Source organism: Falco cherrug, chromosome 5 (assembly GCF_023634085.1).
Source record: "Falco cherrug isolate bFalChe1 chromosome 5, bFalChe1.pri, whole genome shotgun sequence".
Taxonomy (NCBI): domain Eukaryota; kingdom Metazoa; phylum Chordata; class Aves; order Falconiformes; family Falconidae; genus Falco; species Falco cherrug.
Window position 1 is genome coordinate 83534655 of NC_073701.1, and position 72089 is coordinate 83606743.

A 72089-nucleotide genomic window follows, 5' to 3' on the forward strand; every position below is an offset into this window, starting at 1 on the left:
ATTTTGCTTTTCCTTTACAGCTCTTAGGCTTTCTGACTGGTAGTTTAGTCTTCAAACCACTGGTTTCCATTTCTTCCAAAATGTTGATAAAACTTGTCTGCTGAAGAAAGAATGAAAAGCTTTCCTGTAAAGGAGAGAAAAACCCCCAAAACTTAAGCACACAAAGATTGTGCAGAGCTGCATTTGAGCAGAGCTCAGCTATTTGTGAAAAGACACAGAGAACCCTTTGCTGGTACGTGTATAGCACTGTGGACACTCAGTGTGGCACAAAAGCCATTTGTATTATGTTGGGGGAAAGAGGATGGCAGGGCCAAAATCCTAGCTGAACGTTTGTGCTGGTCTGTGGAAGAGGTGTTGATGACATTGTAGTTCCTTTAAGTTCCTTGACATACGGTCAGAAATTGGGTTCTACAGACTTGGGCTCAGCACGACTGATAAGACAGAGGTTCTGTCACGGCTGGCAGGAGGAAGCTGTTGCAGTCCTAGCTCTGCTGTACACTGTACCTCACCACCTATGTTACATTTTACTTCCTTACTTGCCTTTCATATACCCGCAGATGAGTTCTGAAGAGATGTCTGATACTGTACGGGTGTACTTTCTGTTCTTTCTACTTGCACTTCCTATGCCAGGACTATAGCTTCTGTTTTGAAAAAAATAATCCTTCTTTCTCTGCTGCCAAGCCCTCTTCCAAGAACCCTTGCTATTGGTACTTGTTTGCCAGTCTTTCAGCTGTGCATGCCTGTGTCTTTGAATAGCTGGTTTCATTCACATGTGCAACAATTTGATGGATGGAGCTGTTTTGCCATTTTATTGAAACAAATTACAAATATAATCATGCAGCCAGAGGGATGATAAAAAAAACGTACATGGATGATAATTGCAACCTGTTGTCTGTATGCACTGTTGGGGGAAGACAGATCTATGATTCTGTGCCCATACAGCTTATAAATTTTACACTAAGTAGTCACAGAAAAGACAGACAGAGGGAGAGAGAGATAATTCAAGGTGTAAGGACCACAGATCTGCGGTTTCCATTCCTAGCTGAATCCAGCAAATGCAAACCAAAATCCTGTTTGCTTTTTTTTTAATCTGTCCGAAGAGACTTTACAATGCCAGCCACCCTGTGGCCCACTTCATGGTGACTCCTATATTTCCATGCACACTCTTATACTTCTTAGATATTCTACAGCCTTATCATGAGGCCTCTGTGGAATGTGGCAGATCCAGGTTTGAACCATTTCAATATCAGGAGGAAAGTGGATTCAGGTGAGTTACTGCACAGAGGAACGATTTAGCTACTGGGCTACTATGTAAAAGTTGACCGCACCATGACTACCCCCACTACCGTTACGTTCTTGAATAAAAATAGTGAGACTGCTCGCTGTGGGTATATGGACGACTTCAGCTTTCCTAATGAATTACACCCCTGGGCAGACTCGGACTTGGGGTCACTTAGTCTGTTGATGGACTCAAGCAACATGCAGATGGCCACATACCATGATGATACGCAGCTTCTGAGCCTGTTTAAAAGAGCTTTACAATATTTCAGATACCTCACTGAGTTAAATGAGTGCACGTGGATTGCTTTCTTGCATGTGCACAACAATTTAAGTTCCAGTTTTGTGTATTCTTTTATCTTCTTTTAAGTGCTCTGTCAAATTAATGAGTTAACACCTAGAACTTTATTTTGAGATAGGTGAGAAATATTACATATACATGACTGTTGACTAAGAGAAGACATTGTGAGACTGCTCACGTTTACAGATATCAGTCACTGGCACAATCAGGACTACTACTGAGAATACTCATTCTGATCTATGACTCACTGGATACTATTCCACGGTCAGTTTTATATCTATTTTATATATATATATATATATTTATACAATTTTATATATGTAGAGTTTATTTCCTCTGTGATTGCACATTGTACTTTTCCTTCAAAGGGGAATTTTTTCAAAGTTACAATATATTCAAAATCACAAATGGTATTTGTTTCATGGTCAGAAACGAAATTAAATATTTATCATCTTTATCTACATTTGTCTCTTTTTCTGCATTAGGTCTCAGAAGCTGTTGAAAAGTTTCCTGCTGCCTGAACTGACAATAGAGCCTCATATAAAGGACACCCCTGTTTTACACCTACGGAATATTGCTTAATAGGTATTAATCTGAAGAAATATATTGTATTGTAAAGCTTTTGACAGACTACCAACCTTCTGAACACCCAGAGAGCATTTCATTTTTGCCTGATCAGAAGCACCTGATGTTACTGCATACACTGCAATGGAAACTCTAAGACAAATACAAAGTTTTGGTATCTGTGTTACTTGTACATATCCTATAGCATCCGGTATGGTGTTTGCCACTTTTCTAGTTTCTTGCTGCTCATCTCTGAACATAAGAGCTCGCCCACTTCTTTCTAATTCACCTTTCCTTTCTATCTGGAATGCTCCTACAGAACTTTGTACTGAAAAGACTGGAGTGCAGCTGGACATGAAATTTTTTTCTCTTATTGGAAGCACACTGAAGACATCCATTGGGCAAAACATCACTCTTTTCTATCCAGACAGGCTTGGCTACTATCCTTACAAAAATGAAGTCACAGGAGAGGCATTCAATGGAGGACTCCCTCAACTCTCACTGCTGGAGAATCATTTAAAAAAAGCCAAAGAGGACATCCAGTTCTATATTCCTTCAGATGAACAGTTTGGATTGGCTGTCATTGACTGGGAAAACTGGAGACCTGTATGGATAAGGAACTGGGGATCAAAGGACATTTATAGACAGGAATCCATTGAACTGGTTCAGCAGAGAGACCTCAGTCTATCAGAAGCTGAAGCCAGGACTATAGCTAAAATGGAATTTGAAGCTGCAGCAAAATCAATTATGTTGGAATCTTTAAAGCTGGGCATAGAAATGAAGCCAAATCGTCTGTGGGGATATTACCTTTATCCAGACTGTTATAATTATGATTACAAACAAAATCCACATAATTATACAGGAACCTGTTTAGATATTGAAATAGAAAGAAATAATGAGCTTAATTGGTTATGGGAGAAAAGCACAGCACTTTATCCATCTGTCTATCTGGAGACAGCCTTAAGATCTTCCAGAAATGCCCAGCTCTTTGTTCGCAACAGAGTTCAAGAAGCCATTAGAATTTCGTATGTCTCTAATTCTACTCATCCCCTTCCAGTTTTTGTATATACACGTCCAGTATTCACGGATGTCTGTGAGGAATATCTCTCCCAGGTGAGTGGAGCTAAACCTTAAATATTTAAAACTTAAGTGGAAAGAAATTACCAGGTGACGGTTGTTTATCAGATATGCTAACCTCTATTAAAAAAAAATAAAAGTGTGTAGATTTTATATAAAAAATTAAATTAATCCATCAAAGAAATGTGATCAAATGGAACACTAAGAAGTCTACTTTCAAACCTTCCTCATGATACTTATCAAATAATGTTTTTAGCAGTCCTCACATGTAGCAGATATTACAAAGCTAGGACACATTGACTACATTGTCAGAGGAAAGAAATATGAGTAACCTCTTCAAAAGAGAGTCAGTAAAACTGGGCTGGCCTAATGTTTGCTTTTTAGGTTATCAGAAACCTTTTTTTAGGTTGTAAGAAAAAAACCCCCAATAATAAAGGACTCTTTCTTTTCATTAAAAAAAGGGTTTAAAAGCTAGTGAGAATATTCTGTCCTTAGTCGTACTCAAGTAGCTTTCTAAATGGTATTTCAGCATCTCATGGGTTAGTCAAGGTTAGGATCCGATTAAGGTCTAATCATCATCTTGCAGTTCTGGCTGCACTATTCCCTTCACATTTTTATATACACCCATGCTATCAGAGATCACCCAGATCATGGGGAAGTTAGAGGTTGTGATCCTTGTGACTGCATTGCATCTGCTGTCCTCTCACAGTCTGGACAGAGCATCACCAAGCATTGCCCTCAGATCCATGGATACCTTCAGGGAGCAAGGGGTGCTGCCAGGGTCCCTGCTGGCTTCCTAGTTAATAATTTAAATCTTGTAATCCTTACGTTCTTCCTTTTCATGTGTTGTGCCCCAGAGTAAGTTGTTTTTTCCTTGTTCTTCTACCCATAGTCCTCTCACATCCCAGATGGGCTTTAAGATTTTATTAGGGCTGGGCTAATAGCTGACGCTAAAAGGAGAACTGAACAGAAACAAATTTCCCAAACCAATCTCTGTAAAAGGCCAGAGCCATTCTCTGGAGAAAATAAGATTCCTGTTGGTTAAAGCTCTTTCTCTTGCTACTTTTCTGTTTTAGCACTTTCTGGTAACTGAAATGAAGTTGTTTTTTTTTAAAAAAAAGCTGGCTTCCCAGCCTCTGCTTCAGCATTACTGAAACCAGTTACTACCAACTCTGAGCAGCCAGAAGGCAATGCAGCAAAATATAACTTAAAATGGTTGGAGGAGTGTATGTCATATGCCTAATCACTGGCTCAGCTTTACAGCCTTGTTTTTCTAACCAGATGATATATATAAATTGGATATAGTTGGCAACATTTTCTGGCATAACCTGCGCAACCCAGTCCCAGAATAAAATAGTGTAATTGAGAGCGCTGTGTTTGCATCATGTGTAATTGCTTGCTGCCTTCAAAGTAGTTACTTTGGATACGTAATGTACTATATGCATTATAATTTTTGCCCTTATGTTATAGCTTACTTACCTTAGTATGATTCTTTGCACATTTCCCCTCAGGATGACTTAGTAAATACCATCGGAGAATCTGCTGCACTGGGTGCTTCTGGAATTGTGATCTGGGGTGATATGAATTTAACACAGAATAAGGTATGCCAGATTAATTATTACATGATGTTTTTAAAGAGCAAGAAAATGTAAAGGATATAAAGCATTATGATTACTTACATCAAATCTTCTAACTTAAAAATGATGATTCCATATTGCCAGCAGTCTTCTCTAGTCAAAAAACATGCACATTTGAGGCTTATGAAGACTTTAATTGATTACACAGAATTAGAGTTCAATCTTTCAAAGTATTGTTGTTGGCTCTGAGTAACTGGACAAGCTACCATGACTACTGCAGGCAAGTTAGCACTTGTTAATTCAAGGAAAGAATTCCTGTATCTTCATTACATTCCAGTCATGAGGTACAGAAAAAAATTACTTGTGCTTGCCCAGAACAATTTTTAAAAGACCCTTCTGCTTTTTAAAGTGGTGCACTTAGCAGTAATATTTAAAGCACTTGGAGGAGTCAATCTGTGAAATTTCAGCTCCAGCCTGTTCTGTGTGTGGTACTTAGACCTTTCTTACAAAGAAATTAATCAGAGGAGGAAAAAAAAATCCATTTTGTTTTAGGAAGCTCACATACATAGTTTGAGAAACACTGTTACAATGACGTTCAAATAAATCTTTCAAACTAGCTCATTCATACCCAGGCAAGCTAGATATAATAAACTACGATGGGAAGACTCTTCTGAAGTCTTCTAAGAGCAAAGAACTGAAAGTCCTCTGCACTTCTGGGCCTCCTGTCACAGAAAGCATAGCCAAATAAACCTCCACAGCTGTAAGGGTCAAATTTCCCAAAGGATCCTACTTCGGCTGTTTTGTATGTGCCTGCCTTTGAGAAAGGGTATCAGTTGCACCTGAAGCTTTTTTGCCCATTACGCCAAACACCAGAACATAGATGAGCAACAACTTTCATTGCTTGAATTTTGAGATTCATGAGAGCAAACGGAACTTTCCACAGCCCGATCAGACTATATATTTGTGTACTGCTTGCACCTTTTTTTTTAATTTATTTTTTACATCTATCACAGTCAGTAGCTTTTCAGCAATGAAATATTACTGTGAGCCTCACTTCTGCAAGAGCTACACCAAGCAAAATTTCTAGGCAGGTTTTTAATATATACCTAAGAGAAAAACAGAAGAGATACATAGACCTCAGATTCACGGAAATTATCTCCATAGGTGTAAATATTTCTGTATGTGGTATTAGGCAAATGCCCTAAGGAGACACAGCACAAGAAACAAAGAAAGAGTTCCCAAAGCCTTTGGTTATTAAACTGTGCCAAGCTAACACAGAATATATGCCAACTTCATCATCAATTAGAACGACTAGTCCTCTTAGCACACTTTAAATTTGCCCATCATTCCAAAATGCTTTCCATTTAAAAATGCCATGAAAGCTCCCTGCTCTTGCAGCCTAGCTATTCAGATCAGGGGAAAACTGAAGAGTTACAGAGACGATTGGATAGAAAAATTATTTGTTCAGACTGAAGAAGTGAGAGTTTTTTTCCAAGATCCCTTCAATCCGATCAAGACATAAAAAAGAACTTTGACCTTTCACGTAACTTCTTTAAATGCATCTGATTCAAAATGCTGCATGAAATATACAGATAAAATGAAAGCTTAAAGTTGTCTGCTTTCTGATATAAGTCCTTTCTGTAGCATCTCCAGCAACTACCCAATAAACATTTGCTTTGAACTATATAGCAACTTCTCAAATAAACTTGCTTCCAACAACCAGTTATAACTATTATAAAAACCTCAGGAGAAACATTAATGGATATCCACTACGGTACTGGTGTTAGAGTGACAGCATTTTAATGGTTTCAATGCTAAAATGTGCAGATATGATGTTCTTTTCACAGAACACCTGTAGAACTCTGGATAACTACCTTAGGAGGACTTTGACCCCGTACCTCATCAATGTCACGATGGCGGCCAGAATCTGTAGCCAAGTGTTATGCCAAGACTCTGGTGCTTGTGCACGGAAAAAATGGAATTCCAATGACTATCTTCACTTGAACCCTGACAATGTTGTCATTCAAATGATGAAGGATGGAAAATACACTCTAGAAGGGCAACCGTCATTTCAGGATCTGCAAACATTCATTGAAAAATTTGATTGCCACTGTTACGCAGGGCACAGTTGTGAACCTAGAGCTGATATAAATGACATCCATTACCTCCATGCTTGCATTTCGGAAGATATTTGCATTCAGATATCCTTAAATTCATTTTCTAATATAGAAATCTCTGAAGAAAAGATCCTGTCTAACAGAACTGCATTTTCATTTACCTCTCAGAGTAAGGTGACATTATCTACGCATCCTGAAATAGAAGAATTCCGATCTACCTTTGGAAATAATATACTCAATATAACAACTGCAGAATATGACACTGTCACAGCTGCCACTAGATATGATTTAGAAGGAAATGATACTCGTACTTTCAGTAGTTCTTCATCCTATAAGATAAGGATGTTTAGTCAGGTTTTTTTAATTCCAATTTTGATAACCTTAATATAAATTACCCACAACAGTGAGAATAATCTTTTTCCTGGCTGTATTTGAAATTCTAAAGGTTTTATTTACAAAGAAAAATCATTCCTCAAAGGCATATGGTCTTATCTGTATCAGGTAACCTTTTCTATTCCATAGGTGACACTTCAGCATGAATGTATCTCTTCAGTTTAGTTTTACAAACTACTATTTGTGACAAAGATATACAAGTCTGTATATAGTGATTATACCATATGAAAGGATAATCCAGAATAAGGAACATTTTTTTTACGGTTTACATTTTTAAAAGTTATATTTGAAAAAAAATAAAATATTGATAATGCCATTTTGTATACTTCAAGTTAAGCCAGTTAAATACAACTCAACCTGGACTTCACTGAGTCTCAGCAGTCAACAGGTTTGGTGGTCTATTCAGGAATTAATTTAATTTCGTATGAAAATTAGCTCTTAAAAATATTTGGCTTAACTTTAGATCTGTGGGACTTTGAAGCATAGAATTTATCTAAGCAATGTACTGTTTCTCCACTTTTCACAGTATCTGCAGGGACACTGTGGTTTTTCTTTTCATTAAATATATTCACAACTCTGCAAAAGGTTCTAACTTTAATTTAAATCTTGACTTCAAATATTACAACTTCATTATTTAAAACTTGAGCTGTAGTGGTTTATGCTTCTTTTTTTTTCTTCACTACTTCTCCCAAGCCTTCCCCCTTACTTCACACATCCCCTCCCTGGCCTTCACTTGTTTTGTCTGGCCAATACTCACAACTCATCTGATCTGCCTTTGCTCTACTGGCACTGGCCACCAGTTCTAGTGTCTCTGTCCAGCGAGCCATAGCAGCTGGATAAAGCTGGCCATGCCATTTGAACAAAAGCCTGTGAATGTGGGACTTTCTCTATTCCTGACTATTTCCTGAGCAGTCTTTTTGGTGGACACCAGTTTGTTCCTTAGCAAAATCCAGCAGTGGAGGCTGTAGGATGATTGGCACTGGGGACTTGGGACTCCCTTTCTTCACTTCCAGTGCCTATGATCCCCAGTCTCAGGACCACCTGGTTGATCCAGTCTGTTGACAGAACTAAGACTATCTGCTTAATGTTATTCCATTGCCAAAAGCAGTGTGAAAGTAGCAGATACCTCAGAAGAAAACTACTCCCAGTATCATATCGTGAGTCTAGTTACAATTTACGTGTAGTCAGTTTAAGCATTTAGAAGCACTTAACTGCAGCAATAACCTTTTCAAATTATAATATCAGATGCTTAATAGACAGCTGGACTTCTGATGGGTGAAGAGTGGCTGCTGGCATGGATACATTAGAAAGTCTCCCTAGAGCTAGGCATGAGCTGCATAAACACATCACCACCTCCCACAGACACAACCTGCCTCACTAATAGAAATACCTGGGATTTCAATAGTTATCCCTTTATTTGTGAAAAGTTCATACCTTAATCTAGCAGAAAACACATATCCATTGCCTTTGAGTTTTCAGGTTGTCAGTATAACAGACATGCAGAAAAATAGATGAAGCCTTTAGACTTGGAGAAATATTTTTTTATTTATTGGAGAAAAGTCTTATGGCTTTTGGGCAGCAAGTTATGAAGAGGAAAGGACAATTTTCTCATTACAGTTATGGTGTTGAGTCCACAAGTCAAAGCTATTTCTGCCATTAATGTTCCAAGTAGAATCATGAATAAAAAAATATAGATGTAGCAGACTACCTGGCACAAAAGAAGCTAGCTGGTTTAGACCACCTCTGCAAAACCACATTTTTTTCACTGCAGCTTTGATATTGGTTATTTGATCTTGGGTAATCATAATTCCTGTACTTGCAGTCCCTCCCTTTCACACTCCAGTCATAATAACTACCAAACTGGAAATATCACTGCTAATGCCTTAGCATATGTTGTATGACTTATATGAAAATCTATTTTTTCCGCAGAATGCTTTAACACGGCTAAAATTTTGCATTGGCACACAGAGTTCTAGTTCAAAGGCCGCACTGCTTTGTTAAGTGGCGAAGTTTCCTGCGGTTAGGCTTTTTTGTATCTGATCTGTAGCACTTTGTGATAAAAGAGCCTGCAGGTTCACAAAATCTGCAAGTCTTGCTTCAAATATTTTTGATTGTCAGCCAAGTAATAGCAAGCAGACCACTTGTGATGGGGCAAGTGTCAAATCACCAGAAAAGGTGGAGTGAGAAGTTAAAATCACAGAAGAGTTAAGACAGAGCATCCAGGACCTCCCAGTGGATGCAGAGGAAGCGAACTGCAGAAGTGAGAGTGAAGCAGTGAGGAATGTGGTCAGACCAGTCTCTTCCCATTCAGTTTTTATCTACCCAGCATTTGACTGGAACAACCTTTCCCGGAGGTCCACTGTAAAGATAAAGGAACACTGTAACTGCTGTTACATTAGCTCTATTCATCTGATCCCATCTCTTTTTTCTTGCGAGCTGCCAGAAAAGTAAAAGGAAGGTGAGAGCAAAGCAGACTATTACAATAAACTGTCCGCTGAAACGGGTCTTCCTAAGCTGCACGCACAAATACCTATTTTGTGCTCTTACGCACAATGCTTTACCAAGCACCTTTTGAATGTTCATTCGGGATATTGATGTTGCCTACATGTATCTGCAATTCATGCTTTAAATCCTACAAACTTCTTGCCATAGTGAGATTCAGGCCAGCTCCATACTGTGTAAAATTACAGTATTTTCCAAATACATTATTTTGCTCTGTATTATATATTTCTTGCCAATATTCTATGCTAAAGAGCCACCATGGAGTCAGCAAGTCTCCATGGAGTAAGGAAGGGGAAAAGAAGGAAAAGGGGTGCTATGCCTTGCATCGCTGCTTACTATTTTACGTTCAAAGCCAAACTTGTATTCTCTTGAAGCAGCCCCACCCTCAAAAAAATATTTCACCTTCCATTTGCTGTATTTACTGTAATCATTAGTTGTCTCTGTAGCCTTATAGTTTCAATTTCTAATGTTCTTTTGTTTTCCAAAAGATTAAATACTAGAGGAACGTTCATTTCCCTTTGATTGCCATTCATTATTTTGTATTTCTCCCTTCCAGACAGAATTCAGGCTGGCCATACTTAAGGGGCTGGCAAATGCTAAAATGGGTTTGATAAAATGGTCTAAATGAAAGCTGTTTAACTACCTCGAGTGACAAAATTTTAGTTGAAATTCTGCTTCTCTACCTGAAGAATCTGGATCTGGTATATTGCGTTGATTATTCTGGGATACCCAACGATATTTGCACTTACAGAATCTGACCAGAAATTAAATCATAGTCTAGTCCCTGCCTTACAGTTTCCTGCTCCTCTGTATTAAACATAACATGGGGATAGATTTTGAGAGACAAGCCAATAAGACCACTTTGTAGACAGCCTAGGATGTGACTAGCATCCCAAGGAGTCCAGCAAAATTTGCTTTAATCCCTGTATCACATTGGGACACCCTGCTGTATATATATCAGCAAGGAATTGTGGAAGATTTCAGACCTGTGCAATATGCACTAGACAACTCCCAGGCACAGATTAGACTTGTACATGTACCTATCCATCACTTTTCAATACAAACACGATGATAGCAAAGACAGTGACATAATTTTAAAACATATTTTATTACAGAGCATTGGTGACCTTTTTAAGAAGACAACTACATTCCATCCTCCAAGCATACACACTTAAAACTGACTTGAAAGGTTTTGCACAGTGTGCTTGTGCAAGCCTCTTTGCACTGGCAGATACCCATTCTGCCAAAGCAAAACAGCCTGCAAAATCAGAGTCAGAGATTTCAAGACAGAGCCATGAGTTTCATTCCAAAGAATAACATCAATATAAAATAATGTTTACTGCATGGCTTTGAAAAAAAATAATTACTGCCTTATTAAACAACTTCAACTGTCTAAAGATGCTTTTTGTTTTTCTTGGCAGTTTTTTTCCAATCTTACTGAAAATCATTACATAGGTGGCTGGAAACAGATTCAAAAAGCTTATCAGCCTAACTTTATCCCTTAACGCTTCTAGATGTTTCCCGATGTGTGGATATCACAGACCTTTCTGTCTGTTTTTCTGGAAAGACTCTACTGAAATTTAATCCAGCGTCATGGTATTTTCTTTATGATAACAGTCCTGTAAACATGCAGTATTCAAGATCAGTCCTAAGTTTCTGTGTATACCAGTCAAGGATCAGGGTCTTTAGAGAACAGTTCTTCCATGTAGGTGTTCTGAACCTTTTGCAGCTACTTTTCCCTGTCAGTAGTACTCAGAACTGCAAAATCTTCCCGCATTTGTTGTCCCCTTGTTGCATATAAGAAAGTAAAGGGCAAGGAGGTAAAGGGCACCTACCAATATTAGGATTCTTAAATAACTTTGGATTTCATTATGTTCACTAATGTGTTACCATCATCATGGTATATTGGTTATAGTTCTCCTTGGCCAGTAGTAATTAGATGCCATTTTTCAGTGTATGCTTGTATAACCCTTAGTTTGCAACTGATAAGGTATTTATTGATTAGTAATCAGATAAAAGCAGTATGAAAATTAATGTGAATCACTACTTCGTATATTCAGCCAATGTTTTGTCTCTGTGCACACAATTCCAGAGCGCTCTGTTCAGCAACTTATATATGTGAACACCAGACAATACGCGGTCACCCTTCTCTGCCTGTTTTCATCTCAGAAAATGTATTTATTCAACAGAACTTCAAGATCCTGCAGAAGAAATATACCGTATGTTGGCAGTCTCCTTCTGCAGCACACTGCTCCCTCAGGTTACTAGCAGGCTGAGACAAGCCGATAGCTTGCCAGTGTCAAGTGATAATTTCCCGAGGCAGGGACCTAACAACCACCCATTTAGAGGGAGGCTAAGGACACCATGCAGTCCCATAACAATAACAAAGCAAAAAGTACCTTACTGCTGGGACAGCTAGTAATCAGGAGCACTGGATTAACAGATTTAGGCTGTAAATCCTACGCATTGTTTCAGTATGTGCTGCATATACCAAATTTAAGTTTCTGAAACGCAGAGTTCTTGAGTTAAAAACCATAATATGCCCTGCTCTGTCAGTGTAACAATCCTTACAGAAATCCTTTTTCACCTCTTCTTCCCTCACTGGAGCATGACAAAAAATTTAAGACCTCCTGGAGTCTCTGGCGCTCCAGCCAGCAGAGGGCACAGACGATGCACACAGACACTGGTGGGTACAATGCAATGCTGCCACTGAAAAGTTCAATACAGTTCTATTCTCTTTAGCCAAGCTGCTGCTTGACTCTGACCTACAAACAGGAAAAAATAAGTCTCTCACTAACGCAGTGCCTCATTAGCAGAAAACATGTGCAGCTTATTCTACAGGGTTGGGTTTTTTTTCCCCAAACATCTGGTATGCGAGGACAAACCTGAAAATACTGGAGTGAGACATCACCTCTTCTCATGCTCTCCTCTCTGAAGATTTCATTCAGCTGAAGGCTTCTTCCCATTAAGATCTTCCGCTGACACTAAAATCCATGCTTAAACTACAGATATTGTGATCTGGTCTCTTTGGTAGTACTCCGAACTAGAGATGTGGGTCCCAAACATCTTGTTTCTCCCCAAATGTGGAAATACCCAGATAGGCCATGTTGGTTCAGGTCAAGTGTTGCCGATCATGTGTTTATAGCATCAGCACCAGCATCATCAGAAACGTAAGATCCATTTTTATAGCACAAATCAGTCTCTGCAATGGAGTAAGCTGCTTTACTATCACTTCAGTGACAGAGCACTAGAAAGACTCAATATGCTAGGTGCTGCATGGCCCCATAACACTGCTAAACTGGTCCTGAAGTGTGTAAATCACAATAGACAAGACAGAAAAGTGAAATACCTTATCAGTGGTTAAATGTTTCCCAGAAAGATTAAGTGGCTTGTCTACAGTCATACGGGATAATGAATTGTGGCCTTCTGTGCCCAAGCTCAGGCTTTTAGCTACAGGAACAAATGTCCTCTGAGCTGCTAATTGTAATAAGGTAGGAATACTTTTACATGCAATGTTCTATTACCAAACTGTCTGCAAAATAAAGAATTGCCTTTCATAATCATATAGTTTCACAAAAGATATAACAGATCTTTGAACTCGGACAAATTCTCCAAGATTTTTTGATATATTACATCTTGATTCTCCAGACACTGTAAAAGACTTCAGTCAGTGTACAGCCAATTATTGTTTTAGAAATTACCTGCCCACCCTTTGTTGACCTTTTATGAGGATCTGACTGAAATTAATTTTTTCAGAATGTTACTGTATCTGCAAATATTGTTTCTATAAGCTTCCATCACTATGAGCCTTAAGCACTATTGCAGAATTTAAAAATTCTTGCAAAAATAGACTGCTGAATTTTATGTGAGTTTTCCCCCATGCAGTAATCAGAACCACTTCGTTCCCAGAAACCACTCTCACAAATGGACTGTCTTTAATTCCACACATTGCCAGCTGTGTGATATGTGGAGATGGGAGAAATTCTTACATTTTTCAGTTTTAAGGCAGCCAGAAACATTTCACTTATTCACACAAAATTTGATAACTGCCTTGGCTGAAACAAATTTCTAAAAATAATGAGATACATAGCAGAAAAATAAAAGAATAGTGGTTTTGCATGTGAATTATTCCCTGGTCCTTTTACCCATCCAACCAGAATAAGCCATTTCCTCACCATCAGGTTTTCTACCCATGTCTCCAGTGATCCTCCCTGTTATGTGTATTGTAAATGGTAACTGGCTGGTAAATTTGTGACAGCTGGCTGAGGTGAGGATGTACATATGTATCGAATGGCCACCCAGCCGCTACCGAGAGGCAAGTAAAACAGCAAAGTTCTGCTACACTCCCTCAATGCAGGATACGTACAATCAGGTTCCTCTTTTTCACCGTGTCACCAATTTGCAAGAAACTTCGAGAGCTGTCCCATGCCCTGAAACTGCTGAAGACACCATCACTCCTCATACATTTCGACTATAACCCAAAACACTTATGCTAGGGAATAGTGTCAGGACCAAGGGATTACCTGTATCAAAGGCAGCACCTTATGCTACTGGGGGGGGTGCAGGGAAAGGCCTCTGTTTGTTTGTTTGTGACTCACCACTTAAATCTGTCTGCTTTTCTCCAGATTTTACACTAAGAGAAGCAATGAAAAATAATTCCCCAACATTACCAGTGGGTAGCAGGGCCAGCTCCAGTGTCCAACCTCCTTCTGGAAATGTTCAATTAAATCTACAAGAGTGAATAAATATCTGTAATAAAATCTTAGAATTATACTATGAGTCATTTTGACCATATCTACAACCAGGGCATGAAAAAGCATAAAGTTTTTCACCTTTACACCTAGCCAAGAACCAAACGCTCTTGACAGCAATGTCACAAGAGCTTCCAGTTTTTGTGGTCTGACTGATGTAACCAGTGAGGTTTGCCACAAATGGCAATCTCTAAAATGCTGAAATACTTCTCTTAAAGAGAACATGGAAAACAAAATTTCAAGATATTTTAATGATTTTCCTATATTTCAATAGCAGAAGTATCCATACTAAATTTTGAAGTGCCTTGTTTATAATGGTATGGAAGTCCTTCACCAGCCAATACCACCAGCACTGTAACCTTCTAGAGCATCAGTGACAAACTTCAGAGACTGGCAGATGGATCCAGGTTAAGTGCTAGCTCTGTGTTTATGGGGAAAACAAGCATTTCTCTAACGCTGTGTGGCAAGACTGTACACTAAATGTCACTTATCCAGTGCAGGCAGAAGATTCCTGGTGAAGTGGCAGGTCTTGTCACTGCCTAATATATAAAACCACCATCACAAGCATCTCTTCCGGAGGCAAGGAAGCATGCTAAGGGACACTCTCCCAAAAACTGCCAGAGGACCCAAATAAAACCACGGTAAGCCCTGGATCCAAAAGCCTGCCCCTACACAATGAACAACTGAAGAGTTTCACAGGAAGAGCAGAGGTCCTGGTATGAAAAATTCAGAGACAAAACTCTCTAATAGCTGGTTTAGAGTTTTAGAAAGCAGGCATTCTTTATTCTCAGCGCCAGATGCATGGGGGTAAGTTCTGCCCAACATGCATACCGACTTTGTTCACGGTTTACCTTTTTACATGGCCGATCCATACATATTAATGGCACTTTTGAGGAACTGTTAGCATAATCATTAGAGTTCCCATGAACTACTTATCGTACCTACATTCCTACTATGCATATGTGGCCCAGTGGGTCGGGGGGGTCCTCTGGTGGTCGTTTGGGACATCTTTAGCCCTCCTTTATCCTCTTCTTCATCATCTTCCTCTTTTACTTCTCATCTTTTTCACGACCTTTTCTTCTGGCCCTGGTCCAGCGCTCTTGGCTCATGTCTTTTTTTTTGGACCGGTTTTGGACTGGTTCTTACCTAGTTAGTAGCTAAACTACACAATGCAGCTATCTACCAGTAGCTAAACTACAGAATACAGCTTTGTGCAGCTCGGCAATGTCATGGATACATACTTGCTGCATTTACAGCTAAGCACGCTGGTAAAATTCCTCCAGTATCAGTGCTAGGGGCGCGCGAACCACCATCACTAGAGGTGAAGGACCCACAAAATCGCTCCTGCCAAGGAGACTGAAGTCCACCAAGTCTTCAAGCCAGCGCGGCAAAACGGGCCCTCCGGGCCCTGCTGGGCGCTGGCAGCCGGCCCACGGCGGCAAGAACAAGGCTGGGCCGCCCCGTCCTGCCGCGCTCCCGGCGGGCACCAGCTCTTCACCACGCGCGGCCCGGGGTGCCCCACCTGGCCGCCGCGGCGCCCGGACCCGCCGGACCGCTCCTCCGGGCGCCCGCCTCTCCCCTCAGTGCTCGCGGGACGCCCCCCGGCCGCCGCCGCCGCCGCCCCGGGCCCGGCCCCGCCCGCCATTTCGTGCGGGAGCCGCCCCGCCCGTCCCCCGCTGCAGACGCGGCTCCGTCACCTCACCCGACGGACGGCTCCCCGCCCGCCCCGGCCAGCGCCCGGCCCTCGCTCCCGCCCGCCCGGCCCCCCCACGGGGCGCCCCGCCGCTCCCCCGCCCGCGGCCGGGCCAAGCCGACCCAAACCCCTCCCCTGTCTGCAGCAAGTGGCCGCCGGAGAAGGGCGGTGGCGGCGGCGGCGGCGCCATCACGTGAGGGCCCTGCCTGGCGCTCGGCTCCCCTCGCCGCCGCCGACCCCCGGCCCCGTCCCGCGCCCCGCCGCCGCCTCGCCTCGCCTCGCCCCGCGCTCCCATGCCCAGCAGCGTGGCGGTGCCGCTGGGGCTGGGCGCCTGCCGCAGGTCGGGGGCGCTGGCCGGGATGCTGGCGCTGGTGGCGCGGCTGCTGGACTGGCTGCGCTCGCTGTTCTGGAAGGAGGAGATGGAGCTCACCCTGGTGGGGCTGCAGTACTCGGGCAAGACCACGCTGCTCACCGTGCTGGCGGTACGCAGCCGCGGTCCGGCCGCCCGCCGGCCAGGCGCAGGGGCAGGGCGGTGGAGGGGCGGGGGGCGCTCGGGGCGGCGGCCCGCCGGAGGGGGCCGGCGGCCGGCGGTGAGGCGGGGGCGGCGGCCCGGCGGCCTGGCGTGGCGGGACGGGGCCGCGGCCCCCAGCCGGGCGCTGCGCCTCGCTTCCCCCGGCAACAGGTGCGGGCTCTGCGCCCGCGGCCCAGCCGCCGCCTGGCGTGGGGTCCCGGCGGGGCGCTGCGGAGGGAGGGTGGGAGGGAGGGAGGGGGCGGCGGGCGTGAGGCAGGGCTTGCACCTTTTGCAACCTCGAGAATTTCACAGCAGGGCCAGACGGGTGTGAGATGGTTCTGAGAGGGAGGAAGGTGATGTCCTCTGGGTCCGACTGCAAAGCATACCCACCTGAAAGCAGGTTCCCGGGCACGGACGCTGGCCCGTGGTTCAGAGTTGGCGTTTCACGGCCAGCGTATCCCAGGATAACTCAAAATATATTGTGCGTCCTGCAAAGCCCCGAGTCCCCTGCCACTGAATTCTCCCCTCCCATCAGTTGCATCAGTATTAATGGCCTCCCATGATGCCTTGATAGCTCTCAGCGTTCAAGTCTGACGTTGAGTTGATGTTCCCTTCGTGCTGTGGTGATGGCCTTGCAGCCTCATACCTCTCAGACACGGACACTGACACCTACCGTGACGTTTTCCATTTTGTCGCCATGCTGAAATACGTTCCTCATCGTTGCGGTAGTCTCTGGCCATATGCATTTGGGTCCGTCCTGAAGATTCACTTTCCATTGGAAGATGGAAACAAATACGTATCTTAAATACGGTTACCACTAATCATGAAGCTTAGTGCATACCCTTTTCTGCAAGGTGATCTCTGTTGTGAGATGTATTGCAGCCTCGCCTGCCACACGATAAAGGTTTCCAGGTGGTCTTTGGTCCTTATCCTGAAAAGTTACTCGATCATGAATCATAACCAGACTGGGAGGTGTATGGCCTAAAGTCAAAGAGGTTGAGGCAATGATGGTGTGAGTATATGGTATTTCTTACTTGCTTTCATATACAATTATGGATTAAGGGAGAAAAATAGGAGGTTGTGAATTAGTGAGTGAAGAAGTGGGGAGAGAGCAGGAGAAAAAGGACGGGGTAGGGGAAGTACACAATGAAAGTACGTTTTGGGGGACATCAGCGATCAATAAACATATATAAAATATCTGGAAGTGGTGTTTTACTTCATTAGGCACTTGGACGGTATTGGTAACAAGGGCCTCAGCACTCCTCATGCCCGTTGGAACTGTTAATTTCCCAAGGGCAGGCATTGCTGAGGAAGGGGGTAAAGGCATGATGAATTATATTGCTTCTTGCATTTATTTCATAAATGGAGCAAAGAACACCACAGCAATTCAGAGACCTCAGTAACAATAGTGTGAGGTGTTAGATTTTGTACATGTAACTGTCCACTCACTAATACTATGCCACCAGTGGAATGGCATCATATGTACTTGTGTCTCTCATGCTAATATCTTGAATACCAGAGCACTGCTGTCTCCGCAGGTCTGATTTTGCCAGCGCATGTATTGCTTGAAAATATGCTACAAGGCATCCATGTTTTCTGACTTGTCACAAATAGCTGGTTTTATAGCTTTTGGATCTCGTAGCCTGGAGATGATACACCATGGTAATCACCAAAGAGGAGTGGTTGGAGAATTTAGAAGTAAACAGTTCAGGAAAAGACAGTGGATAATAGCTTACTCTTGAATACAGGTGATAGGAGGATGGCAAATAGATTGGCAACTCTGGTCCATTTGTATGTGTGTGGCTTGGGTGTGAAATAGTCTCTACTTAAAATGCAAACTGCAATGGATCATAAAAACAAGCACTAGTAAATTACTGGTTTTTCTACTTTGCAGTAGTATTTAGAGATTCTGTCATGCTGACACTGAATAAACACACTTTGAGGCAGTGTCTTCCCTGAAGAGTTTGAGCCGTATTTAGTCCTCTGTTACCAGTGGAAATCTTGAATAGCTTCACTGCCTTTTACTATAGACGTGCACAGATGTAACGGAGTAGAATCTGGCCCATGGTTGTTAATACAGTAGGGGGTAATGACAGTATTTATTGTCAGTTCAATATTCAGCAACACTTAAAGAAGGCATTACCAACTTCCTAGCATCAGTTATTTTCATCTGTGTCAGGATGTAATCTTTTTTACCGACATATGACAATGCACTAGTTTGTGTGTCTTGAATATTCACAGAAGTAGGCAATTTGTCATGTAAAACTTCCTTAGCAAGCAAAATGGAACAGATTTTTTACTGTATGGTGCTTACAGCGCTTGAAACAAAACAGAGTAATCAGAGCGCTTTTGGACTAATGTGAGCACAAGATTCAACATACTACTTTCTTTTCTTTATTGTGTGGGAAAGCGAGGAACTGTAAACATAATACTTCCTTTGTAGCTGGTTCCATTCAACCAGAATGGAAATTTTTAGAGGAAAAGTCTAAAGCCCAGTAAAGGGGGCACTAATTCTTTGCATTCTGTCCTTAATACAAGAGCAGTTATGATGTTTTTTTTATTTATTTTTGTTTTCCAGTTTATCATGTTACATATGGTGTATAATTTGCTGACAAAAGTGGAATCCTGACTTTCTATGAATTTGTTTAGTCTTTTGGGTCGGCTGGCTGGTTTTCCAGGCCTTCCTGTGCTTGAATAATGATGCTACATTCTCAGGGTTTATGTGTTCATATGTCTGTCCTCCTCAAATAAATGCACTATATATTTTAACAAATTAGACTAGTACCCACTACAGGCAATGGTTACTGATTGTCTTTGTCTTACTGCATCCAATTAACAACTTCTGTCACTGCAGGGTACATGTATCTGTATGAGATTGCAGGTACATTTGTCTTCACTGTTTTTTCCTGCTGCTGTTGACAAGTCACAGAAGCAAGGAAAAAGGAGGGGGAAAAAAAAAAGAAAAAAAGAGACTTTCAGAAACAAAAGATGGGGAAAATGTATAGCAGAGAATTTAACAAGAAGGTTCCCATAGGTAAGTTTGAACAAGTAATTGATGGGAAGTTTTTTCTTGCCTGAAGGATCTAATTCCAAACTCCAAAATCTTGTGAGAGGATCAAGTAACTGTCAAAGGTTATACAAAGGCTTTTAAAGTCCCAAGTTAAAAACAATTTATCTTAGTTTGTGAACACAAACTACAGGCACAGTGTATTCTTACTCTGCCATAAACAGCAAAGAAGAAAGCTGCAGAAAGCGTACAGAGACCAGCAATAGCACTGGAGATAGCTGGTGGCAGTGTGTGCACTGTGAAGGCTCCAGTGCACCCTGAAGCTCTCATCATCCACTTCTCAGGTGAGAGGGACCTGTGGAAGCATGTCTGCTTCCCTCCTTGTCCACATGCCCATATTTTCTTCCAGCAAAACCCCATGGCATATGGGATGGTGAGGTGGATAAAGGGAATATAGTTAGATATATATGGAAGGTTAATGGCAAGCCCAGAGGTCCTGCTCTCCTTTCTGGATGACTGGAAAACCAGGACTACTGTGCATGTTGTAGTGAGTGCTTGGGCCTCCATTGTAGACCTAACTGTTAAGTAACCATCTGCATATATTAATGCACCATGCCTAGGAGACACAATACCTTATTAATAATACATTTTGAAAAGAAAGAATGAATAAAGCGTTGTCTGCTTAGGTCTGAGTTTCACCTTTCTCCTCAAAAGCTTTCTTGTGTAGTGGGTAGGTGTGTGTAAGGTTCCCATTGGCACAATAACAAGCATCTATCTTCTAAAAATATTTATCTGAACTGCGGGAGGAGGCAGCACTTTGGTTTTGTGTTTATGGAGCGCTGAGTTAGTACCTTGTATTTTTCTGCCTTAATGCTGTTCTTTTAGCTTTCACAGTAGGACTCCTCTGCTGTCACCTGCTTGCAAGGAAAGGGTCTGCACGTAGTACTCTCTACACATGTACTTCACTGTTTATTAGGAGTTAAACCATCAGTAATGGTAGTGAGACACTGCAGCGGAAAATCCTGGTGCAGTCCGTTTCATCATATTTTATCATATGATATATCATATGATATGATTTATCATATGACCCTTAAAGGTCCCTTCCAACCCAAACCATTGTATGATCTGTATTTTGACTGTGCTTCTTTCTGGTTTACTGAAGGATCAATGAAGAATTATCTGAAGTCTCATGGTTTCTAGGGTGATCTTTGTTGCTGAGGAGAATAAAAGATCATTTAAAGGGTCTGAAATGAACAGCCTTCCTTGGTGTGACAATGCATTAATTGAAGTATTGGCTAGTGCTCTTGCGGAACATTAATGTGATATTTTATAGTGTTGTAAAATAAAAATTTTAGACTGCAAACTAGAAACTTACCTGCTGTGTATCAAGTATTTTATAATAAATATATTTTTTTCTTGTATTCTAGTCAGGGCAGTTCACTGAAGATATGATTCCTACAGTAGGCTTCAATATGAGAAAAATAACAAAAGGAAACGTTACCATAAAGGTAGGTGTGCATGTTTGTGTTAATACAGAGTGAATAATCAATAGATAAAGTGATTTCAGATTGGAATGTGAAAGCATAGGAAATCTCTTTCAAGATGATAGGATCATTTATCTGTTTTAAATAGCATATAGTCATATATTTCTCTTGTTACATTAATCTGTTTGATTTAATTATATCCATGCCAGGCAGAAGCTTTGTTGCACTCTTTTGGGTTAGAAAGGTCATAAAAATCTGAGATACTAAGGGAGCTGAGCTGACTCCTGGGGGTCTCTCCTCTCTCTCTCTCTCTCTTCTTCTCACAACTCTAAGTGAATCTGAAGCAACTTCACTCCTAACTTGGGTATCTCATTGGAGAGTGTGGTGAGTGCAGTTTAGCTCGCATATTGTTAGCTATATGAAAATAGAACATCTAATATTAAAGTCAGTTGTCAGTAGAAAAACATAGATGATGCCAGTTTGGTTGTGATTTATGCCACAGGCATCAAAATAGAGATAAATCACTTCAGTAGCATTAAGGTGCTCTTTGTTGTTTGTTTATGAAGGGACCCTGGTTGATTAGTCTAGATTGAATTCATAACTTCTATCTAAAATTGGGTAAAGGGAATACAGATTTTTACCTTCGACTTTTCCCTCTTTTGCTTCATTTTCTCTCCTTTCTCCTTCAGTTCTAAAGATACTCTTTTTTCCTCTGGTTTGGTGCGACTCCTAAACCTAGGGAGGATTTTCTGAAATTACCTGTAATGTGAATATAAGCAGTTGTTAATTGTCTACCCGTTCTCTCTAAACAGTGAGTAGGTAACGGATGGTAAAAGGGATAATTGACTTCTGTTGGCTGGGAGATGCTACAGCTGAACTAAAAACCCCTAAACCTGAAATGACCATAGTGGTATAAATACTGTGACTGCCTGTCTGTTTCTGGTCTTAGTATCTTGCTATACTTCTTTAAAATGTCAAGTGGCTGTAGAGCCTTTAGCTGTACATTTCACTTCTGTGTCTACTTCTGTGTTATAAGCCTGCAGAGTTATCAATAGATTCCTCTACAACTGCTTGTACGTTACAGTACCTAATAAGCCAGTCTTTTGAAATCTATTGAAATGGACAGTCTAATGTCACCCAACTATTTCCTTTCCTCACCCCAACCCTCCTTCCCACATACCTCTTTGAAATTCATGTTGGGTCTGGCTAAAATAAAAATTCTTAACATTACCCATGATTTGGTCTGATTTTAATTTCCCAGGAAATTTTGGCAGATTGCTAAAAATAAATGATGGTGAATTACCTTAAAACTAGGTTCACAGTAAAAACTAAAAGGATTGACAAGAAAATGAAGTAAAATGTCAAATGGAGTAAAAGTGGAGGGGAATCATTACTGACTTGGTAACCTCAACTCTGTGACTTTGTGCATGATTGTTATGATAAGTACATGATTGGAGTCTACTTTGGGAGAGAATTTGACCTCACTCATCACGGAGCAGGTGAGCAAGAAAAAAAAAGTAGCATCATATAAACATTTTTAATTCATGCCTTTCCTGAAAGGTAAATGATTGATAGAAGCCTAAACTTTTTTTTTTTTTTTCAGTGTAGATGGTGTGTGTGTTTGTGAGTTAAAAAACCCCCAACTGTCACACGATGAGCACTGCAATTTTGAAGTAAAAACTCAGGACTGGTATTACTTTACACAGCTCTCTGGAAATACAGAGGAGTTTATATGGCAATATGAATAAGCCTGCATCATCTGGGGATGACTGGGATTATCTGGGGAAAATGTAGGTGACAAGAATCAAAAATCTGTCAGCACTAATTCTTGCAGCCAACCCTGTATGCTCAGTTTATTTTGGAGGTCCAGGAATCAAAAGGATTAAAAGGTAACTGACCTGGTCTTTCAGGAGACAGAGGTAGTGCACAAGGTGCACATCCTGCTGTGTGACAGTTCTACAGCTTCTTCTTGTAAATGGAGGCTGTTATTTCATGATGCTTTCTGTTAGTTCTTATGGATGCTATGTTTGAAACTGGTGAAAAACCCCAGAATTTCATCAATGTTGAGGTTTCACTTCTAGTCTCAGCCCTTGTTCACCTCTATTCTCAGTATATATGAGGTCATTCAAGCTCTTCCTTCTCTCTGCTGTTTCATCTCTGCGTGGCCAGCTTTGCTTGTGGTAGTACATGACTCCATGTCATGTAAGGCTGGTCAAGGGAAATTTCAGTTTATGGGAACAACCACTTTAATTGCAGTAGGGCAGTATTCATGCTGCATAACAAGAAGGCATACTGATTCACAGAGAACTGCTTACTCTTTTCCCTTGCTGTGGAGTTTCCCTGTGACTCTCCTCATGCCAGTTAGCCTCTCCTTATCAAACATGTTCCCCTCTTCTACTGCTTGGTTTCTTTGTGTCTTACCTGTTTGCATACACAAAGGCCAAACCCTGAACGCCTCATTCCTGAAAATAACTTCTTCTGTCCCTTAAAGAGGGAGCAATAAATGTCCTCCCTTAGTCCAGGAGTGAGTTTGTCAACAAGTGAGAAAAAACCCCAACCCTCTGTTGAATGTGCCTCAACAGCCATCTGTTTGTTGCTGAGCAAAGACCTTAGGTCCATTATAGAAAGAACGTCAGCCTAAACAGGAACGTGCCAACTTACTGTTATCTTCTTCCCAAAGAGTCCCTTTTTAATCAGAATCAGAACTTCTGAACGTTATTTCATTGGGGTTGAAATTCTGCTTTCCAAACAGAATCTTTCTTGTAAAGGTAAAAAAAACCCTACCCCTCTTAAAAAAAAAAAAAAAGTCACAAAATAACCTTTTAATACACCTACCTTTCTGCCCGTAGTAGCACTTATAAACCGCAGTATGATGTTCCTCTTGCTAGGGGCAAACTAGACTTAACTTCTGGGAAACCAAAGAGGGAATCAGGCCACCCTAGTGAGTGTGGCAGAGATGAAAGGTCAGCTTTTACAATTAGCTTAAGTAAGTGATGGTGTGATGTAGAAGAATGAAGCTGGGTTAATTATCATTGATCATATACAGCTGTGGGTTGGCCGATGTAGATAAGGTGCAGCTGTGGCTGGTTCTGTTAAGTGGTTGCGAGTCAATGAAGGGAGAGCAGCTGAGGAAGAAGCGGAGAGAAGAGTGAGCGTGCCCAGAATAAGGAGAGACTAGGAGAAGGCAGCAGAGGGGCGGGTATGAAGAGTATGTTGATATGTGATGGTAAAAGACCTTGTTGTAGCTGGCTGGTTTATGGAATGCTGTGACAGTGTGGGATTTTTACATTCTACTTTAAGCTTGGCTCTGCAACCTCACACCCATTTTCTGTCAGCACCAGTGCGCACCAGAGCACAATGCACATGGTAGTCAGATCAGGCCACTGATCTAGATGGAAGCAACCTCTAAAAAAAAACCAACAGCCAACCAAACCAAACCCCTGTACTTTTTCTCCCCAGTCAAATGACCTAAGAAGTGTTCTTCCCCAAACAGCTATGTGATTGCTGGTGCCCCCACAGTGTGGGAAAGCATGGTACCGACAGGGGTAAAATGCTGCGTTTTGGGGACAGCCCAGATAGATTGACTTAGCTGCAAACCACCATATTTGGGGTGCAGAATTTGGACAGGAAGAAAGCAGTATCTCCATTTGGTGAGAAAAACAGAAGTTTTCCTTCATCCTTCCACTCTGGTAGCTGCAAGCTTTTAAGCACAACTAACACTGCCTGTTGCTAGAGGGCTGCCAGAGTATGTCCCAGTACGCACACATAGACTGCATGTGGATTCAGAGGGATCAGTGATGATATTTAAAAAAAGTAATCAATGTTTAGTGCTATATTGTTAGGATTTATGAACTTTGGATGGTGTTAAGTTTTACAGTCCTTATGATTAATTCATGATTCATATTGGTTATGAAGGAGAATTTATGGAGAAGTCAATGGAAATTTATATGAGAACAGTCTGATTGATGTGCTAATTGTATAGATTTTTCTCCCCCAAGATTCTGTTCATTATGCACAAATTAACATGTACACGAGCTATGACAGCAAATCAAACTAATGTGTTTACAACAAGAATATCAGATACTGCCCTACAAGTGCAAATATATCCTAAGGCCATCTAATGCTTTCTTGACCTCTTATACATCAATGGCAGGTGTGTAGGAGAGCCAGACCAGTGACAGAATTGTGATCAGCATTGTGATAGGAAGCAGCAAATGCAGACTCGGAAGCAAAAGCTGTTTATTTCAGTTTAAGTAGTCAAACTGTCTTTTAAGTTTTATTCAAAGAAGTATTTTTTCTTATTGTTCTTTCAGGCACGCAGACGTTCTTTGTTCTCCTGCCTGAGCCTTCCCTTCTCTTCCCTTCTCAGAAGAGTACATTTGTACTGAAGCAGTACCTTCCACTTGAGCTTTAGCAATGTTTCCTAATTCATCCAGGAGATGATTCTATTTTAAATATTCCTAAAATCAGTTTCATACACTTTTCATCACAACTGCCTTGGTTTACCACTGATCAAGGAAGTGCATAAATGCCACAGTCAATAAAAAGTTACCGCATTCAACCGTAGTTCATAAATAATCCACAGGAATAGGAGTTTCTCTTAAGTTCCCTTGTTTTCATTCTTTTGCATAGAAACAATAAGACCATGATTTAGAGTTTATGTAGAGAAAACATAAGGATAGTTGGAGTGCTGTAGTGATGCTGCTACTGAATTGTCAGACTTTTTTTTGTGGAAGAAAATGAGAAAGCTGCTGATGGCTCATAAATAAATGACAAATAAAGGTCATGTACTAAGTAGACAGTCTTCAAAATAAAGTATTTTTGAGCCAGGATAGTTCAAGTATGTGAAGGAAGTGACTAGTGAGTTTGTACTGCAGTTGTGTGCACCAATGATACTCCAAGCTCAAGTTCATGTAGGGAGGAGGTGCATGGGTTTCTGTAGAACTGTGCCTTGTTTTACACTTCGATCTCAAAAGTTGTGTTAAATATAGTTGTTTATAATAGAGTTGTTAAGAATAAGGGTATCCTTTAACCATTAACAATACTAACATTATTATGTTTATTAGTTTCAAAAATGATACTTGGTTTGGAAGCCTGTCTGCACAGGAAAATAATTTAGCTTAACTAGTTCTTATGGTCTTGCCGCTACAACAGCATACAGGGAAAGCAGGAGGTGTAGGGGAATGTGGCTCTTGTGCGTCAATGCTTATTTCCTTAAAAGCCTGTCAATACTTTTAGGTCTTGTAAACACAAAGTACTTGTATGCTGCTATTCCTATATCTAGGTAAGCTGTTAAAATCTTACAGCCTAATTGCTAGATAAAGTTTCCAAAATTATTTTACCGTTAGAAGAATGACATCATTTGTTGATAAGTTGATGACTGAAGAAGGGGCAGGGGGATGCCTTTTGTTAGAATACTTTGAGTTATTTGCAGCCCAGTCAACTAGGATTCAGAGTGAAATTTTCTTTAACCTTCTTATCCCAACAAAGCAGGTTAGCTTTCTCATAGAAATACTATGATATCCAACTGTCAGTTATTATTAAAATTCCTGGATAAAGTGTTACTTTACAAAACCTCTGAAGTCCTTCAAACATAGCAGGAATGATCTTCATGGTAAGCAGATAGGTCTTGCGTCTGACCTTTTCAAAGGTCTTGGGGGACACTGCAAAACGGAATCAATTAAATTTACTGTGCGAGTGAGGTTGAGAAACCACCTGGATCAAAAAGTCATCAAGTGACAAAATGGCATTCCAGAAGTGTAAGACTGATCACCTTAGGCAAAGTAAGTTGCAACACCAACAAGTAGATGATACTAATCTTTATCTAGTTTTTGCCGTGTTTTGGGGTGGGCCACTAAGAAGGAAGTACTATGCTAGTGCAGTATCACTGCTGGGTTTTTTGCTACCAGTTCCGGAAGGCAACAAGAACTAAGGAGCCCGCGGACTGCTTTATTTTCCTCCAGCTTTGGCAGTCATTTCCAGAAGCCAGTAGAGTTATTCTCATGTTTACTTTCTAATCCTAGTGTGTAAAATTATGGTCGCTGGCGTGCTTGTGTGTATGAGTATTTATCCAAACCGCACTGAAAGAAAAATACTGACTTATGCAAGCCAAAACATTTTGTAGGAAGATGCCATTTTCATGAGCTCTTTAATTGAAGTTGAGCATGATTTCGGCTTTAACTATGAATTGTCAAATTTTGGCTTCTCAGTCTATTTATTTTTTATTATTTTAATTTATTTATATAAATTATACATTTTATATATTATATAATTAATATATATTAAATAATAAATATTAATTTATTTCCCCCAAAAAAGAGGAGGCAAGAGAAGATTTTAACACACAGTATTTGAAATTTAAGCAGAAAGCTTCATGGATTTTGAGGTTGTGGTTGAGGTATTAAATTACAATATGATTTTCAGCATCAAAATGCCTAATGTACTAAGGGATCTGTTGAAACTATTTTGATGAAGTTCATAACAAAACTGATGGCTGTCACTTTTTTCTGACAAAAAAAATCTATGGCTGAAGAATTAATTTGGGGTTTTACTTACAAGCAAGTTTTGTTGTTTGCTGAGTAATTTGATTTTGATGGGGTTTTTTATGTTTGGATCAGTGCAGCATTAGTAGCCTTTTGCTTTAGTGAGACTTACTGTTCAATAGGGTAGACCGTAGCTAAAAAAATTTTTTTGACAAACCAGATTTTGAAAGCCTCAGAAGACACGCGTTGTGAACTGTTAAGTGATTGAAGTTAAGAAACTCCAGCTACTCAACCTTTGATTCTTGCAGTGATGGTCTTAGAATAGTCTCAGGTATGAAAAAGAAATAGAGCAACACAGGACCTGCATATGCACAGGCAATGCAGCAGGTTCGTTTTCCTTGCCCTTGCAATTTGTTTCCTTAAAGTAGGACCGGCAGCCCAGTGTGTGCCCGCCCTGGGTTTTGCAGCCGGGAGGGAGCGGTGAGCTGCTAGCTGCTCGGGGACTGGAGCTGCGGGGGTCGCGCTGCGGCCACCCCAGCTGTCACCGCTAGATGCCAGCGTCCTTCCACGGAAGCTGCAGCCCGGGCCAGCACGGGCCAGTATGCTGGAGGGGGAAGCCAAGCTTCTTTGCTGTTTGTTCTGATGTGGCAGAGAGGGAGGAGGATCCCAGCTCTGTGCGTTCTTTTTCTAGCTTCCTTGGTTGCAGCGCGCCTCCCTTCTCCGGATAGTAGAGTTTCCAAGTCTCCAAACATTCTTGTAGAAACAGAATCCTCCTGCTTTGTAATGCTTCATCCTCCTGTTCACCTGCATGTAAAAACCACCGTATCTATCACGTCATCATGTCACGTGTCGTGCAGTAATACAAGCCTTCCTGTGTACTGCCTGTATAGCTCCAGCAGTGTTTCAGCAAAAAATTCAGCAAAAAAAAAAAAAAAATACTGGCTATTCCATATAGCTGAAAAGACCGTGTTGTATCTGGGCTGATTTCAAGTCAAGTGTTTATTCCTATAAAGAGTTTTTGTAGGATACCCTAGTTATTTATGATAGTTGTGTGTAAGGAAAATCTGTACTGCTGGATTCAAAAGGGCTGTGGCCCACAGCAGAAAGTCCAGTTACTAGTGATACACCCCAGGGATTGTTTAGTGTCCTCATTAGTGACCTGGATGATGGGACAGGATACACCCTTAGTAAGTTCGCTGACAATACAAAACTTGGAGGAGTGGCGGATAGAGAAGAGGGTTGTGCTGCCATCCTCAAGTGGTCTCAAGTTACACCAGGGGAGGTTTAGATTGGATATTAGAAAAATTTCTTCACCAAGGGGGTGGTCAAGCATTGAAAGAGGCTGCCCAGGGAGGTGGTGGAATCACCATCCCTGGAGGTGTCTAAAAGGCACGTAGATGTGGTGTTCAGGTTTAGTAATGGACCTGGCAGCTCTGCGTTAATGGTTAGACTTGATGGTCTCAAAGGTCTTTTCCAACCTAAAGGATTTATTATTCTGTTATCCAGAGGGACCTCAACAAGCTGGAGAAATGGGCTGACAGGACCCTTATGAAGTTAGGGAAAGGAAGGTAGAAAGTCTTGCACCTGGGAGGGATCAACCCCAGGTACCACTGCAGGCTGACTGGCTGGAAAGCAGCTTTGCAGAAAGGGACCTGGGGGTCCTGGTGGACACCAAGTTCACCATTGGTGAGCAGTGTACCTTTGCAGCCAAGAGACCAACAGCATCCTGGACTGCATTTGGAAGAGCTTTGACAGTAGGTCAAGTGAAGTGACCCCTCCCTTTTAGTCAGCACTGGTAGGGCCATACATGGAGTACTGTGTCCAGTTCTGGGCTCCCCAGTACAAGAGGGGTGTGGAGCTACTGGGGAGTCCAGTGAAGGGCCATGAAGATGATTAAGGGACTGGAGCATCTCTCATATGAGGAGATGCTGAGATACTTGAGATACTGTTCAGCCTAGAGAAGAGAAAACTCTGGGAGATGTCATCAATACAGCCTGAAGATGTAGCCAGATTTTTCTTAGTGGTGCCCAGTGACAGGACAAGGGGCAAGGCACATAGTGTGATCGAACATTTGAACAGGTTGACCAGGCAGGTTCTGGAGTCTTTATCCTTGGAGCAGTCTGCTCTATGTGACTGTGCTTTGACCAGGGTGAGCTGGACTACAATCTCCAAAGGCCCCTCGTAGCCTCAGTGGTTCTGTGATTCTGTGAAAAGGGCTTAAATGAGGGGTAGAGAATGTCTCAGAGAAGTATGGAGCATACTCAGAACTACTCAGTGATCAAGTAAGAAGGGAAAGTATGAAAGCACTCTCCTGTCTGATAGTTTGGGAAGAGAAGCACATGCACATGCATCTGTGCTGGGAGATGCATGCTGCAGTGTGAGACAGGACCATACATTAGGTAGGAACGTCTACAGTGGTTGGGACAAACACATGGGGCCAGAAGCCAGTGTCCTGAGTCAGAACAGGCAGTGTCGAATGTCTCACCAGGGATTCAGAGTAACTGTTAGGACTCCTAAAAATGAGGGCCAAGAGTTGATCTCAAGGAAATAATCTAAACCAAACTTTTGCTTTGAGGTGAATCAGATATTTACCCACATATCTTAGGTAATGTTTTCTTAAAATTTGTTCTTCAGTGAAGAAGGTTCTACAATATCCCTTGTTTGGTACAATATTCTTTCACTTCAAGTGTTAGAAAGCTTTTTCCTAATACCTGACATGAGTTGCTGTTTTCACTAATTGAGCTGCTTTTTTCTTTTCTGTATCTGGCAGCCATTTCCTGGGAAATGTTATGGTTTTGCTCGCCCCTCCCCTCTTTATAGGTCATATTTTCAAAATCGCTTCTCACCCTTTCTTTTCTCATCTGGATTTTTTCCAGTTTGTCTGTGTCTGTTCTATAGACCGATACTCAAAACCAATATAGGAGCCTCTCTGACACTGAGAACAGGGCACTACGTACTTCCAAAATTGTACGTACGATGCTTCTGCTAGCATATGCTGATTTAAGATGTGCAACACTGTTGAAACATACTTACTTTGTGAACTGCTCAAACTTTTGTCTTGCATCTGTGCCTGATTATTATCCATTTTGTGCTAGTGCATTTGGTTCCCTCTGTCCTGATGTGGCATTCTGAACATTTCAGCTGCCTTATTTCAGACCATCCATCTAGGTGGTCTGGATACTTCAGGATTCTGCTCTTTTTATCCACTCCAGGCTTGAAGTGCAGCTTATCTGCAGCTTATATAAATGTATGTTCTCTTCCAACATCTTGTTGGGACACCTGGGAATCATAAATGCTGCCCCTGTTTAGCTCTGTCCTCAGCAGCTTTGCCTCACTGATAAATGCTGGGAGTCTGTCAGGATTGCTCAGACTTGAGAGGTAGAGGGCAAGGAGGACACACAAGCCAGGGAGCAGCTCTATGGGGTTAAATCTGTCATGGGAGAATGTCCTTCTCTTCGTCTAATCTACCAATATTAGATTACCTTTTCCCAGCATACACACTTGTACATCCTCCTAGCTTTTCTCTGCTATTGAGCAAATACTAATTTTTGCTTTCGTGGTTATATGTTCTTCAAGGACAAGCAGAATTAATAATCACTACAGTAGTTACTGATCAGCTGTTTTGAGCTGTCAGTGTCCTTGCCTCTGGTCTCCTTGTCCTCAGTCTTCCAAATGCAAGTTCTATCTACAGCTATATGCCAGCTTTCACCATAATTTCTTGGATTTTGATGTCTAGAGACTGAAAAGAGAGTACAAAGTATTGCACGTGGTCACGCAGAATCGGGGCTTTCTGCTTCGGGGAGGACACCGTATTGAGGCTAGGATGGATTGACTCCTATTCAGAGGTGTGTTACATCTTGATTGAGAAGATTACAGTCTTTATCTCTAAAGGTGGGTACCCTGGTACTCTACTGCCTTAGAACACAATGTGGATGTAAGCAGCAAGAGCTTCAGAAAAAGGTTTCTGAAACTTTGGTTTTGTGTCCTATTTAAAATCCACCTGTTGATCATTTCAGCATTGTACCTTGTGTCTCTGATAAAATGGCAAATATATCCTGATCATTGAGAAATACCCCTGCCATTAAAATGCCTCAGTACTTCTTTTCAGGAGTTGAAAATACTCGGCCATTTTGTGTTGCAAGCCTAAGTCCATTTCCAGTTCTTCAGTGAAAGTGCTGTGGTGAAATTATAAACTGTGAAGCATGCATATAGCATTTTTTCTGTCTGACGTGACTAAAATAAAATACATAGTTGCAAAAAAATGTTTAAAAGTTGGACTTCATCACCATTGAGGTGTGAAAACAGGGTTCTTTAAAGACCAAGATTGGTTTCAAAGAACATAGTGTTCTGAGAAGTATTGCCTGCAGAAAATGTAGCCATGTGGCATATTTTTTTTCAGCTTTAAAAGCAACTGTAAAGGCATTTCCTAAGTATACTATAATAGATAGGTAGTAGGTACTCTAAGGTAGTAAGGTATTTCTAACTTCCATAATAGGTTACATGGCTGGTACTACAAGTAAGGCTCTATAGTTTTGTATCCACAGGGCGATTTATTAAAAATGTTAATGTTACTTGATTTAACTCTTTTTATTCTTCCCATTTATTAGCTGAACATTACTGGTTGAAGATTCCAGTCTAGAATAGGGACTATTTAGGATTTGTCTCCCCTGAGCTTCGCCAGGTGAAAAGGAGGAAGCCAGCTTGAGCCAGTTGTCTGAACTTAGTGGAGAGCATTGGCTTTGGAAGAATGGTTCACCTGGCAGGCAAGGTGCGTTAGGCAGATGCAATCATTTCCTGCTGTCGGTGCCCTCTGAGCTGTTCAGTAGCCGCAGAGAAATTTTGATCACTTGGATTAGATGCCTGGGTTTTGGGTGGCTGAAGTTGAGGGAAATTAATCCCCTGCTTTCCAGTCGCTCACTGTCATTGCGTGTTGGGTTGGCTATATGACAGCTTGCTGTGTGTGGATGAGCTCATTGGTCACAGTATATGTGGACTTGTCTGTGTACAACATGGTGTTGGGCGTTGCTGGTGCTACCTTACTCTGCCCAAATGCTCTTCCGTGTTTAGAATTTCCTCACCTGTTTGTTCAGGTTAGATTTATGGCTCATACTTTCTGAATACTTCCAAGCAGAAAGATACATTTCTGTGTTCAAGTATTTATAGTGTTGGATTTATCTTGCAAATTAAGATGTCTGAATGTAAACAGCTATATGTCTGCTCCTTTAATAAGTCAGAGGAGCTCTAGTCAGTACTGTCAAGGCTGAAGCATAATTCTGTCATCCTAAAGAAGACTTTACATCTAGTCCGCAGAATGGCTCTCTAGGCTTCACTGACTGCTGTGAGATCGTAGGTACTGAATCCATGCATTGATGTTGAGATTCAGATGTGTCCTTGTGTGCATCTCTGTCCACAACAAATATTCTACCCAGCATGTCTGGAAAAAAGCAATGTAAACTGACATCTAGAAAACACATTTCCTGCAACTGGCTCATTAACCACCAAGCCTTCCCACAATATAAGCTAATTAAAAGAAACACAACTGGAGTATTAACGAGCATTCCTGTAACTGACAGCTTTAGAAAACCTTTGAACCTGTTCCCCAGCTGCATTTTTGCTCAACTGTTATGATACACCTCTGTGCAAAAGAAAAGGATTTGCTCCTTAAACATAGCTGGTAGCTGCAGTCTTGAGGAGGAGTCTTAGATCCGCATGAAGAAATTGAACAAGACATATCTAGAGACATTCCTGTTTTGGAAGAATTTGATCTAACAGGTAAGTATAAGCACTATGATAGATGATGACTCCAAAGTATGGTGATTAATCTAGTTTACAAATTAAAACGTTACATTATTTTTTGAGAGTGTAGACCTGCAAGCACAGTAAGAATTACTTCTTTATAGGAGCAGATAGGAACAAATAAAATGGTGATTTATAAAATGCAGTAGAAATAAGATGTATGCGTTTGAGACTAAACAACAGCTCCTTGAGATTCTAGTCTTCTGTGAGGCAGTGGTGCTGGGTATCAAAGAAACTTTTTCTCTGTTTGTTTGGGTCATTCTGTAGGCATTTTCTGATTCTTAAAATCAGCTGGTCTTCTAGGGATAAAATACTTCTTAAATGTTATGAGAAATTCACTCCTGAGGGACCAATGAAAGCCATGGGAGCACTCTGAAGTTGAGTCTCTTTTTAAAAACACCAAGACAAAATAAACTTCTTTTTACAGCTAGCTATATATTCTGCTGTCAAGGTGTAGTCTTCTGCCTCTCCTAGTTCACACCCAGAGTATACTTTTTACCTGTGTATTAAATAATGGGATACAAAAATAGTTGATGTACAAAACTTGCAAAGCTCATGCAAGGCAACTTCTTTAACACTAAGACCTGTCCCCTTTCCTCCCTGGGTGCCTCTTGTATTCTTACAGATCTGTCTGTTCAGTCATGTACAGTGGAAATGGTTTGGGGCAGAGATTTACGTTCAGAATAAAGTAGTTAACTCTGTCATTGACTGTCAAATATGATAAAGAATAGTAGAAAATTTCATAGGCAAAGAGGTGAGGAATTACAAAAATTTATTTCATGCATTTATTTTCTTCCTTTATTTCAGATGATTATAGCAATATATTGACATCAAAAGGGTTCCCAAGCTCTATTAAAAACACCTAGTCTATCTTGTGTCATCTGTGTTCTACTTTAATGAATACCCGTAAGTCTTATTAGGGAAACTGACTGGAAATGACTTATCTTTCTATTATTTCAAGGTGACTCTTTCTCCTAATGAGAGTAATACTTGTTCTGCAGTGCAATTTCATATAGTATAGATATAGTATATCATCAAACAAGGACAAAACCAGTATTTCTTTATTTTGTATTACTTATTTTGTGATTAGTCCAGGCTACATCATGTAGATTTTTGTGGCTTCCAGGAATAATCTCTGTCAGTCTCCAAAAATCTAATCTTAGTACTGGCCTTCCCTGTCCTCTTTCCCCTTCTTTCTTCTCTGATCTACCAAGAAAATAATTTAGTTTCTTTTTCCAGACACACAGATGTGCACCAGATGGTTACTGATAGTTTCAAGGTCCTGATGGGTTACTGGAATAATTAGTGTTGGTGTGAGATTTGTCATCTAACTATAATACTGAGCTGTGTACTCAAGCTTTTAAAGTAAAAGGTTTATTTTATTAAGAATTTGGAAATAGTGCTTCAAATGTCAGTGCAGATAATAATTGATCTCCAGTTCATGGTCAGAAGTTCACTCAACTCTCTTTCATATGTAAAATTCTTGATCTTATAAAAGGGATCAAAGGCAATCTACATTTAGGCGTGGACTAATTTTATGCCAGAAGAAACAGTAAGATATCAATCAGGGAATGATTTTAATGGTGAATTGGGAAATACTTCTTTATAAAATATGAACATAAGGTGTTGAAAATGGTAGCTAAATTGATACATAAATATGATTTATGCATTGTGGAATTAAGAATATAATCCTTGAAAAACGGCTTATACCAAGCATCTGTTAAGTCTCACTCTTTTGTGCAAGTCTTTGTTGCCACCACAGGTTTGATGTGTTTGGATTTATAAAGTATAAAAATGAAAACAACCCTGAAGAAATTTTTTTTTTCTGTGTATGTTACTTCCAAATTTAATTTGTGCTGTAATGGATATGCCTTCTAGATCTAGTATATGGTACATACTGTTTTGATAGCTAAATCTGATTAAAATAAACTTAGTTCTGTTTGTCCTTGACATAGGAACAAACCCATTCTTTTTATTTTTCAGTGTTCATCACTGTCTTAATAGGAGTGTCACTTGTAATGCAACTGTCTTTGGATGTAGCTGCAACAACTACATCATCAACAGCTCTTGCTTACATTATTTAGATACTTTCTCTAGTATTTTCATCTTGGAAACAGTTTTGAAACAAGTTGGTTGTCATCCACCAAAAATACTGAATTTTTGCAAGCAAAGCAGAATAAATAATTCCTGTGCAGGGAAATAAAATGTGTAAGTCTTTTAACAATACAGAACTGAGTGGGATTGCTGGCTACTAATAGCATGCATAAGTATGTGCAGGATTGGAGCTTTATAAAATCCCGAGCAGAATTTGAGCTTCCTTTCCTTAAGATCTACTGATTAATCACTTCAGGCCTACCCTACACTACTCTTTCCTTTCTGGTTCTGATCAGTTAATCCATGTGTCTTTTAAAGCACATTTGATGAACAAATGGGAGAGCTGTGGAGGTATTGGAGCTCCCTTGAGTATATCATCCTTTACACGGACTCAATCTGCTCTCTGACCAGTTCTTTATTTACTTAATATCTGTCTTTATCCTGCTGAAGGCCTGATGCATTCTTAACTCAGGACTCCCTAACCTCATAAAAAATGCAAATTCATAACTGTTTTCATACAGTGATGCTATTCTTTCTGGGGTTTGGGCCGTGTATTTGCAAGAATTCACTTTGGTATCTGAGTAAGACTTTCGCAGTGAGTGGGAAAGGGTAGTGTTCTCCAAATGGACATTTGGAGCTGTTAATGTCACAGGACTGACATGCCCTGTGAATGTGCCTGTTCTCCTTCAGTGACTGGAAGGGGCTAAGACCAGTCTCTTGAGGAAGGTCATCTAAGAAACTGCCTACGTTTAGGCATTGTCAATACAGCATGCATGCTGCATGTGAGAGGAGTTCTGTTCTGTTCCATTCTGTTAGTACTGTGTAGTTCAAAAATGTTTTGGGTTTGAGGTGTTCTTACCTTTTCCAGGTATGGGACATTGGAGGTCAGCCAAGGTTTCGAAGCATGTGGGAGCGTTACTGCAGAGGAGTCAATGCAGTTGTGTAAGTTTTCTTGTATATGCCCATACAATGTATTTCGAAATATATATTGTCAGTATAGATATGCTTTTCTTTCTGCCCACCTCCATCACATAAGAAGACCCAACACAATAAAAATAGTGTGTTCTACACATTTAGCAACCCAGATATCTAAGTAATTGCATGTTCCGGGTCATTTTTCCCACACAGGCCATATTTAATTCTCTGTCTTCCTGTATTAATAAATGCAAGGCTTACACAACTCAGGACCGTTCTAATGCTGTTGTCAATGCAAAAATATTTATCACATTTCAGATGTTTTAATGCAACTTTCTGCAAGCAATGGACAATACCATAAATAACTTTATTCCCGTTGCAGTTACATGGTGGATGCGGCAGACTTAGAGAAAGTAGAAGCTTCAAAGAATGAGCTACACAGTTTGATAGATAAGCCACAATTGCATGGAATTCCAGTAAGTATTTTGATTATTATTCTTATCTGAATGTAGACAGTGTAGCCTCAATCCTCATGAATTGGTTCCTCCAGACTCTTAAAAATAGTGGCTTAAATATGATGCAGCCTTGATACGTAGAGTACTCTTACAAAAATTATTGTGAAATTATTTCAGGGGACTCAGCATCTTATCAGTACTGCACTGTATGTTTTCTTGTCTAAAGGTCAGCATAGATTTTGAAAAAAATCATTTTCACATGTGTTATTACCAGACAGTAATTACTTCCAGTCTGTCCCCTTGTTGACTGGGTTTGAACCAATGACACAGATAATGTTTCTGGCAGTATCTTAACGCATATGAGCTTTGTCTTTCTGAATGTTGGCAGACATTAACATCAAAGAGTGTCCTCTGCTTCCAGAGATTGTGGAGGAGCTTGACTTCTTAGTTTTTCAAACTAAACTGTGTGGAAAAGATGCAAACATGCGTCCATTCTCCAATGGGATGTGTCAAAGAATAGTATATTTTGCTGAAATTCTAGTGAGGAATTATGGAGGTGGAGACTAATGTTATTTAATTAATGTAATCTGCCAATTTAGACCTAGTAAGGATCCACCAGGTTAGCATTGATCTTTGATGCTGACATCACCAGCTAAGAGTTCATAGCTGTGATCATAATAAAGAAAAGAAAGGTACATACAAATCAGGAAGAGGTTACCCACAACTTGGTATGCTCTTCTTGGCCCCTTTTTTGTAAGCAAATATTTGGACACTTGACCAGTGCAAGGAATCAAAGTGATCTGAGGATGAGTAGACAGCCATCATGAAATCATTGTGAGAATAAAGCTCTCACACATCCATTCTTGAAGGAGAATTTTTCAAGGGACTTTCAATCTTTTTTTATAGTTTGCAATTATTGTGGTGGTTTTATATGTTAAGGACATATTGAACAAATCCTACAGAAATCTATATAGCCATGCTGTTCATGGCGTGTGGCATTGTCTGTCCTTTGTACTGTCTTCACATCCTGTTTTACTTTGCACTTCCTTCCTGAAATGATAGCTCTCATATCTTCAGAAGTATTTAATTAAGTTCCTTTCCTTTTATATGTTCTAATATCACATTCCAATTGTCCAGTTGATCAGCATGGTAGTTTCCAAGGTACAGTAATGTATTTTTTACTTACTTCAATTTCATAGGTAGTAACTAGTATTGAACTTCCTTCAACGTATTGTACTCAGGCTTTGGCATTATAGATTTTAAGGTAGCTTCATTAATCTGAGACTGCAAGTAATGAGTTTTAATGTGTTCCGGATTCGTGGGAAATAATGGGACAGTCTTGAATCAGAATTGTAATACATTTGGTAAACAATAATGCAGTCATAATTAGAAAAACCTTCCATTGCTTTCTTTATCTTAGAATGTGCTCAACGCATTTATCTGGCCTTAATTTATACTGGAAACCTTAAGTATTGCATAGGAACTCTTTTAAGTTCCAGCATGTATTATTCAGTAAATTTTCTGCGTTTCTCAGATTTAATTCCTAATAGCTGCCTTTCTGATTTCTACTGTGGATGCTCAAAGTGGAGCAGGAAGAATCAGTCATTTGGCTGGTGCTTGGGTGATACATGGATTGGATGCGTGGTTATTCAGTATGTCAATGTTAAGAAAAGCAGGGGAGCAAAACTGTAAAGAGTATCCTGTCTGTGTCTTGAGGACCCAGCTGCTACTGCTAGGGCCCTGCTTTTCATTAACATTAGTCTGGTCCTGTGACTTGAATGTCCATTGATGGCTTGAGTGCACCTGGTGTGTGCTCTCCTCCAGGTTTAGGTTCATGCAGTCTGACACCATCCTATAATGCTATCTGGAATGGAGAGATTCACTGCCAGAGGAGACTTCTGATACTGGATCACCCAGAAATACTTGGATCCAGTTTTCAGAGGGTGTGCATCCAACATCCGACCCTGACAACATCCGAGCAGGATTTCCATGATGCTCCCACAGTGATTGGTCATTTTGAGTGTGTCCACTATTGTGTTGTAAATACTTATCTGCAAGATTCAAAATAATGCCCACAAATGGTTAAAGAAAAAAATAAAATTTTATTGCTCCTAGGTATAACTTGAATATGAATTATTTCTTTCAGGTGTTAGTCCTTGGAAACAAAAGAGACCTCCCAGGTGCACTGGATGAAAAGCAGTTAATTGAGAAATTGTAAGTAGCTGTCCTATGCAAAAAAGCTGAGGCAGTGTGTAAGAGGAAATTGTTGGTAGTCTGTGGCAATAACCAGCTATAACAGATTCCATTTTACATTCTCAGACACTCCACTTAGAGCTCTGCTAGCAGTTGGAATACTAATCTAGGCTGATAACACTGCAATAGATTTGAACCTCTCTTGATTATTATTTTGGTTGTATAAAGTTGTTTCAGATAATCCTGTTTTCCCATCACTGAAGATACAACTGCTATAAATAGTAACAAGCTCACTTTCACTTTTCAGAGTACATTGTAGTGGCAGTTAAACGCTTAAATGGTACTAGAACAGAACCATTTCAAACTACTGTCTCTAAATTTAAGTAATTCAGATATTTTTGGCATGTATCCAAAGCATATACTTAGGAATTACTAAAACTAACTTAAATTTGTGCATAGTAAGGGTAATTGTAAAGGAAGTGCATAATTTTGTAAAAATGGCTAGTGTATTTTGCAGGGTAGGATTCTATGTCTCAAGTTGCATCATTTTAATCAATAGGAAGTGAAGTGAAGTTTCGGTATACAAGGATGGTCCAAAGGCTGAGCAACTAAACTGGTACTTGGGAAACACAGAATGGCTGGGGTTGGAAGGGACAGCTGGAGGTCATCTTGTCCACCCACGTGGTCAAGCAGAGCTGCCTAGAGCTGATTGCCCTGGTCTGTGTCCAGATAGCTTTTGAATATCTCCAAGGATGGAGACTTTGCAACCTCTCTGGGCAATCTGTGCTAGTGCTTGGTCACCCTCAGAGGTAAAATTTTTTTCTTTATGTTCAGAGGGGGCCTCCTGTTTTTCAGTTTATGCTTATTGCCTCTTGTCCTGTCACTGAGCTCCATCTTCTTTACAGCCTCCCTTCAGATACCTGTAGACGTTAATAAGATCCTCCCTGAACCTTTTCTTCTCTAAGCTAAACAGTCCCAAGCTCTCTCAGTCTTTCCTAACATGTGAGATGCTCCAGTCCCTCAGTGATTTTAGTGGCCTTTCACTAGGCTCTGTCCAGCAGCTTCACATCCTTCTTGTACTGGGAAGCCCAGAACTGAACGTAGCACTCCAGGTATGGCCTTAGCAGTGCTGAGCAGAGAGGAAGGATCACCTCCCTCAGCTGCCTGGCAACACTCCTCCTAAATCAGCCTGGGACACCATTAACCTTTTTTGCCACGTTGCTAGATGTTCCACTTGGTGTCCACCAGGACCCCCAGGTCCTTTTCTGCAAAGCTGCTTTCCCAGACAGTCAGCCCCTGGCACGTACTGGTGCCTGGGGTTGTCCCTCCTCCAGGGCAAAGCTTTGCACTCCCCTCTGTTGAACTGCATAAGGTTCCAGTCAGCCCATTTCTTCAACCTGTGGAGGTCCCTCTGGATGGCAGCATAACTCTGAATTAGCAGCCACTCCTCCCAGTTTTGTGTCATCTGCACGTGTGCTGAGAGTACGCTGCCCTCTCATTCAGATCCTTGATGAAGATGCTCATCAGGGTTGGACCCAGTATTGATCCCTGGGGTACACTGCTAGTTACTGGTCTCCAAATAGCCCTTGTGCCACTGATTGCTACGTTCTGGGCCCACACATTCAATCAATTTTCAGTTCACCTCACTGTCTACTCATCCAGTCCACCACACTTTCTCAGCTTGTCTATGAGGATATGGGAGACAGTGTCAGAAGCCTCACTGAAGTCAAGGTGCACAATATTCGCTGCTGTCTTCTCACCTGCCAAACTGTAGATTTCATTGTAGAAGGTTATCAAGTTGGTCAAGTGTGATTTTCCCTCTGTGAATCCATGTTGAGTACTCTTAAGTCACCTTCTTGTCCGTCATGTGCCTGGAAATGGTTTCCAAGATTAGTTGCTCCATCACCTTCCCAGGGATCAAGGTGAGGCTGATTGTCATGTAGTTTCCTGGGTCTTCTTTCCTGCTCTTTCTGAAGAGTGACATTTTCTTTCCTACACTCCTCAGGCACCTCTCCCAGTCACCAAGATCATTCAAGGTTATCGAGAGTGGCCTCACAATGACGTCAGCCAGCTCCCTCATCACTCGTAGGTGCATCCCATCAGGGCCTGTGGACTTCTCTATGTCCAGGTTGCTTATGTATTGTCTGATCTCTTCCATCAAGGGTACAGTTTTCTTGCTCTGGACTTTCCCCCGGGTCTCTGGTGCCTGGGATTTCTGAAGGCCAATCTTGCTGGCAAAGGCAGCGTGCAGTACTTCTGCCTTTTCCATGTCCTGTGTAACCAGGTCCGCTGTCTCATTGAGCAATGGGCCCACTTTTTCTCTTGTCTTCCATTTGTCACTTACGTACTTGTGGAAGCCCTTGTTGCCTTTGTCATCCCTCGTGAGATCCAGTTTCAGTTGGGCTCTGCATGCTTGGGGGCAGTGTTTCTGTATTCCTCCCAAGGTTCCTGTCCCTGCTTCCATCTTCTGTATGCTTCGGTTTTGTAATAGGGTTTTGCCGGCAGCTCACTGTTCATCCAGTTATGCCTCTTGGCTTTTTTTCTAGTCTTGTTAGTATAGGCTGCCTTTGAGCTTGGAGATGATCCTTGAATATTAATCAGCTTTCTTGGGCCCTTCTTCACTACAGGGACTTATCCCATGGGACTCCCAATCAGATTCCTGAAAAGGCCGAGTCTGCTCTCCTGAAGTCCAGGGAGGTGACTATTTAGTTCTCTTCTTTATTAGAGACTCTTTCCTTCTTGGTGCCTCTGCTCCCCATCTGCTTCAGGAACATAATCTGTTTCCTGCATGTCTGTGTCACTTGTGTGAAAATAAATAAATGAAAAAATAACAAAGCGCTCAGAAACTCTGAGGGGGATAGGGAAATTCCCAGAAAGAAACAGAAGTTAATTAAGAATCAGTTTCTTTCCTAAATGCAGAGTCATGGTTTCAGTAGGAATCAGATCTGATTAATCTAAGTATGATATAAACATCCTGAAGATAAATGGTGCGATCATTTGAGTACTGTTATTTGATTATAAGAGTTATTGGAGATAAAACCTCTGAATTCTAAGTGAAAAGATTAAAAGGTGAATGCTAAGACGTGGTAGTGTTACTTGGTTGCCTCAACAAAATGTTTCTTTCAGTTCATGGATTTATGTGTTTTTATTATTCACCATTACACTGACTTAATGAGAAATTTGATTTTTTGTGAAATGACTTATAGTTTAAGAAATCTGGGCTTTTTTGTCAGCAGTAGCATATTTTTAAAAATGTAATAGCTGAGGGTAGAATTGAACCCACTGAGTAAAAAGCAGAAAACATGTAATTTAATGGAAATTTCTGTTGTCAGCTTTTGCGGAGTTGTAACACTACTTATTTTATTGTTTCTGTTTCTGTAGAAACCTTTCAGCTATTCAAGACAGAGAAATCTGTTGCTATTCTATTTCCTGTAAAGAGAAGGATAACATTGGTAAGCTGCTTCTTCTTACAGCATCATCAGTGTATACTTTGTACTTTGGATCAGATCTTACAAAAACGTTAATGAGTTTCTAACATCTAATTCCAATATGTAACTGGAAATCTCAATTTACTTTAAAAGATTTTGTTGCAAATATTGCATGCAATTATGTTTGTTTTAGAATAGAATTATATATATTTTAAAAGTCACTTGTAGAATTGCTTTGTTTCATGACAAGTTAAGAAGTTAATTTCACAGGGGCCTTGGAAAAGCATATTTAAACCCCAAAGTAATTGAATTCTTCACAAAAACTGTGTTACATTTTTGAAAATAGTAACTGGGTATGAAGGCTTTCCAATTACTAGGTGATACTTAAAAAAAATTTTGGTAAGTGTTTTGTTCTGTACATGCTTTTACTTTGTAATCAGGCCTTACATGCATGTGGCTGTATGGCTGTGTTCCTCAAATTGAGGGACTAGTGCTTTTGTCCTACTGGAGATGGAGAGAGTGTATCCTGAAGTCAGTGAGGACCTGTAAAAGCCCCATAAGGTGTCTTCCAGCTGCCTTTGCTTTTTGCCCTTTCCTTTCTCTCCTTTCTTCTCCCTTTCTTCTGCTTTCCTGTCTCTGTCATGTTCTTCCGTTTCCTTCCCTGCGCAGGGTGGGAGAAAGGGGTTGAAGCACAGGCTGAGCCAGCAGCAGCAGCAGCCTGGGGGCATGCTGCCTCTGTGCCATGCTTCTTCCCTGCACACTGCTAAGCGGTGCTGGGCGGGAGGGATACAGCCTGGGTACATAGTTAAAGCTGCTTTTGAGGAAGCCAGAGTGGTTAGAAAAGCTGGGCAGCTCTGTAGGGCTCAGCTGAAGGGGAGATGGTAGGGGTGGGAATGGGAGGAGAGCCACTTTCTCTCAGCAGCAGGGGAAATTTCCATCCTAGGCAGAGAGGACCAGGTAGGGAGGTGGTGAGGAGACTGCGCTGTCTTTGGACGGGCTTTGGAGAGCTGGGGGAGATTTCGGCTGTGTGCAGGGACGCATTAGGCAGTGAGGACTTCTCTTGGAAATGGTGTACGTGATTTGGGTGCGCTGGTGTGAAGGAGACCAGACCCAGGTTTGCTGCAGCTTGGGGTGCAGCAATTATCTCTGAGTGAAGGAGACAGAATGTGTTGTTAGACTGCGGAAGATTGACTTTGGGATATAAGAACTGAGGAAGACAACACGGTCAGGATTATCTGTATAGGTGAAGGGCAGTGAAGGTATTTGAGGTCTTAGAAATTTAGTGCTTGACCCTCATCAAATTGCAAGGCTGCAGTGGAGGGTCTCAGAAGTGTTAGTTGTGACTAGAAACTGGTAAAATCAGCTTAATTTCTGAAAGGATCCTGGAGACAATAGGCTTTGGTCCTGGTTCATTTATGTAGATGGTCTAGAGGAGAAAAGCATGCACAAAAAGCATTCTGAAATTTGCAAATGAAAAACAGTAAGAATGATCACTAATGCTGACCCGTGTAGATCACTTCCTTGTAGAAGTCCTGGGAGAAGTGATGAAAAAAAGACTCAAATCCTAACTAAGAATCATTCACATGTCTTCCAGTGTAACATTGTGCCTAGGAAGGCTAACCTGGTTCCTGAATATTTGCACAAAGGTATAACAAATGGGAGCAGGCTGCATATATCACATGTGTTTGGAACTGTATGGGCATTACTGGAGGACTGTGTGCCATATTTTGAGGAAGACCTTGAGAAACTCAAAAGAGGTTGGACAAGAACCCAGAGGGATCAAAGGACTGGAAAATATAATTTATAATGAAAAGCTATAATGAAAATATATTTAGCTTATTAAAGTGATGAAACTACTAGGCTGTTAAGGAGAAAACTGGGAGCTGTCTTCTTCCTCTGCATTTTTGATTGATGTCAGTGCAGTTGAATGAGATTATAGTCGTTTTTCAGCGCAAACTGCAGCCTAGCTAACTGGTCTCATCAGGAGGTGTAGGCTGCCAGTTTCTCTGTCCTGAGAGCCTGTGGAAGATCAGTATATAGATACTAGCTTCGTTTTAGATGCCGTGGGATGCTTTTGTCTTGCGGTCTCAGTGCCTAAGCTGGCCTGCCAGGATATTCATGGAGTGCTATCTTGAACTTAGGACAGATACAGCAACAAATTTAAATTTGTTGCTGCCCCCTGACATCCTTGCTACCTCCGTGACAGATGTTACTGCCTTGAGGCAAAAACATCTAATCCACTCATGAATCAGTTTGTGAACTGCTGCAGTTTTCAACCCAATGCATTAGATTGTATCAGGAGGGATAGCAATTTCAGCTATCAAATTTTAGTGCAGTCTTGCATGTCTTTCAGAGACCTTGGGCTCCTGCAACCTACCTAAATGGCTTCTTAATGCTTTGTCAGATGTTTGTCCTTCTCTTTCCTTCTGGTTCTGTATTTCTGCCTTTGTTCTCACACCACATTTCATTCTAGTCTGGATTTTACAGTTGATTTTATGGTCATCTTAAATCTTTGTTTTTCCAACAGTTTTTCATCAGTGGCCTAGAGAACTTGATGTCAGTCATCATATATCAAGAATAGAAAATGCACATAATTTAAAACCAAACAAAACCCAACCAAACAAAAAAACCCTATCTGGAATTTTAAGTACTGAATTTTTAATTCGGTGTAAATGAGAGCCTGTGGGTTCTGTTTGTTTTTTTTTAATTTGTATTAACCTGCTCTAGTTCTGTTGCCCTTTTACACTCTGCTGACAGGCTGTTGAGTTTTTCATTTTGTTTTATCTGTCTTGGCAGACATAACATTACAATGGCTTATTCAGCACTCCAAATCAAGACACTGTTGAAGAAAACTTTTGCTGAAGATAACTCTTTCCCAATCACTTTGATTCCTATCAGCTACACACAATTGAAAAGATAAAGAATGCAACTGTGTACTACCAGGACTCACTTTGGTCATATTTGTTAACAGAAGTAAAACTGAGTTATAGCTTGTCTCTCTATTTTGGTTCTTTTTTAAAAAACTCCAGGTATTTGTCGGCCTAGGTGAAATTCCTGAACGCCTTAATACAAGACTGAAAGAAATGAATACATTTTTGGGCTGAAATGTTTGAGTTCATGCATGTGAATTGTCAAATACTTAGTAATTTTTTTCTAATTTGAAACATAATAAACTGCACAGTGGAAACAGATATGACTGGGGTTTTTTTAATGTATCATATAATTATTCATACAGAATGTTTTCGCTGCAAATGCCTGTAGTTAAATAACGATCGTCAATTAAAGCCATAATCAAAAGCATATGGATATAATGCAGTTAATCAGAACACTTTCAGATACTTCGATAGGCGAGAAGTTATTTCCAGAGTCGTGTATCTGTAGTTATCTAGTTTTTCTGGTCACTAATATGAATGATTCATATGAATATTCTTTGGGAACTGAAACATAAAACAAACTCTAGACAATCCTGCCCTTCTTTGTTGGGAGAATTAAGCCTGGAATCGCAGTGGACTTTTTTCTGTCTTAAACAGAGAACGAAATACAGAGAGAGAGCAGATGAGATCATGTGCATCTTTCCCAGCATTATTATCCCCCAAAATGAATGGATTTGCTAAGCAATTTTATTGTAAATGAGATCATTTTCACAGTGCTTCTGGACTACTGTTTCCATTCCTGAACCCTGTAGAATTTTCAAGTATACAGCCTAATAGAGCTATAGGATTAGTTCTTTTGAAACAGGAACAATTCACTTTAAATTTTGATGCTTTGCTAACGTCTTACAGATTCCGAGTGATTCGTTTAGAAACACTCTGATGGGAATTCTTCTGTGAGTTTGGAAATTCTATTCAATGTGGAAAGTTCATGTCAAGAAATAGTAGATAGACTCAAAAGTTATACAAGATAGGTGCTTAGTGGCCAAATGTTTCAAGGGCACTTGCAGAAGGAAGAGGGAGAAGTTCTGGGATGCTGGTCTAAAGATGAGGTAAATAACTCAATTGCTATAGTATTGTAAAAGGTTATAAGTCGTTTATGTAGTTCTTGCACTTAGTAAGTACATGTCTATAAAAACAGTGGCATGCTTTGTCATGTCTGTTTGAGGATGCTTTTAGGCTAGCGGCTCTGATAAACTGCCTAAAACATATACTGCACAGACTTGATCAAATCTTTCTCGAGTGTCACAGGAATGCTACTATGAGCACGAGAGCCGGGTTACAGCACTTGGTCGTAAATGTTGCAGGGGCTCATTTTTCTATGGTTGCATGAAAATAATTTGACTATGTGTCAATATGTGGCTGAGTGGTCACTAAATAAGTAAATACTGGATGTTCCTGAAATCGGATGTTGGAAATGACCTTCCGAAATCTGACATGTAATCCGTCTAGTGACATTTTGTATGGTGAAAAAACAGCATTGGATGGCTAAGGTGATGGAATTTTGAACGCTGTTGGTGCTGATGGACTTTTGCAGTAGTAGAGCTGTCGCAGAATGCACGGGAATCGCAGTCATTACGCATACCGTACAAAAGAAGAGCCACTTCTGTACCAGTGGACTCAATATACTTTCTGTAGTTGTGCTTTTTGACTGTAGTGCCTCATCCTTCCAACTTACTAGTATGACGTGCAAGATCACGCTTCTGTCGTAGGAGCTCCATATCAGATCTTACTGCATCACTCTTTAGTCTGGACCGCTCTTGCCCCTTTGCTGCAGGTGGTTTGTGGGAGTGGAGGCAACCTCTTTGCAGGTTGATTGAAACCAGCCAGTTTTCCAAGAATGCACTGGTGAGAAAAACTGTCCTTCCCTTGCTGTGCTTAGTGGGAGGTGACCAAAGAAGATAACTTCCTATATGTGGTATACACGTCACCAAGTACCGGTGCAAGCTAAAGGCAACCTGTGGAGGGAGGAGGTTCCGTTCCAGGTTGTCTGAATGCATCTCTGTGAATAAGAGATGAGAATGAGCAATTTTCTTATTAGAATTATCCTATTATACAGCATAGGCTGATTTTTTCCCCTCATTTTTCCTACAGTGTGACCTTGTATCTGAACCTAAGGCAAATCAGCACAGGCGGTGGCCTCACTTTTCCCGTTTGCAACAACCTGTCTGTTTCAACGACTTGCCTTCAAGTAATTTTTCAAAACGGGCTTAGCTGGAGATGAGTGTTTACTGTCACACTTAATAACTTTGTGGGAAAAATGAATTGCAGCTGACTGACAACTCTTGACGTCCTGTTTCTGAGACTATATATGGCCATGAAGTGTTACAGAGATCTAGACCGCTGGAGACCGTATTGCAGCAAAGTTGTACGGAGGGGTCACAAACTTTCTCTGCAAAGGAGCCTCTGCAGGGAGTGTTCCCTTGCTCAGACAGCAATATATGATGCAGTGCCGTGCGTGGATCCACATTAGCTGTGTTTCAGAAAAAGGGAGGGCACGGAAATACATGAAGTGACCACAGTGTGATGGCTTTCCACTTCTCAGCACTCCAGAGAAGCTGACTGCAAGACAGGGCAGCAGAGGCTGCCGTTGGGCTCTGGCTTTGCTTGGGAGGCGGTAAGGGCCATGCTGGGCTGGGAGGTCCTGATCCCTGGGTGTGCATGACAGTGGTAGTCTGGCCTACGTGCACAGCATCCTCCAGGCTATGGAAAAGTGTTGGAGGCTGTGGACAGTCGAGGAACTGGGACTAACCTTCGGTTTAGGCACAGCCAGTAACCCCAGACCCCACAACATCAAGAACCCTGAAATAGCAGAAGTACAACAGCGATAGTTATATTTCCCTTTACTTTTTTCCTTCTGCAAGTGTAGGAACAACTTAACTGTCACCCAGGGCTATGCAGAACCAACAGGTGCCAACCATCTGTTTTATTTCAAGCACACTTTATTTATTAATTTTTTTCCCCTCTAGCGATGTAATTTTCCTCATATTTCTTTTCCATTTGCATTGTGTATTGCAGAAAGCAATCACAAACATAAAATTTTAGTTAAATGACATAAAAAACCCCAAAGTTGAGTTTTTTATCAAATGCACTATAAAACTTTCTACATTTATTGCAGAGAGCAGTGACACAGATATATAATTTGTTCCTGAATAAGCTATTCTGTAAAATGCTGGTACTCAGTCACCTGAGCAGCATACCAAATTGAATGCCTCTGTTTTGTGCTTTAGGACAGGGTGCACATACTGGCTGTCATAAGACTTCCAAGCAGCCTGACGGAACGTAATACAAGAGTTGTGTATAGTGACCCCAGAATTTTAAAGTTTATGAAACAGAACAGAATGTACCCTGGGCTGGCATCTCCAGCGAGGCCCTTCTGCCCCTTGCTACGCCTGCGGCACATACACTGTGATCCTGCAGGGGCCTGCATAACAAACTCGGCCCAGCTCAGGCCATAACGTCGTGGCTTACTAACACGTAAGGGCAGTGCGGTGTGGGTGAAGGGCTGGCTTCTGGCTCTTGGTTTTCTCCACCATGTTTCCAGGCCAGTCCATGCTTTGGAGTCAATGTGTGGCAGTCCGTACAGTATGTCTGTGCGGCACTTCTTCCTATGGATTTGTCTTACTCAGATGCCTTCAAAGAGCAGGACATATTTATGCTTTTCCCTTCAAAGGTCCTGGGGTACGCCAGCAGGAGCCATGGTATCGCTCCATTGTATTTTTGTGCTTGGGACCTAAGACACTGACACCTTCTCTTATGGGAGTGCGTGGAAACCTGGTCTAGAACCAGAGGTCATCAGCATGGAGTGATGCGTGACAAGATATTGAACGCAAGGATGTGTGAGGAGAGACGTCCTTATATCTTCCTTATTTATGGAGAAGGATGGTTCTAAGATCTGTGGGGCAATAAACGAGAACACGATCATGTGATATGATCAGATTTTATCCCTGGCAAGAGATGGCGTGGCATTATGGTTCAAATCAAATGATTCATGTCATCTTACTGTCTGTCTTGAGGCATAGACCAACCATCACTGGTAAGCAAAAAGAAAACAGTATTCCAGGTTCTCAGAAGCCTATGGTCACCTAAAAGCCACCAGGGCATGGGACAACTTTCTTCCTCCACTGCAGAAGACACTGAAATGGGACATCTCTGAGGAGTCACCCACTGCTTCCTCAGCATGGACACAAGGTCTCCATGCGAGATGGAAGCTCGCATGGACTCCGTGACAGACTGCAGTCTGTGAAGCCTGTTTACAGCTTCCAACAGAAACCTTTCCAGATTATTTGTGACCTACTGGCAAGAGTGTTACCCTGAAAAATACTGAGCTCTGCCTTTCTCAGTTGGCCCGCTGCCAAGGCAGCCATCTTCTCTTGCAGCTCAGGCGAATGACCTCACACTTGTTCATGCTGGCTTTAACCCTTTTCAGGAGCTGTTTGCAGCACTAGCAGGATCTAGCACATTTCACATTGCTTGACTTGTGCGAGAGCCAGATTCAGACTCGGTCAGTTCCAAGGTAGGGCTGTGGAGGAGGACCTCCCCAGAGGTCTTATCGTTGTGTCTTTTTTGCACAAAACTAACAGTCTGTTCTGCTGTTCCCTTTCTCTCTGTACGTAACTGTTTCCTGGTTAAATGGGCATAGCCCACAGAGTCTTCTCAGTGCTGAAGTCACCTCGAAAGAAAACTGTCCCGCTTCCTGAGGCAACTCTGTCTTCATTGCGGCATTGCATAAAAAATCCCAAGAAGGAAAGGGAGTTTGGAACTGGGCTGATAATGAATGCTGAAGAGGAAATGCAGTCCAAGTGGTATGGGTATGTGAGAAAGAATGAGCTTGTGGTGTACCATCAGAGACGGTCCTTTCACCAGCTCCAGTTCTGCCAAGACTATTGATGTGCCTCATGGCATGGCCTGCAGCATTTCTGCTCTCTCCCAGAATGTGACCATTATGCTGTAAAAGTCATTATGTGAGCATTTTGCAGATACATCTACCATGGGAAAATGTAAAGACTGGGCATGCAAAAGATCCTGGTTTAGTAGCTCTATTCTGCCACAGCAATCTTAAAACAGATGAACTGGAGCAACACAGCTGACCCATGGCATGAACTGATGGTTATGGATGTTTTCAGCCTGAGTACAGAGTGCTTCTTTGTCTCCTTTGCCTTGGTCAGCATGGTCAATTGAGTGAAAAGATACATTCCAAGGCCTAACCGTGCAATTGAGCATTTGCAAGCTGAGTAGCCAAATGTTTCTTGTAAAGTGTGCTTTCCTGGAGGAAGGCTCATGTGTCAGCCTGGGGATGTGGATAAGCCAGGTGGGAGGTAGGTGCAAGGCAGTAGGCAGATGTTTGAGGCGAAGTGGTTCCTTACGTTGGCCCCTATCCCCTGAGGGATATAAAGGGGCATGAAGCCATCGCCTGATGACCCAAACTGTTCTGCCCTCTGTTTCTGAGTGGTCTGGAGTAGTCAGCACTTGGAATGGAAATGGAGCACTTCTGTGGGGGTTGTTCATGGTCACAGTCTCTGTAGCCAGTGCCCCCGTGTGTCAGCAACGTTGGCCTGAAGGAGAGCGGTGGGAGCAGGGTGGGCAGAGCAGACTGAGAGCTGGGGCAAAGCCAAGCAGCAGTCGGGGTGTGTGCTGCATACAGTGCCCAGAGGCCTAGTTTTCTTAGCCTTTTCTCTGCCTGCGTGGTTGTGCCTTCTATGCTGACTGGCTCTGGCAAATGCTGTCTCTCTTGCCTTCCCGGGCATGGCTGCTGAGCAGGTCTCTGCTGGTCAGCGGGGAAGAAAGCTGATGCCACCACAGGCGTATGGCAGCTAAGAGGATCGAGGCCAGCCGGCCCTTCAAGGCTCAATGCTTGCCGAGCCCTGCAGGCCTGCTGGCTTGAAAAGGCAAAAGGACAGGAGACGTCCAGCTCATGGCAGCCATCTGTGGGTCTCTGCTCTTCCCTTGGGAGGGAGGGAGGGAGCAGGACGAGGAAGGCTACTGCCTGGCTGTGTGGTGCCCCACCTAGGGTGAGCTGGGTGCCAAGCTCTTTGTGCCATGGTTTGGTAATTCTCCTTGCACGTACCTGTTGCTGGCATGGGAGTGCGCTCAGGCTGATGAAGGAAGGGGCTGGGATCACTGCTTGTGTCCAAGAAGATTTCAAAGAAGCAAAGCTTTTAAAAGAGTGGACAGGCAATCCTGTGACATCCAGTGGTACAGGCTCTGCCCTGCTGCTGTTGTGGGTGAACTGGTGGTCCAAAGGGTCAGCCACCTCTGCACAGATTTTCCCAATGGCTCTGCAAGGCAATGATAGGGTGGACTAGGTATGGGGCCTTGTGGCAATTCAAGTATTTATTTAGGCACCTAAGCCCTCCTTTGAGAACTGCTGCTCTGGATGATTCTGCTTTTCATGCAGTGTCCAGTGCAGCCTGTGATGGAGTCAAAGTTCCAGACTCGTGATCTGAAGAAAGAGGGAAGCGATTTCTCTGTCATCTCTGAATACCTAATTCTTGCTGCCAGAGACAACTCATCCCTGGGGCTCACAGACAGGCATTTAGAAAATGCTTTTGTTTTTTGACTGAGTGGACCAGATTGCACCTAGTGCACATAATTTTGCAAAATGGTCCCCAAGGACAGTAGCTCATCTGCCTTCCAGTTTCAAAAACTGAAACGCTATGTTATGTCTATGTAGGCAGTATAATTTTTCAGGAATATGGTATTTATAGATAAGTGCACTTAAAGTAAGGGGGTTTGTTAAGCAGCATTGCCTTACTCTTTGCTCATTGTTATGTAGAGATTGCATGGAAAGTGTTTTCACTGAAGTGAAAAACAGGTCAATACATTTGCCTAGTCCATCCTTCAATGTAAAAGCAGGCACATGCACTGCTGGTATTTAAAGTTATTTGCCAATTAAAGGACAAGGAATGCAAGTATGCAGCATGTCACTTGGTTTGGAGGCTTCATGGTGCAGCCATATCAGACCAAGAACCTTGTTACAGAGATTCAAGAATAAAAGAGCTTCCGTGTTTTGAATCAGACTGTCCCTGCTAATGCTGATAGCATTACAAGTAATCTCTAATCAAGGTTGTCCTCCATACATGCTATAGAAAGGTTATTCTCCAATCTGAAATAGAGGCTGAGGAGGGCCCCAAGGCAGTCAAGACCATTTATGCAGCATCTTTACCTTCCTTCAGCTGTCTTCTCCCTGGAGTTTATGGCAGTAGGACTTGAATGGAGTGTTTTAAAACACTCAAATAACTGTATTTTGGTTTTGGCAGGTGTGATGAAGCCTAGCGGAGAGATACTGTGTGTCAGCTTTTCTTCCCCTTTCTACTCACATATGGACACTGATATCCTAGGGATGAATATATTTCACATAGAGTAAACAGCTGGTTCTCTACTCAGAAATACAGCTTTCTGGCTAACAAATAAGTGAGCTGATGCCCCTACAGTTCAGTGTGGTGGGCTGACCTTGGCTGGATACCAGGTGCCCACCAAGCTGCTCTATCACTCCCTTCCTCAGCAGAATGGCAGGGGAGAAAGTAAGATGGAAAAAAAAATTGTGTCAATATAAAGCCAGTTTAATGAAGCAACAGCAAAGGTCATGCACGTGGATGTTGGGGTCTGCAGCGGGTCTGCAGACAAGTTAGTTGACTTCAAAGACTTAGCCGTGTACCTTTAAGACAGCCACAAACTGTCAGGTATGTAAATAGGATGTGAAGAATCGGAACTTAGAACCGCAGCATACGGGCACCTCCAGCAACAGCAAACAGCAAGCAAGAAGAAGGACACAAAACCCTATCAGGGTCTTAACACCTGCACTGTCTAAGGTATATAAATAGTTTGTATAAACAATAAAGGCCATTTTGTCCGAACCCAGCCATGCAGACATAGTGTTTTTTTCAGTCCGCCTCGACTTGCGTCACCACATTTGGTGACCCCGACGTGCTGATGTGATCCCAGTAAAGGGTATCAAAAAGAGACCCTGAGACTGTGCCGATGTGACCCCGGTAAGGGGTGTCAGGAGCAGATCCCGAGACTGTGACCCGCGGGTTGCTGGGGAGGCAGAGCCTGGTGAAGCGGAGCGAGCGGCTGCCAGATCCCGGGAGAAGTGACACCGGTAAGGTGAGCCACCAGGGACAACATGGGGAGTAAGTTATCTAAAGAAGATACCATAGTGCTATCAATGTGGAAATTAGTATTAGAGAAGCGTGGAATTACTTTAGATGGGCTTTGGTTAAAAAATATGTTATTGTGGGCCAAAACACATGGACTGGAAGTGTCCCCTGCGACTGCTCTTAATATGTCGACCTGGGACAATTTAGGATCAACACTGTCAGAAGCTCTGGAGAAAGGGGACAAAAAGGCACCGGGGCTTTTTCCTACATGGGGACTGCTTAGACATGTTGTAGGGGGCTTCAAAAATCCGCAAGACGCAAATGGGGGCTTGCAAAATCAGCAGAATGCGAGTGGAGACTCGCAGAGTCTGCAAGATGCAAGTGGGAGCTTAAAAAGCCAACAAAATGCGAGTGGGGGCTTGCAAAGTCCGCAAGACGCAAGTGGGGGCTTAAAAAGTCAGCAAAATGCGAATGAGGGTACATCATTCAAACCTCCCCTGCATCACCCTCCAGAATACAGCCAAGAGGATGAGGGGGTGGGGGAGGGGGAGAGTCTATGTCCCTTACCAGACGCCACTCCCCAATGCCCCAAATCCCCTAAATCTCTCCAACTGCATCAACTTATACTTGATACTGATTCCGATTCTGAGAATGACAAGCAGAAGCGTCGGTGGTCCGATCCCAGCCCCCCTGACATCCCCCCCCCCCCCCCCAGCATTTGTGCCAGCCCACACTCCCTCCTCCGGCTACTCCGGCCCCTCCTGGCCGCCCCGTCTGCTCCACCCCTGGCTGCGCAGGATGGAAATGCTGAAAACCCAGATTCGGGTCCAGCTACGATAATGTTATCAGTCACAGGCAATGAAGAAGTTGGAGGTGGTAAAAATCCAGTTTCCAGTGGTACAGTAATGACGCGTGACCCTCGGCGATTTTGGCAGGCTGTAAGAGATGGGGCATTAAGAGAGGGAAACTGGGATTCGCTCCTTATCTTCCTACGCCTTCCACCGATGCACCGCATGCATATCCTGTTGTATTGGGAGATGCGGCTGCTGGTAATCCTCACGTTCACACACCATTTGCTTGGAAAGTAGTGCAGGACTTGCAAAAAACTGTTTTGCAGTACAGGGTGACTGTGTTCTGTCACGCGGAAAAGCTGTCTATACTGTATTACAGCGGTTGAAAAGTATTTTGCTGTTAAAAAAAAAAGGGAATTGTAGAATTAGGGAATTGTAGAATTGTACGGAACAACGGAACAGAGACAGTGAGTTGTTTTGACATTGATAATATGCAGTTGTGGCCTTGCTTTGATGATGTGCAGCTGAGATCCTGCAGCAAAGAGTTAAATAACTTTAAGGGAGTATGAGAAGAAACTAGGATGAGACAGAAACAAAGGAGGAATGTGATCTCACCTCTAGAAGATAAGGAAACAGCATGAACAGTAGAGAGTAGCCTATAGTGAACAGCGCTAAGGAAAGAATATGAATTTGACTGATCACTCAAACTCTATTCATAAGCAGCTTGCTGAGTTAAGAAAAAATGTACAGGCTATAACGATTGAGAACGGGTTAACGGACTGGCTACAGAGTTTAGGAATTACTGGATGGTTAAAAGATTTGGTTTTGCACGGGACAACGGTATTAATTGCCATTGTAATCTTTTTAATGATATTGATCTGTGTGTGGAATTGCTTTATGAGAATTATGTGTTCATAATTCTCATAAAGAGTATGTGTACCTTTAAGACTGGCTGTCTTAAATTGTCAGGTATGTAAACAGGATGTGAAGAATCGGAACTTAGAACCGCAGCATACGGGCACCTCCAGCAACAGCAAACAGCAAGCAAGAAGAAGGACACAAAACCCTATCAGGGTCTAACACCTGCACTGTCTAAGGTATATAAATAGTTTGTATAAACAATAAAGGCCATTTTGTCCGAACCCAGCCATGCAGACATAGTGTTTTTTTCAGTCCGCCTCGACTTGCGTCAAGACACATGGAAGCAAAGGAAAAGATGTTATTCTGTACTTCCCATCAGCAGGCAATATTCGGCCACTTCCCGGGAAGCAGTGCTTTGTTACGTGTGGCGGTTGCTCTGGAAGACAGATGTCATAAATAACAAATGCCATAAATAACAAATGCCCCCCCTTCCTCCTCCTTTCTCTTAGCTTTTATACCTGAGCAAACGTCATATGGTATGGAATATCCCACTGGTCACCTTGGGTCAGCTGTCCTGGCTGTGTCCCCTCCCAAGATCTTGCCCACCCCCAGCCTACTGGTGAGGGGGGGAGGTGGGGAGGTGGCCGAGACAGCCTGGGTGCTGTGTGAGCCCTGCTCAGCTGTAGCCAAACCCCGGGTGCGTTATCACCACCTTTCTAGGTACCCATACAAAGCACAGCACTATCCGGGCTGCCTAGGGGCTCAAGCCAGACCCAACACATTCAGAAGACAGCACAGAAATAAAGTAGTGCATGATGTGGCAGAATGTCTAGCAGTTATACACAAAAGGATTTCTTGAAATCTGTTGTGCAACATGTAAGTGTATTCTTAAAAAAAAAATAATCTAAAACGAGATCTTTAGGAAACAGTCATTAATTTTCAGTATGTAGACAGGAGTAAACTGGGTTTTGAAGACCTATGCTTTACCTTTGCTTTTAATCATTTAAGCCAAACCCACACACTAGATCTTGATCCGTGTACAACCCAAATGCACATGCAGCAACTTTGATTGCATGTACAAGTGTATATCCGTGTATTTTACACGTAGTTGCACGTGCAGATGGCTAGTTGGCTACCTGCCTATTTGAATAAGGTCAAAATTAATCAGTTTTTTAGAAGGATAGGTCATCAGTCAGTTACAAGGAAGAAAGAACATGTCCTCTCTTCTGTAGAGATTAATGTAGATTATCGCGAAATATTTTTGCTGTAGTTATGCTCTATAGAGTATGTAAGTGCTCCACCAAAAACCTATCAAGATGGTCCAGGTAAATTTCAATATTTATTAGACACTTTGCCACAAAAATCAGTTTCCAGATAAGATTAATTAAGAGCCTATGATACCAATACACATCTGACAGCCTTCAGTGTGTGCCATCTTGGATTAAACTCCCATTCCCTCGACACTCCAAAGCTCAGCTCCCAAACCATCACTGTGCCCATTTCCTTAGTGCTTGGTATGCAGCAGATGGAAGATACCTTGAGCATCCTGGGACTGAGTGTTAATCTGAAGACTGCCACGATAAGACACCTTTCGTGTTTCTACAACCTCAGCTTTCATACTGAGTAAAGGAAAACAGTTTTCTCATGCACCTGTTTATCAGCCAGTTTATCCCCTTATGCTATACAGAAAACTCCATCGGTTTGCTGGAGGACCTCCTGAGGAGTGGGGAAATGGCTTGGTCAAAAAGTAAGTTTGGCTTGCCATTCACAACTGCATTATCTTTGAGAAAGGTGAATTACTGGCACTCTAAAGCAAGTCTGGCGTGAAATGAAATGGAAGAAAATACACTTTTATTATGAACTACTCAGGAGGGCTGTCTTCTGTTTCTAGGACCTGAGAACTTTGTTACTTTTGTTTGTGAGGAAGGCAGATATTCCAGGCAGCAAGCCTTTTAACCTTTTTATTACCTCGGATTCTACCTTTTTGACACTACAAAGTCTTCTCTGCACTCGGAGATTTTCTCAGTGTTCATGTCCCAACCTGTACTGAACTTCTGAAACCTTATGAATTGTGAGTTTCAATTTAGAGTCTAGAAGCTGCCTCCTTTGTAAATGCACTAAATGAAAAAGTAATGGATAGAACATAAAATCTCTGTGTTTGGGGATACTTTTTAGTTAGTATCGTGATGCTTTAATATGTGCCTAACACCCAGATGTACTTTGTGTTCTGCCTACAACCATCAGCAAATGCACATGTCCTATTCTAGATATCATTCATGTAGCTGCTAATATATTCAGTCTATTTTTTTGGTAATATAGGAAGTAAAAGCATTTTATCTCCAAAAAGTTAGGCTTAGCATATCCATTCAGGCTTGGAGGTAGATAAGGCATAAGTATTTTTGTGCGTTGGAAGAATGAAATCACCTAACATGTTCTTAACCTTCTTTAGCTTCTCAAATTCTCTTAATTCTCATTTCTCCTATAACTAGAAAGTCCTAAAGCTGTTTTTCATGCATTTGACAAAACACTATTACATGCTTCATTTGCATCAATTACACAAAAATCAGAGCTGAATGGTCTGTAAGTGGAGATAGAACGATACCTTTAATGCTTCAAGAAAACAATTTTTAATAAAGACTACTCAGAAAGATCTATAGTGCTAGAACCAACCATTCTTTCTGAAAACATTTTGTTTTGGAAGTATAGGAATGGAAAAAGAAGATGGGATACATTTATGATTTACATTTTAAAGATACTGCTGAAGAGATTAGCAATTAATCTTATATACATTTGCAATTTTGTTGTATTTGTTTGAAGTCAGATTATAGTAAGGTCACTGAAGCCCTTTTTGCCTTTATGTTTTTATGATCGTCATGAAATATTTTACAAGTGAGTTTTATAGGGCTGTGTGAAAAAGGGAAATTAAATGAATTGCGGAACAAGGAAGGCTTTATTGAGGGGAGAGATTATCATTCAAAAGGACTTTGTTTTTTCTAAGAATTTTCTTACTGATATCTGTTAATTGGTTTTCATTGAGAATAAAGAGAATAAAATCAGATCTGTCACACTACCTTACATGTAGCAAAACAAAATTCAAAGTTGTTATTCAGTCTATGTTGAACTAGCATAAAAGAGGGAAACACTAACAAAATACTGCTGCACTAGTTGAACTGTTGGAAAACTGACTCCTAATTAAATCTAGCATAACTGTCAAAATAAGTGTGCAGTACGTTTGAGAAATGAGACTCAGAAGTCAGATGTAAGAAGTCTGAGCATCAGGCTTTCTCAATTTACTGAAGCTGTAAGCTAATAAATCAATGTCTTTAAAACAAGAGATGAAAGATGAGGGAACAGCAAGAGATATTTTCACACTGTACAGAAAAAAATTTATCAATAATTGTGGTAGATAGTTTTAATTACATTTAACTGTTGTACTTTAAGTTTTTAACAGAGGATTTTTAATGGGCACAGTAAAATCTTTGCAATTATTTTCTAATGCAATAAAATTCAATGCCTGATGCTGAGCTGTTATAAATCAGTGAAACGCCACTGAAATCAGTGGACTCATAGGTACACTCTTTGAGGCTCAAGTCCCTTATTTTGCATCAAGTGCAGGCGATCTGCTCTACTAGACAGTGTAAACAGCAAAACATGTTGCGTAAAACATGAAGTGCGGGAATGGCACCTTTCGGGGAGGAGAATTGGAGGTCATCATTGCTGGCTGAGGTTTGCTTGTCCAGGGGCTAATGAAAACTGACAGATTACTCCTCAGGAAAAAAATATCTCCTCACAAAAATAACAACCATGCAAATTAATATGATACACAAAGGGGGTGAAGATTTATGTGACTGTTTCCCGCATCCCTTTCATCTGGCTTCCTTTTTTTGTGCTGTTCCCTAATGATGCTCATTTCTCTGCTTCACTTGCCGCTGCCTGCCCTTCTTCCCACGCCACTCCTGTATTCAGGGCTTCGCTAGTGCCGGGCAGACAGGGCTGCACATTCCCGGCCTCTCATTCTCTGACTTTCTTTGCTGATAGCTTTTGGATGTTGGTCGAACTGTTGCAGCTGAGGAAGCTCTTTTGCCCATCTCTTTATGCCACCTCTCTGCCACAGTCATCTCCTTGCAGCACAGGTGGTAGGATGGGTGGCAGCCCTGCACTGCAGCCGCTGCAGATCACAGCCTTGGTAGTGTGTTCCACAGAAAAGGGTGGCAAGTTAATATACCAGGCTGTGAGGTGACTGAGCCACGGGTGAGCTGTTTCACTGCTTCGGCTGGCCTCTAACCTCTGGCTGCCAGGCTTAAACCCTACAGAAATGGTGCGGCAGAGCCGGGCTGCTGAGGCTTCAGCCCAGGTCCACAGAGATCACCGGGAATATTCCTACTGTTTTTAATGAAATAGGACTTTGGCCTTAGATTATCCACAAGACTCAGTTCTGCTATGACAATTACAAAGAATGAGAAGATCAACTTGAGCAAAACATGAGTCAAGCCCTCCTTTCTGTCCCACCATATTACAGACAAAACTCTGCTGAGAGGTTATGCCATTACCTTTCTCCACTTCCATCTTCCTTCCTATGGTCCTTGATCTCTGCTCTGCTGCATCTGAAACAAGATTCAGGCTTCTTAGAATAGAGTCCGTGGCTTTCCATTTAGAGTGCAAAATGTTAGCCTTTTTGAATGTGTGAGATGATAAATATGTCACGGAAAATGTGTTTTCTGCACTTAACTGGAGAGTAATTAATCCTAGAGCTTTCTCCTTCCTTCTGGGAATGGTACTATCAGCTACTTCCTGAGGATGAGAGGCGGTTGGCAACAGGCAGCCTCTTGATGAAGCGATATGGATGGTGGATTTCTCTGAAGATATTGATATTGAGCAGGGTCTGTTTGAGAAAAGAATGAAGCAGAAGGAAGGGAAAGGGAGGAGGATTGGGGAAAACCAGGCCATTTTCCCCTTGTCCTTCAGAGACAAGGTTCGGGGACAGATCATCCCAAATGTTGTTCCAAAGTTATTGGTTACTGTCGTATCAGATCTCAATCTGAAGCAGCAGAACATACGTAAAAAATGCATGTGCAGGTACACACACATGCCCACATACATATATAGTATGATAACTGATGCACTTTTTATTTAGAATTATGATATAATGTAGAGGAATGAAGCTGGGTTAGTTATCGTTGATAACATACAGCTGTGGGCTGGCTTCAGGGGTGGGGGTTGGCTGATGTAGGCAAGGTGCAGCTGTGGCTGGTTCTGTTAAGGGGCTGGGCAGCCGGTGAAGAAAGAGCAGCCGAGGAAAAGAGAGGAGGAAGAAGCAGAGAGTGAGCGTGCCCTGGGTGAGGAGAGGCTAAGAGAAGGCGGCAGAGGGACTGCCATGAAGAGTGTCATGGTATGTGATGGTAAAAGACCTTGTTGCAGCTGGCTAGCTTGGACAGTGCTGCGACAATGTAATGTATTAATGTGCTTCAGCCTGAAGTTCAAGCTTTTCACAGCACAGTGTGAAGGGCTGCTGTGTTGAAAAACATCAGCACCAGATAACTTGCTAAATTCCTTTCTCAAGTATGGGGTAACTATTACAGATAAGTGCTCATTTATTTTCATTTCTGCACACTTGTGGTTTTGTATTTTGCAAATGGTGTTTTCCGCTTTGCGGTTGGCAAATAAGCACTTTTATTTGCTTTCAACTTAGCCTGCCATGAGATAAAGCTATTGTTAAGGTCGCTTTCAAATGTCACGCTATCCTTTCCCTGCATATATTACCACCTCTTGAAGTGGAGATTGGGAAACTTAACAACTCCTTTAGTCCTCAGAACATTGCTCCAGGTTGGGAAATGTTTTAGAGTGAGGAACATTTTTTTTTCATATTGGCTACACATGTTGATTTGAAATTTACTGGTGTGGGAGTCCAAAAGGTGGATGTGTCTTCCTGTGACCAGCTGAGTGCAGGGAAGCTCACTGACCTGTAGCAGGGTGTGAGGCATGCATGTAAAGTGGAAGAGTTTTCAAGGTGTTACAGCAATCACACTATTAGATGTTTGAGGAGGCTTGTGAAATCTGCTATAGAATAAACTTGAAGAGTTTGTTCACAAAAGATTTGGGAATGTGAAAAATGTTTTAAGTAAATGTCACCACAGTCTACAGTAAAGACCTCCAAGCTCTTCCATGGACTCATGTCCACTGTCTTTGCAAAGACTTCAGTTAAATACTGAGTGGGTGAGAAAAAACTAACCTACCAGTCCACAGAAAAAAGCTCGTTCATTGATCTCACCAAATTCCAATCTTTTTTTTTTTTTTTTGTCATAGAAACAGAAATATCAACTATCTACATGTTTGGAATAACATTTGCCTGGGTCCTTGGCAGGTCTGCCTCGAGGAAGAAGACTTCAGAATCTGCAGATTACAAAACCAAAACATGCATAAATAGCAGATGCTTTTTACAATTGAACTGTCATTTGGGTTTGGAAGTTTCAGCAGTTCAGCATAAGCTGTTATTTATACCTTTGGTGTTGTTATCTGACAGTCCCTTGAGTATTATCCACTTGATTCAGTCTCATTTTCAGCAAGTGATGATCCTTTTAACATACATATAACATGGAGTTGATATAGCCAAGAAGTCTCTTCTGTCTGTTGGAGAAACTCTTTTTATTGGCACCTAGAAATATTTCTGTCCTGCTGTGTTTAATAAAGTGCTGGACTAGATATTGCCGAAATAGATAGCTTTGGGGTAGCAAGGAGATATGTGTGTACTGAAAATATTTTTTTACCACTCAGTTGCTCCAGCTGTTATACATAGAGACAGTGGATCTGAGAAAACTCAGCAGATACTATTTTGCAGTCACAGAGAAATGAAATTTGCTTTGTAAGTCAAGGGACTGCTAGTTTCATTGCTTGTTTTTCTTTTCCACTCTCTCTTAGAAGCTGAATATTTAAAAAAATTAATATGTGTGTGTAAAAATACAGTAGTTACACAAAGCAAACTTCATCCTGCTCTTGATAATGCAATCAACATTGAGGATGGATACTGCAGCTATATATTTGCAAGCTAGGAGGGCTGAGTGGCAGAAAGATAGATTGGTTATCCAGAATCATTTGCTTGTTCTGTTTGCTACCAGCTGATGTAGCTTCATCATTCTCCCCTGAGTCTGATAGTGAGCTTTGCCATGGCCTTTGTGCTCATGAAAGACCCTGAGCTGAATTTCAGGTATTGCAACAAGATAAATCTATTTAAAACAAGGTTAATCTCTGGTGAGGCTTGGGGCTACCTTTTTTTCTGTAGGATCTCCTAGACTCTGCTTGGCAGTTTGTCAGAATGTATGCTGTGTTCGTTATTGGACAGACTGGTAAGCTTGCTGAAATGCTGTCTCTTCAGTGGAAAGAACGGGGACCATCACTCTGTAGTTCTGTATTTAAAATTTAGAAGAACCAGAGAAAACGTTGAACTGTGTGTGCTCTAGGGAAAATCTATTCCTATCTTAACTGAGTAGGATAAAAGCAGTGAAAATAGGGACTTCGTTGGTTCTTCACAATTCCTTGGAAATATTATTTTTTATACATAATCTTAGAATGGTGGCTTGTAGCAAATAACTTTGCAAAAAGGGGCAACTTGCATTTTATAATGTGAACTAGGATCATGCAATGCTCAAAGAAGGGGGAAAAGAACAGCTTTTAATAGAGCTGACTTTGCAGTGTGACAGTGACACACAGGTTTGGCGTAGGATTTAATTGATTGTGAGGCAGGCTATATAGAGCAGGTACCAGACAGATCCTGCTGGCGCTTCAGGCGTAATGGGATGAAAGAGCCCACAGGTTTGGGATGGATCAATACTGTCTCTGCTCATGCTGTTTCTGACAAAGCAGTTAATCATTTGTTTAGAATACCTCTAGCACATTTTGGATAAACACAAATAAAAAGTGGGGGGCTTTGTTTGGGTTTTTGCCATTTTCCAGACTGTAATTACTAATTTATTCAAGCTAACAACCTTCCCTCCACCTGTTTTATCATGATGAGATTGAAAACTTTTAGTCAGAAAGCAGTTGGACAAAGATTCATTGTTCTGTTAAATTCCATTCCTTTTTAAAACTTTCAACTTCCTACCCCAGCATCCTCTTTTTTTTTTTTTTTTTTTTCCTGACTACCCATGGAGAGCTTTAAATTCTGTGAATAGCTGTCAGGACTGCAGTCAGGATTTTGAAGACCATTGGCACAATACTTCTGGAGGGGTATTCATCATCCCAGACAGGTACCCTATATGTACACAGGGATGGTTATATGACATGCACAGTAAAATCCAGTCAGAGTCTTTGAACATATGGCACAGCAACAACTGTCTGCCTGCACAGATGGAGCGAATGGGATGATTTATCTGTTCATGTGCAGTAGCTGCTTTGGAGACACACCACAGTCAGTATGGTCATGGAATTATATGGAAGATGCTAGCTGGGATGAACAGCCGTTCTGGTACTGATTAATGCGTTCTGGTGATCATTGCGAGCAGGCATTCAGCCTTATACCGAAAGATAACAGTAGCAGTCCGTTATCTGCATATATATTGCCTAGGATAATAGGGACCCTGAGCCAGGTTTTAACGTGATAGAGGGAAATACTAACTTATATTCAGACAGTCTTGAAAGTTACCTGGTCATGGGAACCTGGCTTCAGTGTCTCTTTCTACAAGTCTTCTCCTGGGGATCATTGTTTTATGAAGAGACTGAAGAAGGGAGGGAAGTCAGCTGTCTTAGGAGTAGTTCATTTTGTTCCTGTAATCGACCTTTTTCCAACTGCCTCTATTGGGTGATCTCTCCTACGGACCAAGAGCTTTTGCATCTCCTTATGTATTTACCAGAATAGAAGTAAAAAATACATTATTAGGAATACTAATGGTAACTGTGTTGTTATCATGTTTCGCGAGACCAGTACATATTTTAAATCTATGTATTTCCAACATGTTGTTTCAAGAAACCAGTGAAGGATATTAAACCTCAAAGGGGTAAACAAGAACAATAGAGATATAGGTGAATAATTATTCCAGATTTGAATTCTAATACTTTTCCCAATTACTTAAAATCCTCCCAGTCGCACAGATTCTCAAGGAGATGCAGTGAAACTCAGCATTATACTGTTATCAAATAAGCATTGCCAATATTCCTTGTAATCCACAGCCTGAAAGCATAGATCCTTCCAAACTTTTCTTATTTAACTAAAACTGTTATGGATACTCATATCAACTTTATTACTATTCAGTAATCTCTTTGTCGGAAAAGCCTTGCAAAGGTTAATTTCAACAAACTAATGGTGTGTTGCGGGAAGGCCCTTAAAAACCTGTACATATCTCCTCTATCATGGGGAGCTTTATCTCAAAAGCTACTGCGTAGTTTGAAGACCTGGACTGTTGAGTAGATGAGCAGCTTTATCTCTGATGGGAGAAATGAACAACTTTAGTTTTACTATAAAACTCCAGGCATTGCAGGTAATGCCCTGACTCTGCTTAAATCACTGGCAAAATGCCTGCTGACTTCAAAAAGGTGAGGATTTAATCCACAATATGTTTAATAATCTGTGTCAAAGTGAGATCAATTCTTAGCTGTGGGTGGGAAGACATGAAATTGTTCTAAAATGGAAAATAGACAAGTTGCCAATAACTAAGAGACATCAGAGAATTTGAGAAGCTTCCATCTGGGAAACATCTTTGGTTAGGCTTTCATATATATTAAAAATATGTTTCCTGTTTTCTACAGCTAATTAACTGGGAAAAAAATATTCTCCTGGTGGGTATATCCAGTTATCAGCCTATGAGATAAAATCAGTTAGTCTATCAGTGCCAGAAATACTGCTGAAATTTTGACTTTTATTGAAGTATCATTATGCCCCCTTTTTCATTATTCTGTACATCAGGCTGTGTGCATTGGAGTGAAACCCAAACTGCTATTTGGAATTAATTTATATAATCTAATATTACGGCAAGATATTTTATAGCATAATTAAGGTTAGCAGATAGGACTTGAGTGTTCCTACATTTCCAATAACTTGAGCTCCAATCCAGAAAATACAGTGTATATACCACTGTTAATTTTGGCTCAAATGAACTGCCAGTGAAGTACTGACAGGTAGACTATGATTATTTTAAAGTGCTGTGAGTGTGGAATTAACTTTTCTGCCTTCTCTGAGAGGTCAGTGATACTAAGTTAACATTGCAAGTGGGGACAAATCTCATTTCAAAAAGGTATACACCAAAGTTCACACTTTTGCCTTTAATTATGTAAACTAATATCATCAAAGAACTACAAGGATAAATGAGGTTATCCAGTCTTATTAATCAAGTCATTAAGTTATCAATATATTTTTATATCAATAAAGAAATCGGGCAGAATTTCTGGTAAGTTTTTATCATTCTATAGGATTAAAATAAATAATAAAAAATAACCTCAACAAAACCCCCAAAGTTAAAATATACTGACTTTGCTGTGAAAAGCAACCAGATTCTTTTTTCAACTCGTGTTCAGGATTTGCCCAGGAAGCTTTACTTTGCATCTTTACTTTTTAAAAAATTCCTGGTTATCCATCTGTGCTCCTGTGCAGTAATCACAGCTGGGTTTTTTTCTCTGTTTAATGGCAGTAATCATAAGAAAATAACTGTTTGCTTTATCAAAGTGGATTTCTTTTCAATTGCCTCTTCAGCGGAGCTTCTAAAAAGCCAAGTCAAACACCCTGTTGCCTGAAGAAAATATTTTCAGAGTGGTATTCTAGCTACAGGTTAAACAGAGAGCATTCCTCTGCTAACACTGCAGTCCTTCTGTAAAAAAAAAAAGAAAACAAAACCAATATAGCCTCTGAAAGAGATGAATTGCTCTCTGCTGCGTGGTAAAGGGAAGAAAAAAGTGCTACAGTAGTCTGGAAAAAAGGAAGTGTTGGCATCCTTTATGTGCCCAATTATTGGGGTAATCCCTTCAGCAGGAGAACCACAGTGTTTGAAAGAGGAAAAACATCCCCACCCACTCGTATGATTTAAAATTTTATTATATTAGCAGAATATACAAAACAAGAGATGGCCTTTACTTGATCTACCGTTGCTTGCAAAGCCAAGGTTTTTGTAGTTCCGTATGCCCTTACTGGTCTTGCTGCACCACAGCAGAGGCAAACAAAGATCTTATTTAGACACACAGACCCAGATGCTGCAGATTCACAGCTGATGAAGTGATGTTATGTGCCGAGGAAAGTCATGTTATCCGGTGATCAGGCATAAGCCATTGGCTGCATAACGTTACTTCGTGCATAGGCTTGCACGTCAGCCGTACCTACCCATAAGAGTGTTTATGCTTTTGACATCTGTAGGACAAAAGCAAAGATAACCCACAAAGTGCAAAACATCACGACTTTGCCATCTTCTACTAACAGCGTAATGCTCTAGGTAAAAATCAGACTCTCTGAAGCTGACATTCTCCTAGCCCAAGTCTTATGTTCGCCAGCTTTATAGCGGTGTGGACTGAGCAGGGAAAGGGAGTGTTCCTGCCATGAATGCCTCGTCTCCTGATGCCTGGGCACCTTTCCCGAACCAGGTTGCTCAGGCAGAAACTCTTCCAGGCTGGGGGCAGCCTGGATTCAGGACTCCCCTTTGCTTGGTGAGGGTCCCTGGATGGTAGCTGCTGTGCGGGGACAGGCAGTGGCACTGCTGCGTTCAGTGCAGTAGGAGAAGGGCCGGGGCCGGCACGCGGTGTTGGCGGTGGATGGGCTCTAGCTGGCTGCCTGCTCAGCCGTGCAGGGACAAGGGACATTTTGAATCTTCATGTACACTGAAAAGCTGAGAGATGCAGACTCCTAAGTTGGGCTCTCTACGTTGCTCTCTGGAGGTGTTCAGAGCTGTCTTGTTCTGCCTGCTGTGCGTTTAAAGCATTGGTTTTCTGAGCAGCTTGCATTACATTTGAGAGGGTGGTTGCCCGATTTTAAGATGAACTTAGTTTGGACATAAGCTCGGGGTGGGGTGCAACCCAGCTAAGGTTCAGTGTGCCTGTGTTCTTTACCTGTGAGATGGAAATGACACCACTCCGCATGGAAGTTGTGTAGTTCTGTATACATTAGGAGGCTGACGTGCCTCTGATGATGCTGATGTCTACAGTTGAGAGACCGAAGCCCTCCACACCTCCAGCCTGTCTGAGCTCTATCTGTCTGTTAATGCCCAAAGCGGTTCTGTCCAACAGCTTTTCTGTACCTTTACTGAAACAAACCAGGATTATGATTGCAAATCTGTGGCTACCAGTGAAACATAAAGTTTGTGGAAAGGAATTGCTCTGTTCAGGCTGTATTCGCTGCAATCTTTTCCATGAGGAGCATCACATATACTGCTTAGCAATTGTTAATAGGAACCAGAATCCTAATTGGCAGCTCACCAGATGAACAAAGGACATGAAAGGAAACCAGTTCCCCAAGGATATGTCTAGATATCTAGGAATAAGAATACCCATTCTGTGGCTCTGTCTTCTTAAGTACTGGATTCGTAGCTGAATTCAGCAGTTTCATGAGGTCGGTAGCTCTGCAGTGCAGGGCCCAAGCAGTAACGTATATCATAGTTACAGCACGTACTCTTGCATTTTACTCTAGAGCTAAGTTGCACGGTGCCACACTGCAAGGATGGACACACAACATAACCGCACATAACTGCACTCATTTAATAATGCTCAGGTTCCTGGGTTTGCTTGCTTTCTGCTTCTTTTTGCTTTAGAATACACTCTCAGACAGAAACAAATCACCTGGAAGTACTTAAGACTCAAGGTAATGTTACAGGTAATTAACACTCCAGATGGATAATAAAAGACTAATAAAAGGGTAAAGGTCAAACATTATAACTGTTGAGAAATGCTTTTCATTAAAATATAGCACAGTCTCTGGGATCATGTTTTATGTCTCTCCTGAGACTGGTGACAGAATGGGATCTCCCAGCCCTTCCCTATGGCTTTGGCTTTGGCTTTTGTTAGTCTGTGTATGCTTTCAAAAATATTTGGCAATCTTTTTGAGGTCTGGAGGTGTGGTGTATTTGAGTTTACAAAAAATAATTTTTGTTGTTTTGTTTTGTTGGGAAAGACATTCCAAAAAGCTGGGCAATTGAGTAAAGTCCCAAAGGGTTTAGGAGTACTGATGATAAGTAAACTCACTGTCTTATGAAGAAAGGAACTGCTGAACGGTAGTCAGACTTCAGGAAGGGCCTTGCTTGGTCTTAATGAATGGAGGAAGACAGTGCTGAGTCTACACAACTTTCCCTCAGATTTAGTGTAACATGAAACAGTTGGTGTGCCTAGTAAATAGCTCTCTCCTGGAAAATGTATATCTACAGCCTATGTCGCTTTGTGCTAATTAAATGCACCTACCAAACGCTGCAGTTGTTTTTATTACCAAAGTAGTCTTCAAAACCCTTGTGTGACTAGTTGTTGCTTAGACAAAAAACTGCCAGATCCCTGCTGGGGCCAGGTTTAAGCTTTTCATCCTTTCTCCCATATCCGTGCAGACATGGCGAGTGCTATTACTACAGGACAGTAGAACTCAGAGGCCTCCGTCTGCAAGCCCTGCTGTGACAATATGCATTATAATATGCATTATAGGTCACACCAGGTACCAAGATGATCACCTACAGCCTGCTAAGATGTAAATCGACTTTGTCTCAGATATGTAAACTGAGGAAAAAATCTCAATGAAGTATTTGTGCTGCAGAGTGAATGAACTGCAGTGGTTGGCATTACATTTTGGAGATAGTTTAAAGCAGTAAGTCAAAAAAATGTTATTGTATGAAGGAATGTTAAAAAAAAAAAAAGTGTTGAAAATAGGTTGCTTTTGGCATGGCTTAAAACAACCCCATTATACATGCCAGGTGGCCATGTGTGCAAACTGTGGTAGTCAGTGATGGTACTGGCACACAGCCCATACTTCTTATGTGCCATTCCTTCCTTTGTTCAAATTTATTATTCAAAATGTTCCTGTTCTTTAACAGGTGCCCATGATGTTAAAATGCAAGTAGGCCCCCAACAAATGTCTGCATTATTTTATTTTTGGCATATATCTGCATCTTCTTTTAACTGCCAAGACATTTTTATTGAACAATGAAGGTAGGATAGGCTTCTCACCCCAGCTGATGGATGCTGATAGACAGTGTCTTGGGGTAGTTTTTAACACGGGTTATCAGAAATTTGTTACTGGTATCCAGTCAGCCTGGCTTTAAGATCAGAGATTCAGGCCTTCATTGTAACTTGGAGAAATAAGGGACCGTGTGGATTGTCTTCAGTTAGCAGAGGTAGCACTCCTCTCTTCACAGGGGAACAGGCTCAGGGTTCCTCTGTCTGCTTTAGCTGACAGAGCACCATCTCTTCCAGATGCTGCTTGCTGACAGATTGTATTTGCAACAAGATGTGTCATCCCAGTATTCTATTTATGAATACATTTAATTAAAATCCATTCATGCAGATGTAAAAGCATTTACCATTTAAGGAGGCTATGACAAGGACATAGAGAGGACTTCTATTCCTGTAACTTTTTTGCCCTTTACATTGGGCTTTTCAGTCCCTATCTGAATTTTCCAGGATATTCTTAGATTACCTGTTTGACTAAAGTGGCTTTCAAATATAGATGCTACAAATGGAAGTGCTCACAGAGAAGCTGTTCAATAATCAAAGTCTTTCATTTCTCATCTCTCAGCTATCTGCTGTTTTTGAAATGCAGCCTCATGAATCTGACAAGGGCTCCATGCTTAATTGCCAAGATTGAAATTGATGCACCTGCTGCAAAAGCTAAACCACCACTTCACTAAAGATTTAAAGATATTTAAATAACCACAGCATCTCACAAAAAACCCAGACCCTCTCAAGGGTCTCATCCAAATTAGATCTAATCATAGAAGACAAAGCAATACTTTAATGATGTTAAACTACAAAACAGAGCACTCCAAGTGGTAGTGTCAAGGTTGCCTATAAGTCCCACTTTTCAGGGATGTCATGGTTCAGTCTTTGCTTCTATTTTTAGAGGACCTTTATATGCACTGCACTGGGAGTGGCCTGTGACGCCTGAATCTGTTTATTTTTTGCATTCCAGTCAGAGATATCCTCATGCTATTCATGGTGCAGAAGGCCAGGAAGATGGAAAGGGATGTCTGCATAATATCTGCAAATGGACAGCAGATTTGTAATTTATAGGAAAGCTTCCTAAACGTGCACCAGATTTTCAGCAAATTAGGAAGAAATCTAGAACTGCAAAACATTTTAAGGACTGAGAATGGATGAACTTGTCTACCATGCCAACTAGCTTCACTGTTTGGTGTAGGGTGACTTCAGTGGGTGGCTATGAAGAGAACATTTTTTAAATGTATAATAAGGTTTGAGACCCAATTATGATCTGGTAGTAAACATAAAAAACCCAACAACCCAACCCACCTTGTATCAGTCAGACTCATTGGAAAATGCCCAAATATGCAAAGTCATTATTTTTTTTAAACTAAAGGAAACCTGTCTCTGAATGCCTACACAATGAGCGTGCATAGGCAAGCCCAGAGGAAAAAGCTGTAGTTCTTTAAACTGAAAGGAAGAGATGGCATCTGGCTCTTCTGTTGTCACAGTTGCAGAAACTGAAAAAAAAGTCAAAGAAGGTCAAATAAGTCCTTGGAACCAAGATAAAAAGCATTTGGGATTCTGGTAGCAAAACAGATAATGGCATTAAAGAAATGTAAAACTGTCCAGAATAACAGCAATTTGCTACTGCTGCCGTTGAGTAAACACAACAGATTCTTCTGCCTCTGACAGTTCTGCCATTAGCACAAGAGATTCATTCATACCACACAGCACTGAAGAAAACAAACAGAGATCTGTGCTTAATTTGCAGTGAAACCCTGAGACAGCAGCCTCAAGAAGATGAGGACAAAGGACCTTGACAATACCCTCCACAAGCACCACCTGTAATATGAGTGAAAAGAATGCGTATGTGATCAGCAAATCAATGAAACAGCATGCAGGTCTGCAAGAAACAAACCAAGAAGCTGTCAACCAGGAGCAGAGCAGGTGGTGTGCTGGGTGGGCTCACAGCACGTTCTAGGTAAAGCAGGTAAAGCATGCCTAGGGCTGCGGTAAAGTAGCAAGAGACAGGGAAGCTGCAGAGGATGGAGGCAGAATAATCTGAAGAATTATCAGAGAAAATCAGGTTGAAGAGAATCTAGAGAGGTCACTAAATCCACCCACTAGCCCAAGGCACAATCAAGCTTTTCTCTTGTTATCTTTCAGAACGAAGTCCTCATTGCAGTGGGTGCAAGGATGCTGAAATCCCAGCTCCTTCACTGAACCAAGTGTGATCGTTTAGCATTACTGTGGGAGGTAGCTGGTGTTTTAAAATGTCAGACAACTACTGCAGCCCCTCTTCATTAAGACCTTTCGCTTTGTGAATTATCAATTCAACTCCAGCCCTGACCGAGGTCAGACAAAATAACTACTCATCAGACAGATGTCCATTCCTAGCACGGGCAGGCTCACGTGCACAGCCCCACTGTGACTGACACGAGCTGATTCCTTCTGACAGAGGACCTTGGAAGCCGTCAGAGGACAAACCATTCATCTCGGGTGAGCCCTCCACCAATCCACGAAGCAGGCTGAAAGGGCAGAGCAGGGAAAGCAGCCTGCATCACATCCTTTTCTGGTCAAATAAGACTTTACTCACCAAAGCTGGCAAGCTGGCACTTTTGACAACCACTTGAATTCACCTGTGAAAATACAAGATATCAGTGACATAACTGATACCGGTACTGCTGGGGCTGTCTTTTCTCATGGACTAG

General features: G+C 41.5%; 2 protein-coding genes across 2 annotated transcripts; both read left to right on the plus strand.

The window, feature by feature from the left end:
- The first annotated feature begins 1813 nt into the window (after positions 1 to 1813).
- On the plus strand, positions 1814 to 7349 carry SPAM1 (sperm adhesion molecule 1). Its single transcript, XM_005441801.4, is given in 3 exon segments — positions 1814 to 3256; positions 4732 to 4821; positions 6645 to 7349. Coding segments are annotated over 3 exon segments (1764 nt in total). The 5' UTR covers positions 1814 to 2287.
- An 8923-nt stretch (positions 7350 to 16272) lies between these two features.
- Positions 16273 to 45809, plus strand: LOC102052783 (ADP-ribosylation factor-like protein 8B). Its single transcript, XM_055712377.1, has 7 exons — positions 16273 to 16735; positions 21199 to 21279; positions 36496 to 36569; positions 36925 to 37018; positions 39144 to 39211; positions 42572 to 42642; positions 45415 to 45809. Exons 1-7 carry the CDS (start codon positions 16547 to 16549, stop codon positions 45462 to 45464), a joined length of 627 nt encoding a protein of 208 aa, XP_055568352.1. The 5' UTR covers positions 16273 to 16546; the 3' UTR covers positions 45465 to 45809.
- Positions 45810 to 72089: the final 26280 nt, after the last annotated feature.

Coding starts and splice junctions, on each gene's coding strand:
- LOC102052783 (XM_055712377.1), top strand. CDS start 16,547: ATGCCCAGCAGCGTGGCGGTGCCGCTGGGGCTGGGCGCCTGCCGCAGG. Junction 21,280..36,495: donor AAGGAAACGTTACCATAAAG/GTAGGTGTGCAT, acceptor TACCTTTTCCAG/GTATGGGACATTGGAGGTCA. Junction 42,643..45,414: donor TAAAGAGAAGGATAACATTG/GTAAGCTGCTTC, acceptor CTGTCTTGGCAG/ACATAACATTACAATGGCTT.